The 69,761-nt window shown below is 32.1% G+C and overlaps 1 protein-coding gene across 3 annotated transcripts; it reads left to right on the top strand.

The window, feature by feature from the left end:
- Positions 1-31,681: 31,681 nt before the first annotated feature.
- Positions 31,682-65,783, top strand: LOC134724468 (extracellular serine/threonine protein kinase FAM20C-like). Of its 3 annotated transcripts, none has more exons than XM_063587498.1 (9): positions 31,682-31,754; positions 35,508-36,209; positions 50,580-50,704; positions 53,533-53,611; positions 54,828-54,920; positions 61,631-61,743; positions 62,944-63,234; positions 63,998-64,079; positions 64,722-65,783. In XM_063587498.1, the coding sequence occupies exons 2-9, from the start codon at positions 35,719-35,721 to the stop codon at positions 64,999-65,001; spliced, it is 1,554 nt and encodes a 517-aa protein (XP_063443568.1). In that variant the 5' UTR covers positions 31,682-31,754; positions 35,508-35,718; the 3' UTR covers positions 65,002-65,783. The 3 variants fall into 3 exon arrangements, with proteins under 3 accessions (XP_063443568.1, XP_063443567.1, XP_063443569.1); XM_063587497.1 differs by lacking the exon at positions 31,682-31,754 and adding an exon at positions 35,132-35,236; XM_063587499.1 differs by lacking the exons at positions 31,682-31,754; positions 35,508-36,209 and adding an exon at positions 37,091-37,204.
- Positions 65,784-69,761: the final 3,978 nt, after the last annotated feature.

Here is a 69,761-nt window from a genome sequence, read left to right as displayed (position 1 = left end):
CATTTAAGTATTGAATGCTTTTTTTTTGTAAATTCATTGAGGTGTAAAAGCGTTGACCGAAGTACTTTTTGTATGAAGCGCGTAAGCGTAAGCGCTCCATTCTAAAAATGTGCACATGGTCAACGCTTTTGCAACCCTATGAGGTTACAAAAAGAAACATTCAATACTTATAATTACTTTTTTTAGCTAGGATCATGAAAACACGAATTTTATAACTTTTTTATTCAATTCATCTGTGCACTTTATTGTGGGACCACGTGTTATCATGAATGAAAAGTTTTATTGAGTGATGCAATTGCTTGAGGAATAAAATGTGATGTGCAGTTAGCCAATCAGAATAAAGTATTATAATGAAACATATATCAAATGTAATTATAACAAAATACATAATGTTGTAAGAGTTATCTCCCCAAACACTGTTTTTCTTGTGGCCACCTCTCCTTCGTAACCGTAAAAGATTTTATTTTACCAAATTGCTCGTTACATATTTAGGATAAGAATATTCGTTTGAACCATAGCTCTATGGGGACTCCATATGAGAGTTATTCCCCCTTTTTCATTTGATTCAAGCGATATGCATTTTCAACTGGTAAACCATAACTGATAGAGACCTAAGGTCTTCATGAGGTCATTGGTACTAAAAATGAAAATGAGGTCAATGTCAAAGGTCAAGGTCATATTATAAATTTTGATTTTGGCTTATTTTCACTTCTTTTCAAATACTGTATGACATTTTGACAAATAATTTTTCATAAATTATTAGTTGCGACATGTCCTTACTTGTATATTTTGGTTGAAAGGCTGCGCATATAATAAAAGGGAGTTTTTGTCCATCTTACATTTAAAATTACGCGTCAAGTGGTAGTACTCATTAACCAAACATATTAAAGACCTAGGATATTTTGATTCAAGGTCCATGGTTTGTGACCTTGAAATTGAGGTCAAGGTCATAGGTTAATAGGACGTCATAAAGCCATAGGAACTAACATTTTAAACTGATTTTTCATATTTCAATATAAAAATAGATCTTTTCTAGTGGAAAGACTTCAATTGTTCTCTGAACAATTTGTTTTTAATTTACTTCATATTTTGTGGGAGAAGGGGGTTCAGACTATGTGGTATCAGGTCTGTTTGCGCCCAATACACTTTTGCACCTCGCACGTTCACACCCAAGGTTCGTTCGCACTCTACTCATTCGCACCCAATTTTAATTCAAATTCAAGTTGAATAATTGGAAAATCATGATTGTTGTTTTAAATTGCTTTGGTGTAAATACTGAATGTACTTATAGCTTGGTATGAGTAAAACATTGAAGATTTTAAAGGAAAAACACAAAAGATAATTGTTTTTAAGCCCTTTGATCTGAAACAACGAAACAATAAAATATAGGAACCAAAATATAGCAATCCACTATTATAACCAAAACATGATAACATTTATTCAACACACAGAAAAAAAAATTAGTCAGAATCTCACTTCATTATGAAAGAGGTCAATGAAACAAAGTATAGCAATACACTAACCAAAACATGATTAAGAGTTATTCAACGCTAAATAAAACGTTGACAAAATACCACTTTATTTAGAAAGGATTATTATTATCTTTAACAATACGCTATCCAAAACATGATTAAGATTTATTCAACACAAAAAAAAAAATGCTGTCTCACTTTATTTTGAGACAATGACAACAATTATACTTATAAGAAAACACTTGCTTACAGAGTTATTAAACACAAAACCAACAAGTAATCCTGTGTTAGGATGCTAACACAAAAGTCACCAAAACGGACCCCACATCATTGTTCTGCATTATCATTGATGCCAAATAATGTGTGTGTAAAGTTTTATTCAATATGAAGAATTATTTAGTTTTTTTTTACATTTGAGCCATTTCCATGGTAACGGCAGCCATTTTGGAAATTCAAACCTCAAAAGTCAAGTCAAGATATACTAGAAATCATTTGTTGTAAGTTTCATCGATTTTGAAGCATTTTGCAATTTTTGACATTTTTGCTGTTTCCATGGCAACGGCGGCCATTTTGCAAATTCACCAATTAAGATTAGTTGCGAACATGTAGGGTGTGAAAGTGAAAGGGGGCGAACATGAGTTGGCGCAAACGTGAATGGCGCGAATGGACCCGGATTCAGCCTATGTACCAGTGAGAAATATAGAAGCCTTTCCACGGGATTTATTTGTACAATTCAGGTAGTCTTGACCTATTCATTTGTCTTAAAAAAAACCCAGCCAGTTGGCACCTTCACTTCACACACACACATATACGAATATCAATTATATGCTTACGAGACATGTTGCATTGTTAAACAAATTACGGTATGTGAAAATCAAGACTTGCATAAAAACTATCCCAATATTAGAGACAGTGGCGTCATTTTTCTTCAGAGCTTTCAGCTCTTTGATTATTTTAACAATTGAATTTTACTATCAAAATTTCATGAAGGTGAGACCTATATATGTGAATATTTTAGTTTTTAAGATAGTAGGCAAAAATATTGTTGCACACTGATTTTAGATTTTAATTTTTTTTAAAATCTTTTGAGTCAGAAGTTAAAGATTTTTTGTCATAAACAGAAACCAAAGATTTTAATAGCAAATTTGTTTTTATTGGATTGTTCAATATTCTAGTCAATACCTATGTGTGCAAATGTATTAGAAATTAAGAATAATAAGTATAAAAGAGCCATAATTACTTAAAAGTGTATTTTGATATTTTAGGAATCAACAAAAATGGATCCCATTGAAATTAAGCCATTTAACATTCATGGGCAATCCCTAATCAACATTTGTTATTATATTATATGATTTTTTTGTATGTTTACATGGCTGCTAATGTTTTATACAATTTTTGTTATGTTTTAAGATGATACATTGTATTTGATCAAATAAATATAATCTTCATTAACACAAAATATTTGTTGGTCAATGGGAACCAACTAGAACCAGAGGTGGATTTAGGGAGGGGGATTAGGGGGGCCCATCCTCCCCCTTTTGGGGAAAAACATTGGTTGCTTATATAGGGACTCGTATGATCACTAAATCGTGATGGGAGCAGTCCCCCTCTTAGGTCAGTCAGTGGGCCCCCACTTATGAAAATTTCTAGATCTGCCATTGAGTATGTTTCCTGCTACCATAACAATATAAAGTCAACTATTAAAGATTGCCAATGAGACAATTTTTTATAGACCAAAGACCAAAGATGTCAGCAATTATAGTTAACTGTACAACCTTCAACAATGGACACAAACCATTCTGTATAGAAAGCTATAGGAAGATATATTGGGGTTCAATACGTTTTCAAGATTTCTTTCTGTCCTTACCTAAGACAGAGGATTATTATCCAACTATTATATATCAAAACAAACTTAACGTAATCATACGTTTTTTGATTGAGTTAAGTCTGCCAATTGATATTTTATCGTGTATTTTTCTATGTTGTGATGTTATGCTATTGTTTCAGAAAAAGGGAGAAGGTTTGGATCAATTAAAACGTTTAATCCCGCTGCAAATGTTTGCACATGTCCTTAGTCAGGAATCTGATGTACAGTAGTTGTCGTTTGTTTATGTTATATATACGTGTTTCTCGTTTCTCGTTTCTCGTTTTGTTTATATAGATTAGACCGTTGGTTTTCCCGTTTTAATGGTTTTACACTAGTAATTTTGGGGCCCTTTATAGCTTGTTGTTCGGTGTGAGCCAAGGCTCCGTGTTGAAGGCCGTACTTTAACCTATAATGGTTTACTTTTTAAATTGTTATTTGGATGGAGAGTTGTCTCATTGGCACTCACACCACATCTTCTTATATCTATTAACCCCTTTTTCTGAAGGTCTAGACTAGTCAAATAGGTACAAAAACATGTAACCAAAATATGACAGATGTAAAATACCTGATATATATATGAGTTACTGAAAGCAAGGAATTGGAAATTTAAAATATAATAAGTCCATGCTGAAAGCTAGTATATACTAGTATATGAATGGAAACTAACAAAACAACAAATTCTCTCAGACTAAAATGTCAACTAGGACACCTCCAAAGTATTTTGTGTGTTGGAAACATAACAACAACAGATGAATCTTGTCAGACAGACCTGAACGCCCTACAATTACTCCGGTCAGCCTAATAGTTCCATCTATTGCTTATGGTAATGCATGAAAAGAGTTCAAAACACAAACCCTAATAATGATCAATGAACCATGAAAACGAGGTCAAAGTCTGATGATACCTGCCATGTACACATTAAAATCTTTGCATGCAGCAAATGTAATTTACTTACTGCATGTAGTATATGAAAAACAGACACAAACACATAACATTGAACAATAGAAATGAGGTCAATGTCAGATGAAACCAGAAATGGCCTGCCAGAAAGACATCGTAATCTTAAGATTATTCCATGTAGCAAATTAAGCTAGCCGTTCTATTGCTATTTGAAATATTATAGAAACAGACAAACATACTGAATATGGCATTAACCAACAAACCATGCAAGTGAGATCAAAGTTATATGATACCTGCTAGACAATCCTTCAATACACTAAATATAATGGATTTACTGTTAATAGAACAGAAAAAAAACTAAAAAAAAAAAAAATTAAGCATTGACCAATGAACCATCGAAATGAGGTCAAGGTCAGATGAAACATGATAGTTGCATGTACCTTTTCCAATCATTCCATACTTCACAAAAAAAGTCCTATAGTTGACCTACTGCTTATAGACGTCGTTCTGCATTTGCATCGATCTGCTTTTCACTTGCGCCGATTTTTTTCTAATAAAAATAAAGTTATTTTGAAGAGGCTTAAATCTTCTTGATCTCGAAGTCAATCAATCGACTAGTTTTCATGTCTGGGTTGTTTTGCTCACTGTTATTTGAATTCAGACTGTTTTTGGATCCGCCGTCAACTATTTTAAAGTTTTTTTTCACGATTAACATTTTTCGACGGCCCCTTACTGTATTGTTCGGCTTCTGTCTTAAATCTCTTGTACTTTTGTGCGTTCCTTGCCACTTGTTACTTTGAAATGCCGCGTTTCCAAAGTTTACTCTTTTTTTGTGGTTAATTTTTCCAGTTGATATGCGTTGAAAATTTCTTAAAATTATCATTTAAAATGTTAAATCTTAAAGTTTGATGGCATATTAATTCTGCTTGTAATAAGATTCCTGTTTGTTTTGTTTTTCCATATAGATTAGAATCTTAATGGTATATTAATACTTCTTGTAATTGCATTTCTGTTCGTTCAGTTTTCTACATCGATTTAAAAAGACAATTTAAAGACTTCAATGGTTTTAACATATCAAATCGCCTTCTTTGATTTCAAATAGATTGAGAATCACAAAAGGCTTAATTAAGTCAGATGCCGTTTTAATTGTTGGTTACAGAGATTTTACATCATGGCTTTATTATCAATTCAAAGTGGTATTAACAGAAATTACAAATCGGCTTTCACTAATAGATCGTTCAATGACAAATTACAGAATAAAAACGTGCAATTTAAACAAATTAAACTGGCTGAACTGTGTAACGATTCTCTTTTGCTTTGAGTTTGCTTCGTGTACACTAAGGAACAGCAACAATATCTGAGGTTATATTTTTCTAATTTTTTTAGGTTACAACAGAAAATAACTATATGATTGCACTTTTCACAAAGAAAACTGCTCGTAGATTGTATCATGACTAACAGGACTATTGCTTTTCATCGCAAAAAAAATCATTTAATCGACATGTTTTTTTACACGATTTATATGATTATTTTCGAGCCTTCGTCTTTAGTCGAAAAAGCGAGACATAGCGATCCTACACTCCGTATAATGGTATATGTCTCTGTCCGAATCAAAAACCTTGCAAGAAGTTGTTTTTCACAACCTTAATTTTGAGCTCACCTGGCCCAAAGGGCCAAGTGAGCTTTCCTCATCACTTGACAAGTGATGAGGAAAGCTCACTTGGCGTCCGTCGACCATCAACCGTTGTTAACTTTTTTCAAACATTTTCTCCTCTGAAACGTCTAGGAAAAATTTAATCAAACTTGAGCACAATCATCATTGGGGTATCTAGCTTAAAAAATGTGTCCGGTGACCCGGCCAACCAACCAAGATGGTCGCCATGGCATAAAATAGAACATAGGGGTAAAATGAAGATTTAAACTTGACTCTGAAACCAAAGCATTTAGAGCAAATCTGATTGAGATATAATTGTTTATCAGGCCAAGATCTATCTGCCCTGAATATTTCGGATAAATCGGAGAACCCTTTGTTGGGTTGCTGCCCCTAAATTGTTAATTTTAAGGACATTTTGCCGTTTTTGGTTATTATCTTGAATACTAGTATAGATAGAAATAAACTGTATACAGCAATAATGTTGAGCAAAGTATGATCTACAAATTAGTCAAATTACCAAAATGGTCAGTTGATCCCTTAAGGAGTAATGGCCTTTATGGTCAATTTTTAACAATTTTTGTAATCTTTTACAAAAATCTTCTCTTCTGTAACTGCTAAGACAGATTTAACCAAACTTGTCCACAATCATCATTAGGGTATCTAGTTTTAAAATGTGTCCGATGACCCTGCCCTCGAACCAAGATGACCAGCATGGCTAAAATAGTACATAGGGTAAAATGCAGTTTTGGCTCATAACTCTGAAAAAAAGAATTTAGAGAAAATCTGCTGTTGATAATATTGATTTAATAAGTTCAATATCTATCTGCTTTGAATTTTTCGGATGAACCCGATGCTGGGTTGCTGCCCCTAAACTTGTATTTTAAGGAAATTTTGCAGCTTCTTGTTATTATCTTGAATATAATAATAGATAGAGATAAACTGTAAACAGCAAGAATGTACAGCAAAGTAAGAGCTACAAATAAGTCTGCATATTTATAACCAAAGTGGTTCTGATGATTTCCTTTTATTATATTATATACAAAAATATGAACATATCATGTTAATTCGAAGAACGATCTTATAATTTGGACGTAATTTAAAAAAATGAACCATATATATCTGGAATTGTGCTGCAGTCATTTCAGCCACAAATTGTGGTACGTGGATTTTAAAATATGTTGGTTATTATAAAAGGTTGAGTACAACAAATACCGATGACATTGGCCTAACAATTCCCAGTGATATTGTTGTCTTTTTTCAAAACTACCTTTACCCTTTTTTACTGGGAAAATATGCGTTATTTTCATCAAATTCGGAAATAAAAATAAACCATGAATTTGACTGAAACTTCAATTTACAGACCCATTTTCAAGGGTCAAACCCTGCTTTTAAAATAAGACCTCATTTTTTGTCAGTGATGATACATAAATAGACCCTCTTATGTGCACATACAGTCATTTTAGGTAAGAAAATATTTTAAATGAGTGTTTTTCAGTATGTGTTCATGCACAACTACTACTGAAACTGCACTGTTTGGGAAAAAAATAGTCTTTTTAGGAATAATTTTAAGCCATTTTTTTTTCAAATTGGGATTCTTCTCCAGGGGAAAAAGCCTTTATTCTCCACTAATTTAAGGCAAACAATATCACTGATTCCCCATGTAATACCGATTATATAATAAGCATCTGAGACACAGGCACTTTTCTCAGAAAACTGATAATTTCCTAATATATATATTTAGGTATATAGGGGGAAAAAATTTCGGAGACCAAGTGCCTGTGATCTGTGACATGAACTTTATGAATTAGAACGAATGTTAACAAAGCCTTAAACTTTAAAATTGATTTGAGAATATGCATATACTTTATATTGCATGCCACTAAATACTTGGAATTTTTTTACGGTTTTGAGATTTGCATTATTAATATACATGTATTTGCCACTGGACATTGATAAATTTATAAGGTCGAAAACCCATTCGCTATTAATAAACAATAACATAAATAGTGTGAAAAAAAAACTTAAATAAGAAAAAAAAATGATCTTTCACTACACTATGTTATACGACATCAAACGCTCTACTATCAAATTATAAAGTTTTATAAGTTTAAAATTGAAATTATGAATGGAACACCAACCATGCCAACGGAAGTATTGCTTTAAAACAATTAGCAGAATTAAATATGTTACAACGTTCTTAATGTGTCATCTCTTCTAACGAAAATATTTGAAACTAATCAAATCCGAGTAATAACTCAAACATGCAATACAGCAGCTAATAATTGCTCATTTTAACGAAAAGCACTGAAAGTCATCCCGCACGTGAAACATTGACGGTATTTGAACGGTTGTTTGGCATCAATTGAAAGCTTACGACATGGAAAAAAAGGTTTGAATTAACTTTGTTGCACAAAGTGGCATTGTGGAAATGCTATTAAAACCATGCACTATCTAACGTAACAGCTTCATCGCTAGATAATAGGCTTATTACTTTGATTTTGACGAAATCTTTTTCACAACGTGTGGCGTATGATTTCGTAATTAGTTACGGTACGGCGCACGCGTACTTGTTTACCCCCAAACAGTTGCAGATGGTATAAAAATGACACACTCCGTAATCATCCATGAAGAAAACAGTACAATCTGTTTACTTAGATTATTATTTTACATGTTTATTTTTAAATAAACGTTATCTACAAACCGTTGTTTATTAGATTGAAACGTTTGATTTGTTATTAATTTATATGCGAGTGAGAAATCGTGAATACAAAAGATACGGCGGAAATAAAATTGAACCGACGGAAGGCTTTCCCACACCTCGAGTCCCACACGCACTAAAGCCTGCAAGCTAAGCTTTTAGTAATAAACCATCACAAATAGACATTTTTCAATCGGCACCTACAGTCACTATAGCTTTGGCGTCTGAGGTTATCATATTGCTTATTTTTTTTTATAATAATAATGCTTTATTCAGAAGCAATACAGCTTATATCTAATTAAGCCGGGCAGGACATTATATTACATGCAGCCAGCCACCAGAGATTATAGGATTTTTTTTCTCTCCAAACAATATATTAGAAGTCTCATCTTTCACCTTATTACCCCCCAAAAATGAAAAGTTAAAAAAAAAGACAAAGAAAAAAAAACAACACGAAAATATACACTGAATTTAAGGGAACTACATTGACAACAAAAATTGGGTGTCGATTATAACTGTCGTTTTCAATATTAGAATGTTAGTGGTATTTTTCCAATCCAACGTCAGCTGTTGATATAAAATGCGATCGGATCTATTTGTGCATATCTAAGCATATTGTTTATACACTTCAAAATAACTCCATTTTAGGATTCTCTCTCTCGGCTTAGCCTCGGTTGACATTCTGTTTCTCTGGGTGGAAAATTGTCTCAAAACTAGAGGCGGAAAAAACAGATTAAATAGATCAGCCTTTACATGAAAATTTTCTATAATTGGGATACTTTTATTTCTTCTAAATCGTTTAGGCATAAACTCAAATTGTCAGTATTAAAGCTTCATATCACCCTGTGGGTGGGTTTTAATTGGTTTCACTTCCCCTTTTTATAACAACTAACAGATGTAATTGAGTTATCAGATTACTGAACTGGTGTGTATTGACAAGGCGAAAACTGATGATTAAATGAAATCGATATGATTAAGTTAGGATGAAGCATAACTGCATGTCTGAACATTTATTTTGTGAAGTTTTTTTTTTTCATTTTGTGGAATGAATTTTTCATACAGAGGAATTTGCTTTAAAAGAAATGGCGGAAGTCAAAGAAATTTAGAAGGTATTGCAACATATAGTCCTTAATTTGTTAATGTCTGGTAACTCTAATATCGGCCGCTGTGACGTTAATGTAAGACCAAAACATGCCCACACAACACACAGCGGAATACCAAATTTACTGAGAGATAAAAATTCCTACACCGAAAACTCACTTTGGTATTTCAGACGTGTATCAAACAGTCTACAGATAAGACGGTTTTCCTTCTAAATTTTGGATAAACTGAAAAAACTTTTATAAATCTTCCCAGGGTGGATGAAAAGGAAGAACATCTTACATTGACACTATATAAGTTTTCGGTCATCATCACGATTTGGTTGACCGATATGATATGTTGGTATCTTTGGAGAAGTTATCAGTGAGAAATAGATATCCAACTAGAGTTTCGAACGCAGCAGGTCATTTGGAAATCTAACACTGATAAATAGATACATGTACATCAGAAGAAGGTCATATCATTAGTTTCTTTATAAATTTACTTGCGTTATTGAAAGGTTTGTACGAAAGCGTATTAGCGCCACACATTTTTTTTAAATTTTTCTTCCTATGTTTGCGTTATAATGCAAACCTTTGCGAAATAACGCAAACCTTTGCGCTATAACGCAAACCTTTACGAAATAACGCAAACCTTTGCGCTTTAACGCAAATCTTTGCGTTTTACATAAAACTTTGCGATATAAATAACGCAAACCTTTGTTTTATCTTATTTCTTTTTTAAGATCCAAAGGAAAAAGAAAATAAAATCACAAAAATACTGAACTCAGAGGAAAATCAATTTGGAAAGTCCATAATGGGAAACACGTTACAGTAGTTATTAATGGAGGACGCTGTATATATTAAAATTTATCACCTTTGTAATAATTGCAAAGTAAAATGCTTGAATAATTAGATCATATCAATGACTAATAATGAGCAGAATAATAAAAGAAGATGTGGTATGAGTGCCAATAAGAAAACTCTCCATCGAAGTCACTATTCATAAAAGTAAACCATCATAGGCCGAATTACGGTCTTCAACACGGAGCATTGGCTCACATTGAACAACAAACTATAAAGGTCCCCAAAAACGATATCCATGTTACTACTAGACATTTGCGGAAACTGTCATACACCTACGATTAGGATTACAATTACACCTTGCAGTAGCTAGATTGTGACAATTAATGAAAAAAGTCAGCAATACTTTGTGTTAGTTAAGGTGCAATCAACCAATCCATGGAGGATGTAAGCATGTTGATGCTAAGACATACTTTCTCTCTTTTATTTAGTTTAAAAGAAAATGTTGAAATACAGCGGACGGGTGTTTTTGAGCTATTAATTCTTTATGACATTTCTCTTGCCGTTCGGTATGACTTTGAAATCAAAACTTTTCGAGAGAAAAAAAAAATCAGTTATCAACGAACTTCTCCTTTATTTTTAGAAAGTTCGCTAGACCTAGTTGAAATGTAAGAATAGGTGTACTAAAATGGTTAAAACTTTGCTATCTATGTCTACAGCAACAACACAAAAATATGACAAACGAGTGTCAAGTTGTTTTTCGTTTATGCATTTATTATAATAGAGATCTTGAAAATCATTTAATATGGACGTTTTTTTTCTAGCGGTGTCGATAATTATCCCCGATGAACATGGGTGGGACTGGTATCCTCGAAACATGAGCTTTTACCCCTGTTCCGAGACTTGTCCTATTTTCATAGAATTGTAATATAGAGTGCACTGACGACGCAGGAATTGATTCAGCAATCTCTAAACGGGGATTCCAACCCAAGATAAGGGGGAGGGGATCCGACCATATGTCCCTATTCAAAAGCATTGATTGGCAAGAAATGGAGTGTTCCAACACCCGAACAGCCTGTGATCTCTCATTGTGTCGCTGTTTATTTCAACACAAAGTTTATACGCAATTTTTTTTAATTGACTGTTATAGATAAAAAATATAATGTAATAGAGTAGCAGCCGAAAAGAAATTGTCATAACAATCACAATCTATTCAAGTTGGCAAGGCAACAGTTGCGAATACAAAGTCATGATGTAATCGTGCAAAACAAAAACTACACAAATATTATTATTTCAAATGAAACTGTTTGTAGAGTGTCCTCAGAACAATATTTTTGATGATTTCTTATACTAAACATTGCATTAAAAGGACTCTGTTTCGCGGAGAAAGTTTATTGATCCTGCTTATAATAAATATATCACACAGTTATCCACACCTTCGGTCCTTGAATCATTGTCTTCAAATATTCGGCTTTGTGCGATCCTTATGGTAAATCCAGAAAAGCGCTTTGGACACATGCAATTTTAACGTGTTGCTTAAATCGTATATATGTTACAGTGAATTTGTATAATCAGGGATTATGTAGAATCCCTAAAATGTTCAAGGATTATGTATAATCACTGGTTAGTTTTGGGATTATATATAATTACTCAAATTTTCAGGGATTATGTATACTCACTAGAAAAAACGTTAGGTATTATACAGAATAACTAAAATAATACTAAAATATATAAGATATTGAAATATAATAAAAGTTAACAGTATTATATCAAACTAATAACCTTAATATTGTAAAACGTCAGGCATAATATATTTATATGAAAGACACAAAAATATTGAAATGTTAAACACAATATAATTAAATGATAAGCAAAATATATATTGAATAATTGATGTTTTGTTTTTAATACTGATTTTATCAGTATTAATATCAAGCGTGCCCTTTTTGATACCGACTGTATCAGTATTAATAATATCAAGCGAGCCCACAAGGGCGGGTTGATGAAGTTAGTATGAAAATATTAAATGGCATAATGATTATTCTTTTTATCGTATTGTTTTAGCAATTGTTTTAAGGTTGAAAATATGAATTAAAATGAAATTGTCATTAAAACTATTTTCATGCGTACAATCGTTTCGATAAATGAAAATTGTATGCACAATATTTTAAAAACAAACATTTTATTTACAAACTAGATTTGGATGGCATCGACTATTACACATTTGCCCTGCTTTTCTAAAGGTATATCTACCAAATTCATATTTGTTTTTACCACAATGTCAACATTTAAAAAACCTTGTCCTCCATATCGAATTATATTTTACGGCACGTCTCAGAGAAATAGAGTTTTCAGCACAAATATCTGAAGGTACCAATGAAGGGAAATCAGCAACCTCAAACTGATTTCGTGTATTAAAGATCCCAGCAGGAGTCCATGCTATTTGGCAAGGCGATATCCTTCTTCAATCTTTTTGTGAATAATGACCATTATTTATTTTTTTATCTCCCTTTCCTGGAACCACTAGTGGAATTGGTTTGAGATATATGTTGCATTTTGTTTTTCCTCTGCAATTTTCATTTACTTTAGAACATACGTTTTCTTCAACCCAAGCAACATCTGTGCCTGTGTCGAGCTTATTTGTTAGAAACATAATGAGGTTCAACACTTATATAAAATATAAAGGAAAAAACGCATTACTTAAGATTCACATAGTAGATCAGGAATGAAAACTGTTTACTTAAACTTTCAAGGAATAAGAAAAAAAGTGATAATTTGTCTATGTTAATTTGTTTCATCATCTTTGGAGCTTTTAATTATTGATAATCCCTGAAGACATATTAGGGAATTTGTACAATACTAATTAAAATTATCAGTGATTATGTAAAATCACTGGTCATTTTCAGGGAATCTGTATAATCACTAATGATTTTAGTGATTCTACATAATCCCTGAAAAAATCAGGGATTCTTCATAACCCCTGATTATACAAATTCCCTGTAGCATACATGTATATATAGAAGACACCTTTTTATTATTTTTTTGTACATGTATCTGTGTTGTGTGTTTGTTATTGTTTGTTGAGATGGCCCCTTGTTATTGTCACCAATAATCGTAAGTATAAAGTGTAATCCTAGGTAAAGACCTAGTTTCCGCAAATGTCTATTAGTATATATATTACAAAGAAAATTAAGGTTAAGAAAAAAATCAACCCCGCTTATATAGCTATAACCGAATATAAATATACTTCCAAAGTTAGCTCTCGTTTGAGGACTGTGTAAAGTAGGGTGGATTCAAACAAGCTACCCTTTGGCAATAAATGTATAGAATGAAGATGTTTCATTAATAAAATTATGTTCTCTCTATTCAAACTGCTACCCAAGCATCTTAAAAATACTTCATTATATAGAAATGAAAATTCAATGACTTTCTATCAAAGAATCTTGACCATTTTCTGAGATTTAAAAAAAATGTTTCCTTATTAAAAATTCATTTTAAAGCAGAAAGATCATTTTGTCTATTTGACTTGGAGGTTTCACAATTGGTTGACATTATTTTTGATCTTTCAATTTTAATATGACTATATACTAAACTATATCTATTTTCTTGTTAAATTATATACTTTTCTGATGCACAAATCAGTCTTAATTTATGTATAATTGCACTCCAATTATTTCATTATTCCTATTATAATGATTTGGCCTTGTTTTTATGTTTCTTTTTTTTTTTATCTACTAGTAAATCACATCCGAAATGAATGACAGACGGACATATATACAAAACTTAATGCATTGAATAATTGAAATCAAGATATTTGCGTTATAACGCAAAGGTTTGCGTTATATCGCAAAGGTAAACGCAAATGTTTGCGTTAAAACGCAAAAGATTTGCGTTATAACGTTAGTGTTTGCGTTATAATGCAAAAGTTTACGTTATATCGCAAAAGTTTGCGTAGTACAACGCAAATGTTTGCGTTTTAATATAACGCAAATGTTTGCGTTTTAATATAACGCAAAGGTTTGCGTTATATCGCAAAGGTTTGCGTTTAACGCAAAAGGTTTGCGTAATAACGCACATGTTTGCGTTATATCGCACATGTTTGTGTTATATCGCAAATGTTTGCGTTATTTCTCAAAGGTTTGCGTTGTAACGCAAACATAGGAAGAAAAATTTAAAAAACATGTGTGGCGCTAAAACGCTTCCGTAGGTTTGCGAGTTTTGTTTTAATTGTTATAATGATCAAATGGTTTAGAAATAATTTCCATTGTATTCAAACATGATTATTTTGAAAATAGTACTATTGAAACAACATCACGGTTTGAAAAGAAGCTGAAAATAATCCAATGAAGTTGAAAGTGAATTACAAATACTGATAGCCAAGTGTCTAATCTAAAAAAAAAAAACCTGCATCCATTCTTTTTTTACAATTTACACATCTTGTAATATATCATGAACTTTAAACTATATTTGCAAATTACATTTTGTTAAATTCCAACATATCTCAAGACAATCACTTCATGAACCCATAAAATCGGAGCATATAAGTGGATTCCATGTAGACAAGTACTGTTTAAAAAAAGCGTCTATTTTTCCAATTTACTCATATGATATATCATGAACTTTAGATTATTTTTGCAAATGATGTTTTGGAATTTGTATTATAAAATCTTAAGACAATTGACTTTGATTGACAATCAAAGTCATGCACTTACACTCATACAATCGGTGTTTTAGATGATTCTGTATAGTCAAGCATCATTCAGAAAATTCGTCTATTTTATTTCCAATTTGCAAATCATCATTTATAATATATATTATGAACTTTAAATAATGTTTGATAATGAAATTTTGTAAAGTTCATTTATATCTTTTCAAAAATTTCAAGTCATGCTGATTTTACATGTAATATAATCGATTCCGAAATTGTTTCCTTACATAAATACTCAATGAAGATAAAGATGTAAATTGAAAAATTATGAAACAAACATTTGTAACGAAATAAACATTTTTTTGCAAGAAAATGATTGTCTTTTAATTGAATAATGGTACTTTATTACAATGCTTTGTTATCGTCCGACAGGAATGGAGGCATTAGATGGCAGTGTACTTTTTATTTACATCATTTTTTCTTTTCTCCATTTATTTTGTCTATAATATTCTCTGTTCTTTATATTTCAGCGCTCCGTGATAATCACTATAATTTATTTATATGTTGTTATCTATTCTATGACGCGGATCATTAATATCGAAATTAATATTTACTATGCACTTTTTGTCTTATTTTCTATATTTTGTAATCCCTATCCCGGCAGACCCCCCTCCCCCTCTTCATCGCTGTATACTGTGTTGCATGTGGAACTAAAAGGGAGATGTACTGTAAACAGCGGGCTGTCTCAGATTTTTGGTAATATTTGCGTACATCTTTGGCTCGTTAAAGTGTAACCGAAAATCGAAAAATTATGCATTTTTATCTCGAATTCTCTGAAATATCACAGAATGACTTCTTTCAAAATGGGTTAACATTTGTAAATAGCAAACACATAAAATCGCAGAAAAACGTTCTTTAACTTATCTTAAAATAATCAATTCTCCAACTTAGTTACGAATCCATATAGAAATTGTCTTTATAATTTTAAAATATGCTGTTGACCTTATTATTACTTATTTTTGATTAATTATATTAGATATGCATGTTGATTACCAATAATTTGTTCAGCTATGAGTGCAAGTGATGATACTTTTGTAGTCATATACCATATATCAAAGTACTAAATAAAAGAAAAGTTGGTTCACGTCAATGATACTACAGTAATAAAAAACACATTCCGCAACACACAACAAAGAAATACATAAAAACACATTTACGTTACGTTGTTTTAAAACGCTTCTGAATAGATATAGGGATCTAACACTGTTAAATAGATGAAGGTCCACTTAACAACATTTATTTGGCTGAGTTATTTTTGCAATTACATGATATTTTTTTAATTTAATAGCAAAATTAAATTTTAAAATATAATTATTTTTCAAAATTACCTTTGTTCCATAATTTTATACAATACAATTCCCAGGTAATATAATACCTGCAATGTTTAGTTTATTTTTTTATTGATTATACCTTTTATGAAATCATCAAACTATCAGAAATCTTTTTTTCTTTGACTTTCAAAAGCTTTTCCTATGCAGATCATGACAAATTACTTTTGAAATTAACAGACCATCCATTACATATGCTAATTCTACAATAAATAATTAAAGCGCCAATTTTTTTTATATCATATCATTTGATCTGTTTAGACGTTTAGTAGTCATGATAATTATTTATGAGAGTGTCCATTTGAAAGCTAATTCATTAATTATATTTTAAGCTAAGAAAATTTAGACAACGTATCAATTATTATATAAAAATAGCATCATTAGCATAACATAATAAGTATTGCAACCACTTTTGATTATCTAAATTATCAAAACACACAAATACAGATTTGGCCAAGCAAATGGAGCTTAACAATATGTGACTGTCCCTTATTTAGTAGTCTGATCCTTGGACACATATCAAACCCTGGAATGTATTTTCAATCATCTGAAGACATTCAAAGAGTAGACGATTACCGACGTGAATCGGGTTAGATTGAATTACTACAGGTTTGGGACAGGCGCACCAGGGGCGGATCCAGCCATTTTAAAAAGGGGGGTTCCAACTAAATATCCCCATTCAAATGCATTGATCGTCCAAAAAAGGGAGGTTCCAACCCCCGGAACCCCCCTCTGGATCCGCGCCTGCGCACGATGGATGAATTGAGGTCATGACTATAAGTGTGTGATTGCGTCACCCCTTTGCATGGGACACTCACAGTGATGTCACAAAACAAACATTGCATCAAAACAAACCAAGAATAATTTTGACCATTTAATATGTTCTTCCTCCACAGCGCTGTAAATGAAGATGTCAATACAGAAACTCCATCAAGATTAATGGATGTTTAGCCTGATATAGATAATTATAGCAATCAAGTTACAGAAACATTGTGAACTGTCAAAGTGCAAATTACAGATGATTGAGTAGTACCTATAGATTATAAACACAATTAGGTCATTATAATAGAGAATAACCAAAATTGGGTCGAATTTGTGTGTTTGACGTAGTAATACTTGATAAAAAATAGAAATGACTTGTTTGGCCTGGAGATAATCTTTATTGCGTACTTCTGCACTTTTCTTTGGATTTGCATCAATTATTTTATGCAGTAAGCACACTTTTTACCACAATCCTACAACCTACAATTGTTTTCTTTAATGCACTGATGTAGCGATATCGGTTTCTATCATCAAATGACCTGTTTACCTTTCCGGAGCACCATACTAATTCCTGCTTTAACCAAAAGTTTTTGGTGGGATTTGTTTTGCTTAGTTTTTAATTTTATATGTGTTATTTTGTGTACTACAGACAGATAGATTGGTTATCTTTCAAACTAGTCTACTCTCAAAGAAGGATAGTCTATAAGACCTAATAATGACTTCACGATTCAGCAAGCAAGCAAGCAAGATAACCAAAGATATTACCTTTAACTACACACTCATTGCAATCAGCTGTAAAAGTGTTTTTCGTTTATGACCAAATTGGTAGAGAAGTCAGAGATACAGTCAGATGGTTTTAAGCTTTTGTTCTGGCTCAAAATTTCCCAAGAAAAACTGTAAATCAGTAAAAATAACATTAAAGTGGATTTTAAATTGCCTATTGAATATGAGCAACAAGTTAAACCTTCTTGAACATGAAAATTATATAAAAATATCTACAGAAATAAAAAAAAAATACCACAAGACGTAGTCGCAGTTTTAATACTGCTTTATGATGAAACTTGAGACGGATAGTGAATTAAGTCGTGGTGCTGCAGTTTTAATTGCTTTATTATAAAACTCAAGAGGCAATTCGAATTAAGCTGTGGTGCTGTCAGTCCTGTTTATGTATATAAAACTGTCTTTATTGTGTGTATGCTGTGGATATATTAATAAGTATTTTAAGTACTATTACATAACATAATTTATTTATGACAACATGAAAGAATTACACAGTGTGTAATATTCGAGTATGAATCAATATGGCTTGTAACATTCGTCCATTAAGACTACATTTCCTCTGCTATTAAAATATCATGTTTATTCGGAACACACTGGTATTTTTTATTGATTGTATTAATTAGAGAGTTTGGTCTCATTTACTGAAACAGAACATGACTCTGGTATACAATAAAGAGCGAAACATCGATCAATTGTACAAATTACCACAGCATACATATCTACTGTTATGAAACTGGACAGTTATTTTAATGAGCTCGTAGACATGATTATGAAACTATTAATATTTATATAAAAGATAGAAATTTATAAACATGTTTTATTTGTAATTGAATAGCTTTCCGTTTAATCCTTGATAAGGCGTTTCAGTCATCAGTTTTCATCTTCCGATATTATTTGATACAATGTTTTCCTTTTTTTTTTATTTCGCTACTTAAATATTCAAGAATTTAAAAGAAGTAGGGTTGCTTCAAATGAAATTTATCTAGACACCGGGATCATTTTGAAAAGGCCTTCAGATCATGGCTAGATCCTAAAACATTTTACAGCCTTATAGGTAATATTTGAAATAACAGTTGATTTCTAAATGTGTAACTGAATTGTGAAGAACTGAATATACCTATAAGGCTGTAAAATGTTTTTAGTTTTGGTTTAGTAAAATTTTTATAGGTATAATAACACGAATAACAACAGATTGGAGGACAGAATCGTGAGCGAGACATTAAAATCGGTGTAATAATTCTTTTGCTCTTCATATGACCTAAAATTAAATTTGAATAAAACATACAAATGTACTATCTTATCTTATACCCAAGGAAGAGAGCTTGTCTAGTGATCTGCTGGTTCACTTTCGTGTTGTAGTGGGTTTGTTTTTATTACATTTGCTAGAGGTATAGTGTTGAGATCTCAAAAACATGTTTAAACACGCCGCGTGTTTGCGCCTGTCCCACGTCAGGAGCCTCTGGTCTCGGTTAGTCTTGTATGGTTTTTAATATTAGTTTCTTGTGTATATTTCGAAGTTAAGTAAAACGTCCATTATCACTGAACTAGTATACATTTTTACCATTTTTGTGCCCGGGTGCGAGAGTTTATCGCTGCATTGAAGACCCATTGATGGACTTCGGTTGTTTTAATAATTGTATTCGTTTTCACTTTTGTAATCAACTGGACCATGATCCCCTATATAAGGCATGGAGATGTCATCATGTACAGTACTGTAGTACGACACTAGATTACAACTGACGTGAAAAGGTAACACCCGGCCACCGAGAGCTTTATTTTTATGAAGCCCAGGTAGTCGTTTGGTCTAGCGGGAACGGCTATACAATTCAGGCCATTTGGTGTCACGATATCTCAGTAGCATGTGTTCGAATCCCGGCGGGGGAAGACCAAAAGTTTTCGAAGCAAATTTACAGATCTAACATTGTTGGGTTGATGTTAAGACGAGTTGTATATACATAATGTACACAGCCATGTATCACTATCATTGCTGGTTATCCGATGGAGAAATCTGTTGTAGAGCTTTCACGGGCTCAGACGTACTTATATATATATATTAATGTATTCGCTCGAACCCCTTATGTAATTTACTGACCCTGTTTATGTCATATTAGGTCACTAACACACTATGTAACTAATATTATGTTTTCCCCAACATACAGGGGTTATATCATTGCATCTCATTTTCAAATGCATGAGGTAGCATACAATGATTTACACCGACCTTGTTTAAACTGTTGTGTCTCATTGACATTCATACTACATCTACTCATTTTATGTGGTAGGCACTAGGCGGGTATAATTTCTGATACAGCTATTTTCCACCATTATATCGTTCTGCGTAGCAAGGAAGTAACATATAAAATCCCGCTTTTTTTCTAAACAGTCTGTTGGTATTGTCTTCATTTGTTACACCAAAACAATTTCACCTAAAATATTTAACTATAAACAAGGATTGCAAGATTTTATACTTGAAAAATCCTCTGACTTGTAATTAAACAATAAAGTTTTAAGTTTAATGCAATATTTTATATGTAACATAATATGTTGAAAAAATATTTTCGAAATTTTCGATATTTTTTTCAAAATAACTTTTGTTGTAACATATTTTTCATCAAACAAGACCTCACAACAAACAGGCCCTCTTCTGTTTTCACATGAAAAAAATGCGTAACACAACCTTGACCTTTGTGTGAAAAACGTTGCTGTTAAAACGAAAAGAACGCTCATGTATTAATAATCGGAGCAGTATGGTACAAAATATGTTAAAGTTTCTAACGATATATATCAAAGAAACACTTCATTAAGCTTAGTGTAGAACTAATTGACAAAAATGTAAATATCAGCTGTTGTACGCTGCTATAGGTTTTTAATAAAGTAGTATCACAATAATCATTGTTTCGTGAAGTACCTAGTCATAAAATTTGAATATGGCATTCTCTAAATATATTTACCGTCTCTGTCGTCTCAAGGTAGCGTGTTCATCTTGAGTGTTCATTAGACATTGGATCTATCACCATGCAGCCGAGTCAAACCAAACGACAAAAATAAGTCTAATAGACTGGTTGACTCGGACAACATACATCGTAAATAAAATGTCTAACTGTTGACTGTTCTTTTGTGAACTTGCTTGTTTAAATATTGATCAGCTTATGATGCCGAAATACTTACGACTCCAAACGGAGTATATATCTCCCAATTGAAACGATATTCCCGGGTTTGTATTTCTTATCTTGCATTCCTTAATAGAGGGTTACTGCTCACAAGTAAGCTATTAAACCAACATTTCCAAATGGTGAAGTTGAAATCATGCCGTCGTAAATTTTACGGACGCCATCGTGAGTTTGTTTACCGTTATGGAATAATTGTTTCACAGATGATATCGGATAGGTTCCTTATGTCGTAACTACAATCCAATTCCATTTTCACCACGAATGAGACCTACCGATTTTTTATCGGGTTTGTAATAACATGCATGAGAAACACGACGGGTGTCACATGTGGAGCAGGACATGCTTACCCTTCCGGAGCACCTTAGATCACCACCACCCCACAGTTTTTGGTGGGGTTCGTGTTGCTTAGTCTTTAGTTTTTTTTATGTAGTGTCTTGTGTAATTTTATTTGTTTGTTTGTCTGTTTATCTTTTCGCCATGGCGTTGACAATTTATTTTCGATCTATGAGTTTGACTGTCTCTCTGGTATCTTTCGCCCCTCTTTGCTATATATATATGGTATCAACATTTTTTTTTTTTATGAATAACACAAAGGAACAGGATACCCTTCCGGTGCACCGGCTTTTATCACTGGTTTCAGTGGGGTTCGTCTTTGGATTTTAATGCTGGATGTTATTCAAACTTTTGACTTTTTGTCATGGCGTTTTCAGTTATCTGAAACCATTTGCCAGATATTTTCATTCCAAAATCAAACTATGTATATCTCAATAAAGTTTGACATTTGTTACTACACGTGATTTTCATGACAACGTCCGTTCAATGGACACACATAAGCAATTGAAAATCTTTCTAAACTCGTCGTAATTTCATAGTAATAAATGTAATTTTAAGAAATGAATGCTTCTTTTGAAAGTTTATAGTGTTTACAAAGCTTCGCCTGTCGTATACGCACACAAGTTTAGTTTGAATCACCATTGCTTCGGTCAACGCTTCTATTTCCCAATAAAATTGCACTAAACAGAATTCAGTTTTTAAACAAAGATAAAAATGTATCATTTTTATGTACCTTTTATTTGTACAACAGTTTACTGACTGAACTTTGTAGGATGAAACTCAATTTGAAATAACACAAAGCTATGTCTTAATAAGGTAACCATTGCTGTCAATTTGATGTGATTATTTCCCCTGTAAATCTTAGAAATGAACGTTACCAGTCGCGGATTGACTCAACGGATCATCATAACGTTTTATTAGACTAGAGAAACATTACTTTTCAGTAGCTTATTATTGACAAAGCAGTTATTTATGGGATCACTATTATTATTTTAAGAGCGATTAATCTAAATCACAGCTATAAACGATCTTCTTCTGTTCAAAAAAAGGAAAATAAATCGGTTTGTTTAACATCAGCCTCTAATCTTGTTGAAGAAAACGAATAAACGAGGCTGACAGAAAAGCTTGGTAAAAATTAAATAGGCAGTTAAAGTAATACCAGAAGCTAGTATCCGAAGAAGATTGCTCTTTCGTAATAAATTATCATATTATGAAAGCTACTCCAGTAATATGATTGAAAAAGGGGTGAGAAGCACTTTTCCTAAAACAATTTTAAGTAAAACATGCAGACAATTTCTCCGTCAAATCCAACAAGTAAAATTATTGTAAATGTCATTTATAACCATTTTAAAAATACCATCAATATTTGAAATTTAATAAAGGAGTAAAGATTGCATTATTGAATGTACTTTTCGCTAATAACAAAAACTGCAACAAAAGGGTAAACAGTGAGTTATATAACTATTCCTTGCATAGGTTTTCATCGTAGTAAAGCATAAAAAAAAAGTTGTTAGCAAACATCCTTTAGTAAGGATATTAATTGCCTCGCTTGTTGGCTTTTTGGCACTCCTATTTTTGACATTTTTACTCTTTGAGTATGTTTGTTTTGTTCATGCATCCATTGACAATGTAATAGAATTTGATGCGACTGTCATACAAGTGAGAGGTCTAGCTAGCTATAAAACCAGGTTCAATCCACCATTATCTACATTAGAAAATGCCTGAACCAAGTCAGGAATATGACAGTTTTTATCCATTCGTTTGATGTTTTTGGACTTTTGATTTTGCCTTTTGATTTTGGATTTTCCTTTTTGAATTTTCCTCGGAGTTCAGTATTTTTGTGTTTTTACTTTTTACCAATTAACAAGTCCATACCCGAGGATTGCCGAATCCGTACCTCATCTAAAGAAGGAGAGGAGCTGAGTCACCCGAGGATTGCCGATTGCGTACCATCATCTAAAGAAGGAGAGGAGCGGAGTCACCCGAGGATTGCCGATTGCGTACCCTCATCTAAAGAAGGAGAGGAGCGGAGTCACCCGAGGATTGCCGATTGCGAAACTCATCTAAAGAAGGAGAGGAGCGGAGTCACCCGAGGATTGCCGATTGCGTACCCTCATCTAAACAAGGAGAGGAGCGGAGTCACCCGAGGATTGCCGATTGCGTACTCTCATCTAAAGAAGGAGAGTAGTGGAATCACCCGAGGATTGCCGATTGCGTACCCTCATCTAAGGAAGGAGAGGAGCGGAGTCACCCGAGGATTGCCGATTGCGTACCATCATCTAAAGAAGGAGAGGAGCGGAGTCACCCGAGGATTGCCGATTGCGTACCCTCATCTAAAGAAGGAGAGGAGCGGAGTCACCCGAGGATTGCCGATTGCGTACCCTCATCTAAAGAAGGAGAGGAGCGGAGTCACCCGAGGATTGCCGATTGCGTACCTTCATCTAAAGAAGGAGAGGAGCGGAGTCATCCGAGGATTGCCGAATCCGTACCTCATATAAAGAAGGAGAGGAGCGGAGTCACCCGAGGATTGCCGATTGCGTGCCTCATCTAAAGAAGGAGAGGAGCGGAGTCACCCGAGGATTGCCGATTGCATGCCGACAGTCTTTTTTCAATTCATTTGATCCTCGCGTCTAATTATCACCCTTGACTTTGCGCTTTTAGTTGTTAGGTTACATTGTAATTAATGTTGCTAACTGCTTCGTTTGGTCTCTAGTGGAGAATTGTCTCTCTACTAATCGTAATATATATGATCTCCTTATTTTATGCCTCTAATGTGTATGATTATATCATTTCTTTGTTCTCATATTGATTCCAGTGTAACTGCAAAAATTTATAAAAATAAGAGCATATATAAAATAGTCATTGGAGGCTTAATAGCCATAAATTCGGTGCATGGTTGTCGTTTGTTGTTGTATATCATTTATATTTAATTGTTTTTTTCAGATATATCAGTCATTTAGTTTTCTGATTTTTCCGCATTTGTCATTGCATGGTCTTTTCTTAAAGCTTGCTATAGAGCATGCTTTTGTTCATTGATGAAGATTGTTAGGTTAACTGTTGTTGCTAACTTCTACTTCGTTGAGTCTCTGGTGGAGAATTTATCTTACTACATCTCCTTACTTTTATAAAGTAAATAATCCACTTCACGTTCTAAATAACTCTGTGATTGCGAATGCATGCACGCTGATTTTGTAAACCTCCGCCAAACCACAAGACGGTAAAACACTACTGCCTGTGATCGCAATGCATTTGCAATAGATTTAAATGAATTTTTGAAATTCAATCATTAAAATATGAATAATTCTTAAAACAAAGAAAATTTCAATACTTTCTTTTGATTGTTAATATTGATATTTGCTTTCCTTTATAGATAGTATTTGCTTAGGGAAAACGTATTACCCATACACTTAATATATTAACGCAGAAAACTTTAGATAACACAAATATTTGTTTGAAGTACTTTGAACTTAATGTAACATGCCTTACAAGAACTACCGCATACTTTTCAACCAACCTAATTTAAATCTCTTTTTTGAAAAGATTTCTACGACGCGTTCGTTTATACCGTTTAATGTTTTGTTCTTTGCTGATGGCTTTTTTTACATTCTTACCCAAGAAAACACGTCTTCCTGCAAGTAAATTAAAAAAAAAATTAATACGTGTAGATCCATATTTATTTTTATGAAATCATAAAAAAATAGTAATAAAAAAGACAGGGACCATAAGTTTAATGTTAGATATAAAAAAATCATTTTTAAAGCTCTATCACGACGCGCAGTAAGAAAGCGATTCATCAAATGTTCCTCTCCAATAGCCCTGTGATCCCAGTGTCTCGGATGATAAAAGTAAGTAGTTAACCACAGGCAATCACAGACTCAGAATTAGCCATCTTTTCTGTTGAGAAAACTTTATCAATTATCAAGATTTGTTGTAAGATAGTGATTTGGGAAAACAAATTAAAGGTTTTCGATCTGTGTTAACGTCAAATCGATCCCCTACTTTTTAACTTCTAACATCTGATCGATGTCCAATTTGTAGATATATAATAAATATGTACATTTCGCCTTGAAGATGTTGCAAGTTTGTTCATTGATTAAAAACCTTTTAATGCAGAAATTTAATCAAACAATCATAAAATTTACATTTATACTCCCAAAAAATCAATTAATCATGTCTAAATTTGATTTGGCAGTAAAATAGTAATATTTACATCCAAGAATTCATTTCCATTGATCACAATATGAAACCAACATTTTGATGTGGAAATTAAACAAACCACACTGACGGAAAAGTAAACTTAGCATGAAAAGATTGGTAATGTATCGCACACGAAGAGTTTGTATGTAGCAACCATCCGACTGGTAGAGTAATCAGAACGCGTGCACAAATTACAAAACGGCTTCGATTAGAAGTAAAACTTAGAAATAGTTTGTCAGCAGGGATTAAATCAATCATTCACTTATAGCAGAAGACAAGTCAAATGTAATTTTGAATGACACAAGGGGCTTTTTGTTGACATCGCTAGCTATAATAGTCAGGTAAGTCGCAGCAATTAAGTTAGAATAAGTGTAATTATGGAAATATGATTTTATATGAAAAATGATATTCCGCTAGGTGTCGATATTCAATATTGTTTTTATTTCTTGATAATGTCTTTACTGCCTCAGATTAAGTTGTAAATTTTATAATAGCCGTAATATAAATCTTTTTTGCATGGAAACTGTTTTTCAATTATCTTTTTTTTTGTATAAAAGTTAAGAGTTTCAAATTATTGGTTTTGCTTTATACAAATTATTTTTTCTAATTTAAAAAAATAAAGTAAATATTGTATAACGAATAATAACATCACATCGACCAGAATCATATTACCACATAGAAATTCAATATTTCCTTTAAATGCTTTATTTACTTAAATTTGAGTAAATACATTTAAAGAAAGAAATCTGAATAAAGGGGGAAAAAAATCAATTTTCTTTTCAAATGTTGTCTACAATAAAATGCACAGTATATATTCGTGCAGATACATTAATAATGATTTATCAAAAACAAAGTTCAAACAATATTTGTTTTGCAAATGGAGTGCCTTTTATCTTTAAGATAGTATTGTGATTTAAGCGAGTTTATAAAAAAATGAATTAAACAGTTCACCAGCTTTTATTAGCTGAATGAACTAAATATATTTACATACTGTAAGTAACAAAATAGACATGAATATGACGTAAATTTAAGTGCAAATGTACCTCAAGAATTTTTAAATTTCAAATTAACATGCTTCTCTTAATAGGAGAGGACGATCGCATATCATATATCAAATATCAAATAATATACAATGTACAGTTATATCCTAATAGGATGAAGGCATACCTTAGAACGAAATAGCGAACTACATAACACATCAGGAAAATAATAAATAAGACAGCAATTCATATATGTGACTCCCCTCATACATCTCACCAATGAGGAACAAAATAAACTCACAGCAACACACAATTAGACTAGTTCTTACTATTAGATATATACATCTGAAATCTTCGAAGCCGGTAATGTCTTATTTCACGTCAACCGCTAATGAAGACAAGTACAAACATATCATTTAAAGTTACAAGACGCTATCAGCGACGATAAAATCTAAACATTTGAATTGAAAGTTGCAGATCTTAGAAAACAACATTTCCCCAAATGTGTACCAAACTAGTTCTGGTTATCTGAGACCACTATCACATTATAGTTATAGAAGTCTCAGCGGTCATCTACTCCTGGAAGTAGATAAACCTTTGTGTTTTGAATTATTTTATCTTTTAGTGAAGATAAGAATTTACAGAAAATGATTCTATACATGAGAAAATAATTCAAATTAACCATTAAAAATTTACCACGTTCTTGTTACAAGCAGACGACAATTAAAGGCGGGACAATTCCTTGTTGCATGTTATGTGAATATTCAATATTAGCATTATCAATTCTATGCTTAAAAAATTACCTTTCGTGAAACAATATCAATACTCCGTAAAATGTTATTAGTGCCTTATTACAAGTAAAATCCTAATGTTAATATAAAGTTTACATACACTCTAATGTCCACAAGAATGTTGCTTTCTTAGTGTAAATCAGATAGCCACATGTAACTGTTACCTCCAATCGAATCCTAAAAGGTTATATTACAGTTTTTATTTTATTTTAGATATAATATATGACAGTATAGAAAATAATATTATAAATTAATCAAACTTGACGACAGTACAAGTTTATATTCATCTTTATTAATGATTTTATTCCATATTTTTAGAAAACAATTGGAAAAGAACTACATGTATATTACTAATTACAATTACAATAACACTCTCATAACTGAAAAATATATAGTTCTGAAATACATTTTAAATACATTTTTTTCTGTTTTGAAAACAGAATGTTTTTTTTAAATTCGTTATCAATGTAAATAAATTATTTTTGATTAAGTAATTTAGAATTAAAAAAAAATTAAAAAAATGTGCCCCCTTCCCCCTTTACAAAAACACGTTGTCCGAATATTTATTAGAGTGAGCGGATTAACTGTTGCATACGTGCATACATGTATGTTGTGATGTTACACTATGGTTTCAGAAAAAGGGAGAAGGTTTGGTACCATTAAAAACTTTAATCCCGCTGCAAATATTTGCACCTGTCCTAAATTAGGAATCTGATGTACAATAGTTGTCGATTGTTTATGTAATATATTCGTGTTTCTCGTTTCTCGTTTTTTTATATAGGTTAGACCGTTGGTTTTCCCGTTTAATGGGTTTACACTAGTAATTTTGGGGCCCTTTATAGCTTGTTGTTCGGTGTGAGCCAAGACTCCGTGTTGAAGGCCGTACCTTGACCTATAACGGTTTACTTTTATAAATTGTTCTTTGGATGGAGAGTTGTCTCATTGGCACTCATACCACATCTATCTATATAAACTTAATATATAAGATTCAGATCTTATCGTATGAAGCTAAAGTGAGGAACATAAAGTGTTATTCAACACCAATCAATCAATCATCGTATGGTGTAAACACTTGTGTTAAGTTTATACCTTTGTGTCTCACTACGGTTTTTATATAGTTTGTTTGTTTTCTCAATCACAAGCTGATTTAGGGGCCATTCCCTTTTGGAGCTTCATATATGATAAATGCACAGACTTTTAACAAGTATATATTGTCTAAACGTTTGCTTGCCAACATCCCCCTTTATTTCCAACTTCCTGGATCCAAACCGGACAATATTGTATTACTGACGCCTTCTTTTATTTAGTCCCATCCTAATATTCTTCACAAAAACAAGTCGTTATGTGACTTGAAAGCCATTCATGCAGGAAAAGACAATACATATAAATAAGCATAAAACAGTTTGTTTTACTGTTTGGATGGTTTTACACAAGGCCTGTTTGGTGCCTAATATAGCTTGCTGTTCGGTCCGGTCCAAGGCTCCGTGATGAAGACCATTCTTTGACCTATAATGGTTCTCTTTTACCAATTGTGACTTGGAATGAGAGTTCCCTGATTGGGACTCATACCACATCTTCTAATATATCTCTTTGCATAAATTCTGCTGTATAGATTTACGGCGTATTCCATGCCGAGGCAACTGTTGTCAGATATATATAGATAGGTGTACACAAAAGAGAATTTTTGATAACAGATATACGAAGCTAACTTGTATCCGCTCTTAAAGCGAACGAGCACAGATTGCATTTGGTAACAGTGCAAGCAAGCAGTTTTTTTTTATGGACCTTTCAGATTTTCTTCCGGTTCGTACTTAAGTTTGGCCATGTTTTTTTTTTACTTATTTGATTTGAGCGTAACTGATGAGTCTTTTACAGAATACACTGAAGTGCAGCTGGCATACCCAATTTTTATCCAAAATAATGCACTGCAAATTAAGCCTCGAATACATTTTTGTTACATAGGTGGATTCAGAGGGCGTCATTTTGGTGCACTCACAAGAGTTATTAAGCGAAAAGGGTGCATCATGAAGAGTATATATTATTTAGATTTTGATTTATATACCAATAATTCACTATAATGACAATCTTGTCATTCTATTTCCAATACAATAGATTTGCATTATAAGGAAACAAAATTCACATAAATATAGACTGCATATGTACAATGTAATTACTAATTACTGATCCTGATATATTGCTTATTCGGTTAATGGCTCTACTCCATTTTGTAAAATTTTGTATTGGTAACAATCTCATGCAAACATTTCTGGATCCGGTCCTGTTTATGAACACTTACAAAACTGCTTTGCATCTGCAGGTAAATGTACTCTTGATGTCATGAGATGTGTTTATACATGTATGAAACTTTTGGTTGCCATATCGCCCCCAAGAGAATTAAACATGAAATTAGAGTTTATTTTATAAAAATGTCCAAACGAAAATTTAAAAAGTAAGAAGACATAAATGGTAATCAAAAACTTCAAAAATAGTGGTTTTCTTAATTGTTGTTTTTACAATAAGGGCAAGGTATTTGTTTTCTTTGGGTTTTTTTTTACAATAAGGGCAAGGTATTTGTTTTCTTTGTTTGTTTACCAATAAGGGTAATTTGCAGTAAGAACATTGTATTGTTCTCTTAAACAATAATTCAATTTTCTTTCTGCTCGGCCTTTTAAATTTGAAGATTGACTTAACGAAAAACAAATAAAACATAGACACGGCCTAAAACATGGAAAGGGAATAAATAGTATCTGGATTTGCACTAGGTTAAGTATATTTTTTAATAAGTACGTGTCACGTGTAAGGTACGTTGTTCTTCTGTTAAATTCTATCAGCATACAAGAATGACTTCAACATTTATATTGACGCTTGTTTCTGTATAAATAGAAATTTACCTATATACATGTCGTAAAACCAGTAATACTATGTAAATAAAGCTAATATACACATGTATGCATCATAATTTACATTATTCCTGGACCAGCTGTCAAATGTAAATCAATCTTTGAATAAGTAATTAAATTCAATGTAAATGGTATGAATACCAATAAGACAATTCTCAACAAGAGATCAAATGACACAGAAATGAGCAAGTATTATAGGTCATTATACGGCCTTCAACAATGAGCAAAACAACATACCGCATAGTTAGCGATAAAAAGCCCCGAAATGATAGCCAAATTTACCTACATAATAAACGAAAAATAAATATGTTGCACATCAACACACGATAACCACTGAATTACAGGCTCCTGAGTACCACGAAATATACTGCTTATAGCCTTACTAGGCTGTTATCAACAGTATCATTGTATATTATACTATAGTGTATTGTATTCTTTAGAGAATTTGGTGCTGGTAGTACCTCTTCAATCTCTTTTATCTCCCGGTTCAGTTTATTTTACTCCCGTTTATTTGTGGTTCGTCGAAAACATCGGCCTTATATATTAAAGCTGAAAATAAAAAAAAAACAACAGTTTTGAGAAGAAAATATGACTAAACCTTCTGCAGCGGTGTTAGATTGGAGGTGTTGTGTTGTAATCTCAGCTCTTTGGTCGGGTTGTTGTGTTTTTGACACGTTCCCCTTTTCTATTCTCAATTTTATTACCAGTGCATTCTTAAAGAACGTGAAGTGCAGTAAATCTATTTGATTAGATAAAAAAATACAAGCCTAGCCTTTCATCAATTTATGGCCATGGAGAGGATTTTCCCATTTCCTGTAAGGTAGGTTTAAAATAACATTTAGCATGAAAACTATGGCAGGATCTGCTAATCCCCCCCCCCCCCCCCCCCCGATTTTGGTTGGGTTCATGCTAATAAGTCTTTATTTTTCCATAATGTGTTTTGTGTGCTGTTGCATGCTTTTCTTTTTTTTAACTATGACGTTGTCAAATAATTTTCGACATGTGAGTTTGTATGTCCATTTGGTATCTTTCAACACAAATATGATGACACAGACAAAATTTCTTTGTCTTCAGCAGATTGCACATATATATATAATATATATACTTGCTAATATAACAAGTATGTACCGGGAAGATCAAAGATATACAATTTATTCTTCAATAAATTTACATGTATTTAGCGGATCCAATCTATTTCAATCGTTTTAAGAAATTAACCTTACTACATGTATCAACCATCTGTCCGCAAGTTAACATCCGTGAAATATATTTCATTACTTAGATGAAATATACAACTAATAAGTCCTGATTAGTTTGTAATTGAATTGTAGGTGAGTACACTAAGAATCCACTTAATAGAGATATTATTCATTGTTTTCAAGCACTCTTCAATCACGTTTGTCGTCTGCTTGAACAAATACGTTGATGAGAACCGACAGAATAGTTCGTAAGGCAAGGTATTGACGTGGCTTGATGAATTTTTATTAATAATTTGATATTAGTTTTTTTCTATGCCATTATATGAAAAGATAATTTGTATTATTTACACGTTATAAAAGAGAATTTGATATACAACATAAGCACATTGTTGGATATATGCAATTTATTTATGCGAAAAGGGAGGCGTCTATAGCTTTCTTCTAGTTTTGTGTAGCTTTGTTTTGAGGAAAACACATATTTAACCCTGCCGCATTTTTGCGCCTGTACCAAGTCAGGAGCCTCTGGTCTTTGTTCGTCTTATATGGTTTTTAATTTTAGTTTCTGTTATATATTTAAGAATTTAGTATGACGTCCATTTCACTGAACTAGTGCACATTATTGTTTAGGGGCCAGCTGAAGCACGCGGGTGCAGAATTTTGTCGCTGTATTAAAAACCCATTGGCCTTTGCTGTTTGGACGGGTTGTTGTATCTTTGACACATTCCCAATTTACATTCTCAATTTTATACATGCACACAGTGTTTATTCTTTCTTTATCGAGGACGGTTCTAAAATATTAATTTTGAAGTTGTTAACCTATGTTTCATAGATATAGGAAGATGTGGTGTGAGTGCCAATGAGACAACTCTCCATCCAAATAACAATTTAAAAATTAAACCATTATAGGTTAAAGTACGGCCTTCAACACGGAGCCTTGGCTCACACCGAACAACAAGCTATAAAGGGCCCCAAAATTACTAGTGTAAAACCATTCAAACGGGAAAACCAACGGTCTAATCTATATAAACAAAACGAGTTCAGCCTTAAAATAATATAATATATATAAGCCTGTCGTGTTAAGACAATTAATACTTAAGCTATAGCACACTTCCTGTTGTCTTTATATATCCTAAACGATTTATTTTGTATAATGTCAATTTCATGTCATATCACCATTTTTCACAATTACCAGTTTGGAATGTACATCTGTTATATAGCAAAATAAAGCTTACTATACGGCCAAAACAAACCCAAGCATTTTTTTCCTCAAACTATTAGCACACCAAGACGACATTTTTCTGACATTTATCCTAATTTGAAAAAGTAAAATAACAAAAAAATAGTACAAAACTACGAGATAAATACAAAACGGAAAGTCCGTAATTAAATGACAAAATATTTTTTAAAGCTCAAATACACCAAACGAATGAGTAACAACCGTCATATTACTGCCTTGGTGCAGGCATTTTCTTATGTAGTAAACGGTGGATGGTTGTATAGCTAACTAAACCTCTTTCTTGTATGACATTGAACACTTGTCTGCCCCTTTAGATTACAATGATGAATTCATTTTTTTTTAATTTTGAAAACGAAATTTCAATAGGACTTCTACAGCAAAATTTAGATTTCTGCCGAAATTGTGTCACATTTAAGCTGATTGGGTAGATGAGAGAGTCAAGTTTTATTGAAAAAATATTGAGTCGGGATTGACAACCTTCTTTCAAAATAAAAAGTGAATATATATATTACATTAAAATTGAAAAGGAAATCCGTACTATAGTTATAATTCCATTTTAATTTAATCTGTCTTACACTATTGAATGAACTTACTTTACAGACAATTTTTAAGGTTGACAATTTTCATTTCTGTAAGGTCTTTTACGGTATATAAGCCTTACATGTATTATTCTGGATTACAGTTTTGAATGGTATTAAATAAACTTTCAGAGACATCATGGGAATGACATTTTACATAAAATTAAAATTTGGGGTGACTGGGTGCATATTTTCTTTGTAGGATGTATTGGTTAAATTTTGTATACGAAGTTTACTTCTGTCTATGGTAAACTGATTGCATTGACTGTTATAATACACATAATATAAAAATAAGGAGATGCGGTAAGAGGGTACATTTTTTTTTCATGCGTCGACAAAAGCGCAAGCAGGCAGTCTAGTAACGGTTCGACTCTGTCTGTCTGTCCGTCATGCCGGTCGTCCTTCCAAAATATAACTTTAGTCAAAGTTTTCTTGATTTAATATTTGGTTGCCTCTGCCATGTATACGTATACACTTCCTGTTTGTCGTTCGAAGGTTTGAAATAAAGCAATGCCCGTTGTACAAGTTAATTTTCGTCATAGTTTTCTCCTCTCCTAGTGAAGAGAATGACTTTTAATGATTTGGTATGCAGCTTGATAATGTTCAGTTGAAGCGATTATGCAATTTTTACATCTGTCGGATATATTTATAGTATAAAATTATTGTTTGATTGTATTGCTTGACCCTCATGAGTGTAATTTTGCAATAAAGATTTATATAAAAAAAAGAGTTGGCACGATTGCAAATGAGACAACTCTCCACAAGACACAAAATGGCACAGAAATTAACAACTATTATATAATAGGTCACAGTACGACCTTCAACAATGATCAAAGCTGTAAACCATTTTAAACCAGAAAAATAAAGGCCCAATTTTTTGTACGAAATAATAAACGAAAAACAAATATGTAACACAGGAAAAACAACAAACGACAACCACTGAATAACAGGCTCCCGACTTTGAACAGGCTCCCACAGAATTTGGTGGGTTCAAACATGTTAGCAGGCGCCTAATGTTCACTAGGAAATTGTAAAATGCTCTGTGTACAAAGAACATTATTTTTTTTTACAAAGTATGAATATTTTAATTTTTCTTGACAACAATAAAAGGGAATGCATTTTAATAACGTCTATATATTGCACAAAACGTTATAAGCGTAGATGTGATGTGATATTGTTCCATAAAAAGACACTAAACGAAACAATGAAATGCATCTTCTAAAACAAATCACTGTGTAGAGAGTTCTTACTCCCGTCGATCATTACTTTTTGTTGACTGTATTTATGGAGAAAAAAAGTATATATTGATAAGAACGTCGTTACTAGACCTTGCAAACGTCAACGTAATTTCTAATCCCACCGAAACCTCTAATTATCTTTTTTTTCAAAATTATAAACTTTAAAAAAAAATATCAAAAGTTGTCAATTAATTGAACAATGAAGTTATGTTATCGTTAATTCTGCTAAATTCAGCTTATTGTTTGGAATATCCGGCCATGAAATACTTGCTACTGGAGGTTTAACAAACAAACAAAAATCAATACCAATAGAAATCAATTTAAAGTTTTAAAACAAATATTATTTAAAGTTTAAAGTTTGATAAAGTATAGTTACCTATGAACCTATTGATTTTCTATTTTTAGTGCATTCTTAACAAATAAAAAAGACATGAATTACCCTTACATAATTATTTGTAAATAGACTATCTTGTACCCCGGGAATGGCCATTATACTACACTAACAATAAATTATGAATATGATTATTATAGGTTGATTGAAGAAGTCCATTATAACTTCAGGTAAGGTTTCAGGTAAAGTTGTTTTCGCATGATTAAACTGTCAACAAACCCAACACAAACCAGGTAGATTAACAATTAACCTGTGCGTATCAATTGTTTTTAAATAAACACCTGCCAATCAAAACGAAACCTAATACATTACAAGCAACTGAATCTGTGCGCTTAGTGGCTACTTTGAAAGATTTATAAACAAGTGTGATACCTTACCGTTATGTACACTGATTAAAGTGATATTAATAATCACATACCTGGATTTTTTTTGTTATTTCAGAGTATAATATATACAACACTTGGTTGACTGACAGTTACTTGAATGATCACCTATGTCAATTTCACTGACAAACCAGTTGTAGTCAGCGTTGGATTCAAATGCGTGGAAAGTATGGGAGAGTACACAAGCTGAAAAATCTTGTGGAATTTAAAATGTGATTCAAGTTTATAGATATGGATGTAAATTTTTATAGTTATTTATTGAATATATTATGAAGTGGAAGCAACGTGTATTATTTGGTGGGATTACAACTTTGTTCGTGTGTAGTGTAGTTTTTCTTCTACAAGCACTACCCCAAGTAAAAGTTAGTTCTTTTAGATTAACTAATAGTGGAAGGTATATGAATTATGGAGAAAACACTGCACACATGTCAGCAATTCGAAAACGGCTGAACAAAAGTAACTACACCAGCGATGATTTTAGTCCCGAAAAGGGGGACCCTAATTTAGTACGTGGATTCCAAGGAAGGCCAGTCGGTGGTGTCCGGAATAATGTTCAGCCACTGCAGTTCTACCCATCATCTAATTTTGTAAATTATACAGACAAAGATGTAGACTATCTGTTAAAAAAGTTACAGTCCATAAATAAAGAAATCTACAATTTTGAGAAACTAAGGAAATTGTCGTACAAACAATTAATAGAAAACTACAGCGACAGTATCAAAAAAGGAAAATATCTCTCAGCATACCGAACTTATGAAGGGTAAGCTATTATATAATATATTGTTACTTTAAATATACAAAATAACAATGCAGTCGTGTTTCCGTCCTTCTATGCGTTATCTCATCCACTTATTTTCATATTTGATTCATATCTCACTTTTCATTTTAAAAATAAATGTCTAAATTATCATAGAAGTTTAGGCATGTAGAACATTTTGAGATGTATCTACATATGTTCTGAAACATAAAATGTATGCTCGCCCCCTCGGCTCGCCCCATGGCCAGTCATATTTTACTAATTACCAATTTATTTTCTCATTAAATCAGATAAAACTTTTTCCTTGTCCAACATATGGTTCCAGTGTAAAGACTGAGTCCAAACACGTGTCACATTTATTTAAATCCCTTGGTCAGTCATTTTTATCTGAAAATAAAACATGAAAAATGAAATTGATTTTACAGATTATGACTATTGCAAACGGAATCATAAAAATATATCGTCACTAGAGCACGCACCTGCTTCTGCGTCAGAAATGAGATTTGATTACATATAGATAATCCCTAAAGCAGTCAACCTACCTGAAGTTTGATACAATTAATAGGATCATTCAAGTTATAAAGACAGCAATGGTCGAACTAATGTCGTATGTGTGATGTACACTGCTCAGTAGTTCTGGTCCAATTTACAGGCTCAAAATATGTCGTGTATTGGACTTTTGAAATAGTAGGACGGGACAGACAAAAAGGGGTCAAGATGTCAATTTTTAAGAGGCAGTAAACTAACACTGAACAAAACCATTGCCGTAGGAAAAACGATGAAAAGACAATCTAATGAATGACAATTTTTCTCATAAAACTGTTGTTGCATAGTATTAGAGAACAATAATCTATATAAAACAAAATCTGCAAGGTACAACTATTACATGCATGTGTGATACATGTAATGAAATTAACTTCAAGGACTGCCTTTAACATTTATAACGTTGATACATTTACATGATCTATCTACTACACAATGTATTATTACAATAAATGGTGAGTTTATCAAATAATATCTTTAGATATCAGGGAAAACGAAGAAAAGCCAATCTATAGTCCACAAAACACTAAAAGCAGATTATTAAAGATGGAGCATGACCCCCCTCCCCCCAAAAAAAGAATCCGTTTTTAAATATAGGGGCAATCGACGTATATATGCAAACTACCCTTGTATTTAAATGTAAAAGTAAAATATAAGAAGATTCTATGACCGGTGATACATGCATACATTTGTCATTAATACAATTTATGTCTTTTTAAATTGTAATGATAATTAATTAAAGTATAAATAGTGACGTCATGCAAGAAACAGCTCGAAAATGAGGTCCATGTCCATCAAAAAAGTTACATGATCATAAATATGTTTTTGTTTTATGTTTTTACTTGTATTACTTGACTGATGCGTTAATATTATGTTATATTTTGTGTTTTGTTTGACTCATATGGGTGTGAATTTGTGAATAAAATGATTAAATATAAAAAAAAAAAAGTACACACACAAGGAAGAACCACAAAAAATAACAAAAACTTCAAAAAACAAATTCTTTGTATGTCAAATACAGATGAATGAATTCTGAAAGAATACGTTATTCGAATTCAAATTGAATTTTTATAGAAGATATATATTCTGTCTTCATAAAAAACAAAAGAAAAATACCATTAAAAATTAACTAGATACATGTACAGTTAATCATTAACAACATTTCCCCTTTATATCTTATTTGACTATATAATTGTACAAATTAATCATGTCACTTTTGTACATGTTATTTTGTATTAATGTTCTACGCTTTTTCTTCAGTAAATAACAATAAGTATATTACACGTTGTTACAATGCCCCAAGGTTGGGTGACTTGTCTTTGCAATGTATAAATTATGTTACAAAAAAGTCTTTACTATAATGTATCGTTACACACAATAATGAAATTACTTTTAGTTATAATTTGCTCGAAAAAATGTTCATGAATAAATTATAATTTTAAAAACAATTAATTAGACTTTAAATTTACTTTTTATTTATTCTTATATATATGGATGTCACGATTGTGCATAATTAATTTATTAATAAGCTCATGATACAGCTACTTGAATGTGTATTCGCTTTTAAAAATCTAAACCTATCTTTCTCTCTCGTTCACCTGGCCCTCAAACAATAAACACCTTGGCGCTTTGATTATGAAAGTCCGAAAAGTTTGATGCATTTTGATTCGAAATGGGTCCTTTATAGTTTACCCTGCATACAATATGGGGGTTTCCCCATTGTTAAAGGTTATTCAGCGACCGTCAGTTGTAGAACATTTTCCTTCATGTTTTTTTGGGATATGTGCATCATTATCATATGAATATTAAACAATACAGTACGCAATTTCATAACTTTATGGTCACAGTGCATAAATAAATAAGATAACATTAATTAAATTCGAATTATGGAAACTTGGAAATATCATTATGGAGGAAAAGCGTGCTAAAACTTAAACAAGTGTTTACATCGTATCGTCGTGCCACATAAACTTATTGTATATTTAACTTTTTGTACTCATTTCCTCACCTCCCAATATTGATAAATATAATAGTTATATCGAAAATTACTAAACCGGAAAATTATACTGAAATTCTTCCTTTTAAATCATCGACTCTTTTGAATTACTTTCAATGCATGGATTTTAACACCCTGCATTATTTCGAATATAAAAAAGCGTTTTATGTAATATCAACGAAGCAGAGTATACCCGAAGTGTAATTAGAAACCCGAATGTGTAGCAAGATAATAAAGGGGAACTAGTGTAAAGGAAACATTACCAAAAAGCTGTTGCTCTTTGATAGATGTTTTAACATGTGACGTAATGATCCATGGAAAGCAGGATTAGACATATTTTCTCAAAATTATTATAAATTAAGGAATGTATCTCCCTCATGCAAAGCTCTGATTCCTTTCACGGATTTGGCTAAACTTTTTGGACCTTTTGGATTATAGCTCTTCATCTTTTATATAAGCTTTGGATTTCAAATAATTTGGCCACGAGCATCACTGAAGAGACATGTATTGTCGAAATGCGCATCTGGTGCAAGAAAATTGGTACCGTTAACTTTATTCTCAAGCTAGTTCCAAGAAAAACTGCATCAACAATATTTCTCTTTGTTTGGGTTCTGAAAAATTTATAAACAGATCGAAGTTTTGAAGTTAAATCAACATGACTGGTTTACTCGCCGATGAGCACGTACAAGAGAGTAACCAAAGAACGATTAATGTATTATGTTTGTTTAATGTCCAGTCGCAAATATTTCACGATTATCGATGAAGAGACCACATTAAACAATATATATATAAACCTTGAAAGGTTTTGTTATGTCCATCGACCGACTGGTATGAAGAACAGATTTTTGAATCGATGGAACAAAAGTTGTAGTAGGAATAAAGAACGGCACTATGTTCTTCTCAAATTATGTTTGGAAAATTGATTTTAGAGTTTTTTGGCTAACATAGAGTCTTCCCTTTTCTGTCTGTCAATAGGCTGTTAAGAATACAACTAAAACGAAGAGAAAAGTATCGGTAAACAAATCCGGAGAAAAGAGAAAAATAAATTATGCGATAGCCGTTGAAGTTTTATTTATTTTTGTTGGTTGAAGTTTCCATGTCGTATGCATGACATGAGAACACAAACAGATATCTTTGTGATTCCTTCCACCATAATAACCCGATGTTGTCGTGTTTACCAAAATGCTATTTTTGACATGCTTGGTAAAGAACTGTTGAAGTCTAGACATGTCCCAATGTACAGACTATGCACAATATTGTATAGAATGGCACTGGCTACGATTACTTACAAAAAAGTAACCATATGATATATTAAATAACGTTTTTTTAACCTCGATTTAATATCCTCGTCTCATTAGTTGTCGGGATACTAAAAATGCAAAATTTATTTTGAAAAAACATGCACAAAACGAATACAAATGACGTACATTGTACGAAAACATATGATCTGACCATATATTTATTTTGTTGACTAGCCTAGGTACAACTCGTAAACCGTCGTTATCTCATTACATGTATGTGTGTTTTTCTAATTTTAGAATGGGAGGATGCATATAACATTTTGTTAGTACCCGGCAACAAATCTGTAAATTTATTTTCACAAAGATCAATGATATTATCTAGCATTTAACTATTCTATTCATAATTTAAATCAACAACCTAGATCTTTCGGATTATAGTAATCTTTAGCACCGTCTATCCACAACTGTTCCTTGTGGAGTGATCGTAGTGGGCAAAATATAACGACTGGATTATTCGGGTTAAGTAATCTTAATGGGTATGTGATTGATCTGACCCTTGAAACCCTCATATCATAAATTTTGACAAATTTTAGGTGTAACGCTTGTATTGATAGAGGAGGCGTATCCCCGCCTTTTTGTCCAGCAAATATACATGTAGAACATTCCTGATTTTAACAGGTTTGAACCAATTTTAGGCATTGGTGTTGCCCCCTCCACACAAAGCTGCCTTATGCCTACTCATTCTTTAGGTGTGTAGGTAGAACTGTCTTTGTAAACACAAGTTGACATTAAAAAAAGTAACACAATTCTTTAAACATCACAATTTAAACGATGTGTCAGTGGGCCTGCAGCTTTAGCAGCTGCTGTTGTTCATTTAGAAATAATGCCTTAAAACCAACACAAATGATTCGATATTTTTCATGGATAACCTGAACTATAAAAATATATTTTTATTATCAGTGAATGTTGTACTGAAAATTGTTTGCTTTTTCCCTTTGAAGCCTACCTTCGTGTCATTTTAATTGATGAAGTTTGTTTTTCTACTAAAATTCTTAGTGCATTACTGATATGGGTATAGAAAATGAAGCAAGGAGGAGCAACGCAAATTACATAATTGACGCACAAATCGATCTACATGACGTATAACAACATTCGTTTAGTGCATTTGCAGTTTCAATTGCACAGCCTTTTTATCAATTAATTTTATTACATCGTATACAATTTAAGAACATTCAGGGAGTTAAAATAGTATGCACGCAACAACTGCATGTTGATAGCCGATCAAACTTGTAAAGGCAACTCCTTGCCTACCACCGATCAAACAATAGAGTCTTTGAAAATGAAGAAACATATTTCCATTGCGTCCATTTTTAGTACCAGCTGTTTTTGAAAATTGTGAAAGAAATTGCTGAACTCTTTTCCGATATGATCTGCTTGCATTTTTATTTCAAAATAAAATACATAATTCTTGTAAAAACACAAATAAACCAGACATTTATTATATTTCATAAATGAAAAGTTCATCTTATATTGCCACTTCAAAGGACATTATATAACATAAAACACACTGATAATAATACTCGCCGAGTCTATAAAATAAATAGTTAAGATATACAGCAAAGTACAGCGTTGATTTCCCAATTAAACAACAGAGCAACTATGGTTTGATGGTTCGATTGAAGAACAAGCCGACATATGTTTTGGCTTACGACGTGCTGTGTAATACTATCTGAAAAGACAGGAGGTTTAAATGCTGTTTGATATATTCTCTCAATTCTTTGTATTTTTTGAAGTGTTGACATTTTATCTATAGTCTTAAGATTTTTGCAGACAGCTGGTGAACAAGAATACAAGTATCTTAACATTTTAACAGGTTTTAAACACTTGATCTTCTTTGGTACTTGAAAGCATTTAATTAGAGATTATTGGTATTTTTAGTAAAAAAAATTGTTTGTTTAAAGGCTAATTCCGTACTGATACTTGAGACGGTTGATTTAAAACAAATCAAAGCACTCAAAATCCTGTTGGAATCGTGTCACTAAACAGGTTTCACCTTTGGCTCTTGAAGCCCTCTTAGTATCATATGTTGGCAAATTTTAGGCTTTGTTAATTATCAATGTTTTCATTTGTTATTGACCCGTTATGTGAAGAGGTCAAGTGTTAATCTAGAACGCGCGGTTAACTAGTGCATGATCTGTCACCTCCCGTGCCTTTACAAAACAAAAAGAGCAACATGTTTCTAAACGAGAAAAAGACAGACACGAGTATATAATATTATTACGCGTTTGAAAATGTTAACAAATTTTCAGGGATTACATAAACATCAAGTGTAATATTAGGTTGTAAGTAAATGGTCGCGTACCTCATAGGGAGTATATGTCCGCACTTGGGATAAAATCAAATATGATTTAACATATTTCAACAATAAAGAACAATAAACCAAACAATTCTAATCTTAAGGCCAAGTGATTTATTTCTCCTCCTAAATAACTTAAAATTATAATACCCTTACAGAGCTCGAGATCTTTTGATTTCAAGCACCAAGTAGATTAAAACGTAACCAATTCCAATGAGAACATTGCTTATATATTGATTCATTGCGTATATCTTGTTGAATCATATGATATTGACTCTATATACCTTTTTATCAGTTAATTAAGGGATTAAAAAGTAATAGTATACCTTCCAATGGGAACTCAAGGAGATTGGGGGGGGGGGGGGTCCCCTTTTGTTCGTTTTGTTTGATCTTCTATTCTTTCAACTATGTGAACGTTTGGTGGTGCCTAAGGAGGTTGGAACACCTCTTCCCCAATTGCTGGATCAGCGACTGCCTTCTCCTTTAAATGATATTGAATGAAGCTGTCGTCATCTTAAAGTGCATTAATGTATATAAAGCGTTCACATCAAGGCCGTCACCTATATATTGTCCTTTGAAATTCAAAGTCACATGTTTGTTTTGCTATAAATACCGAACATTTGATCTGATCGCTATTTTATATTTAATGAATCACAATATTTTCCGTGTCATAAACAATTAATTCTGTTAAATAATCAAATATTACATTTGAATGAGCAAACAATGTAATAAAACTAAACAAATAATTCGTCTGATTATAAATTTTCAAAGTAAGACAACAGCCGTCGGAACAGAATGTGTGACAGAATAAAAATCGTTTTAGTCAAATTAAAAATTAATGATAGAAAAAAACAACGTATTGCCAATTTCTATAGATAAATATAGGTTAATAATATTCAGTTTGAGGCTAGAACAATTTGATATGTGTTTTAGAATTATGCATGTTGTTTCCATGCATTCGGACCGAGTATGTAATTATCAATTTTCTCATTTCTCATTCAATAGAAAGAAAGATGTGATGTAAGTGCCAATGAGACAACTCTCCTTCCAAATAACAATTTAAAAAAAGGGTAAACAATTATAGGTCAATGTACGGCCTTCAGCACGGAGCCTTGGCTGACACCGAACAACAAGCAATAAAGGGCCTCAAAATTACTAGTGTAAGATCATTCAAACGGGAAAACCAAAAAAATGCAACGATCTGTCGGATCTATATAAAAAAAATGAGAAAAGAGAAATTACGTATAAATTACATAAACAAACGACAACTACTGTACATCAGAATCCTGACTTAGGGCAGGTGGAAACATTTCCAGCGGGATTGAACGTTTTAATGGATCCAAACCTTCTCCCTTTTTCTGAATTAATACACAACATCACAACATAGAAAAACACACGATAAAATATCAATTAACTCAATCAAAAAACGTAAATTAATACACTATGAACGAATAAATTTGATCAGCGAAAGCACAGTTAATAAAATATTAGGGACACACATTCAAGGCCAAAAAGCAAACAAAGCCATGGCAATCAATCAATCAATCAATCAATCAATCAATCAATCAATCAATCAATCAATCAATGAAAATTTAACTATATTCACTTCGTACTTTATTTGGCCTTTTTAACTTTTTGTGATTCGAGCGTCACTGATTAGTCTATTGTAGACGAAACGCGCTCCTGGCGTATATACTAAATTTAGTCCTGGTATTTATAATGAGTTTATTCATACACTTGAAATGAATATACATGTAATATTCTTTATAAAGCACAAAAATGTCAGTATTCACCTCATAAACTAACAAAACCTGAATAGCAAGAAGGGATATAGTTACGATACTGTTGTCAGGTCATTAAAGATTGCTTATTTTGGCGCTAATATTGATTCAGTTATAGGGTCTTTGCATCGGAACTAGACACATATATTCAAAAACCAGTAGTTGGCATGACACGGGTTATGTTCTTCTCATATAGGTTATGATGATATGATACTAAACCCCTAACGGCAAGTATTGTGTCTGATATTCATTTGATGAAATCATAAACTTTCAATCAGTTTAATTGAAGTCTGGAGCTGGTATGTCAGTTAACTGCTAGTAGTCTGTTGTTATTTATGTATTATTGTCATTTTGTTTATTTTTATTGGTTACATCTTCTGACATCAGACTCGGACTTCTCTTGAATTGAATTTTAAATGTGCGTATTGTTATGCATTTACTTTTCTACATTGGCTAGAGGTATAGGGGAGGGTTGAGATCTCATAAACATGTTTAACCCCGCCGCATGTTTGCGCCTGTTCCAAGTCAGGAGCCTCTGGTCTTTGTTAGTCCACTTGTATTTTTTAAATTTTAGTTTCTTGTGTACAATTTGGAAATTTAATATTATGGCGTTCATTATCACTGAACTAGTATATATTTGTTTAGGGGCAAGCTGAAGGACGCCTCCGGGTGTGGGAATTCCTCGCTACATTGAAGACCTGTTGGTGACCTTCTGCTGTTGTTTTTTTCTTTGGTCGGGTTGTTGTTTCTTTGACACATTCCCCATTTCTATTCTCAATTTTAACTATATTGCATTCACCTTGTCTTTCCTCTTTCTTCCAGTCGCCGAACAAACATTTCCACAACTCTTGCCACAGGTACAACATGTACTACTGAACAAAATGACTTTATATTTGGTCAACAGCTTGGCATGGACTCGTTGGCATGTGTGAACACTTTTTGGGATTTTCCTTTTTTTTTTTGGTACAGTCAATTTTCATTTGGTGTACGCTTTAGTTAGCAAGACAACAGGTGTATTTTTATTTGCTTTTGTCTGAAAGGTAGCAAACTCAGATAGTTATAAAATATAATATCTATGTAACGCGTGTTAATAATGATATAATTTTGCATGTTCAATTGCATAAATTATTGTGGAAATATAGAAATTATTACATTGTTTATCACGTATATCAATCATATATTTAAAACATCTGCCAATCAGTTAAATTATTGTGAATTCATCAGACGAGAAATATTGTGACGTAGCTGTCGTTTGGTGCAAAGTTTACCACACAACATGCAATGTAAATAGATTAGATATGCATGGGAAAATATAATCAGTTTACAACTACAATAATTATCATTCACGTATCGAACTATCATCTACGTATCTACGAGGGTCTGAATTAGGGGTAAGGGGTGAGGTTCTTCATTTCTGTTATCTTTATTTTAAGGCCATTTTTCTCTATTTACAAATTTGTCCTGTACTTACATCAGCACATAACCTCTTAATATCTTTTTTTAATTTATTTTGTATTCTTTATCCTTCTGTTGATCCTTTATTCTGGACATCTTGAACCCAATCCACACCCCAACGACTACGTATAGTAATCGATCGGAAAGAAAGCAAAGATGCGATAATTGTGTGTCTGTAAGTTTATTCTTGCGATAAATAATGCGATTTTACACTTACCCTTATTGAAAGAGGTTCGTCCTGAGCATGCTTGAAATAATTGTCATTGGACGTTAAGCAACCAAAACATCAGTTAATTTTATTTAGTGAAAAGAAGAGAGAACACTCAAGGGCTACATACATCTAAGGAACTGATTTAGTATTTTAGCAACTCTGTCTTAAGACTCACCTATCTAATTCTTGGAACACATATATGCTATTTTTTTAATATATATTGTTTTAGGCATACTGAGAATAACTCCGTAGTGAAAGTACCTAAAATTCTAGCTTGATGTCAGTATATACAATAAAAGCTACTAGTATTATCTTTTAACGAAAACTCAACAGAATAACAATTTAGAAAAGGTTGAAAGAAAGAAATAAGGTTTCACGAAATAGAAGTTCCTTTATATATAAGTTCCAAATGGAAAAGCAATCTGGAATATTATTTTCTCAGGAATAAATATAACAGTATATGTTCCGAGACACTTTACCAAAAAAAAAAAAGAGCAGGATGATAATTTATGTAAAAATAAAAGTAGTTAAAAAAGGCATATTCGAATAGAGTGAAAGATAAAGAGGCAGAAAAGAGATTCCAAAAAAATAAAATGCAGATTTTTTTTCTATTTTACCTCCTCACCCCATAAAAATCAAATGTTAGCTCCCTTATATGCCGTGTATATACATGTAGCTAAGTTTAGGTATTCGTTGTCATCTGAGGTTGTCATTTTTCTTTGTTGAACTGGGGTCACATCTTTATATAATAAATAACAAATACTGTATTATCATGTCCAGAATTATGACAATAATAATGACCTATAGTTGTTAATTTCCATGTCATTTGGTCTCTGGTGGAGTGTTGTCTCATGGACAATTATACCATATCATCTTATTATGTATAACAAACATAAACATAAACCTGAAAGCAAAACAAATTTATTTATATAATATTATATACAAATATAGCCTTTGTATAAAGTCGATACAAGGATATATTGACATGAAAGAAGTACATTGACTGAGGACGAAGTCCGAGGTAGATTAACCCGAATAATCCAGTCGTTATATTACGCTCCCTATCGATCACTACATTACCTCGAAAGGTGGAGAGAATCGGAGACGGTAAGGGCTTGAATTATTCGAGTTAGAGGTAGATATACTTCTTTGGGTCGATATATCCTGTATTGACCTCATACAAAGGCTATATTTGTTATATTATTAATTTCAGACCATTATCAATATGCATATTTGAATCAAAATCATCATTTGATTTTGTTTGAAAGATATCATATTGTCTCCTTGACAATAACAACATACATTAGTTGTTTTTTATTTTTATTTGTTTGTTTGTTTGACATCTTATGTATTTGAAGATTTTTTACGTCAAATAATCGATCACAGATATCATTTGTTTCAAAACGTTTACATGTAACGATATCCTGAAATTCATTACTTTACGTCACAAAGTAAATAGGTTTTTAAATATTCTAAAAATAAACGTGCAATATGCTCTGTGCAATATGCTTTTTGCTATCCGCCGTTTTCTGAGATATCCATACCTTCGAAAATATAGTTTAACATGCGACTATCCAATAACGAATCAAATTTGTTAAAATATACGACTTAATAATATATATATATGTATATATATATAAATTTTAAGGATCCCCCGTCCTTAGTCCTAACGTATGCTTAGAAAATGACCCTGAGCGTTCTGAATGTGGGGCAGGATCTGCTTACCCTTCTGGAGCACTTGAGATCACCCATAGTTTTTGGTGGGGTACGTGCTGCTTAGTCTTTAGTTTTCTAAGTTATGTCTTCTGTACTATTATTTGTCTGTTTGTCTTTTATTTTTAGCCAAGGCATTGTCAGTTTATTTTCCATCCCATCTATGAGTTTGACTGTCGGCCCTCTGGTATCTTTCGTTGTGATGAATTAAATAAAAAATCGGAAATAATCCCATAACATATGATAAATTCCAGAATCTGATAAAAATGTTGCGTGCATATTAGTCACAATTAAGAAAAGGAAATATATATATATATTTACTCATTTAGATTATAAGACAAACGATTATCGCAAGGACGTAAGAACTAAGAGGTTTTATTTACGTTAAAGATGAATGTTATGGAAATGTGTAATTTAAAAAGTACAAAAAAACGTAAACTTCATTTAAGTTGCTATTTATCCTGCTTAATAAATGTGATGGGGACATCTTAATGGACAATACCACTCAATCTGTCTGATTTTGAATTAAGAAAACTTTTGTGTCAAGGAAAAGTAATGTTTAATCCACAAAAAACACATTTGTAAGGCTTTAATTTTTAAAATGTGCAGTACTGAAAACTAAATTCCAAGAATAATACAAGAAAAAGAGAATAAATGAGAAAGTTTTAATTAGAATTTGACTCATTTACGTAGATTTCTGCATAATCCGAACCGTCACATATCCTTGTATTACATTTATCAATTTGATAATTATTCTGCAACTATGTAAGCTATATATATATATATTCATACCACATCTTCAACTTTTTTTTTGTAATGGATTCGTACTTTAATATCTGTTAACTCCCAAAGGTGAATGGGGGAATAGAAATATGGTCAATTGGTCTTCTCTCAACCGGCAGTAAAACGCTTACCGAAGTGGGGCGTCCGTTTGGCTTTGCGGGATGTATTAATTTCGCAGTCACGTCCGGTCAGAATGGGGACGTTAAATCCGATGTCTCGTGTAAAGAGAGTGCCACGCTCTTTGCACGTTAAGAACCATTGCAACAACTCTTTGAAGGCCCGTAGGTGGTCTGTTGCAAGACAAAATTTCTGTCCCTATCCAATATACCCCCATTTTCCAGTGGCAGTCCAAATTTCCCCGACAATCATCCCAAATGGCCTCTATTATAAGAAGACCTACCTATTGTATTTATTGTGAACTTGTTCTCGTCCTGAATATGCATGAAATATTTGCCACTGGACGTTAAGCAACCAACAATCAATCAATGAATAATGTTAAACTTGATACAGGACATAGAGAGTATATAACCTCGTATTTCATGCACCCTAACAGTATATGCCCTTGAGTTGAGCTTGTTACTCAAGGGCATTGGCTTTGCTCTAAGAATTTGATGTCTAATGACAATATTTGTGTATCCGACATAAAAGATAGTGGCTTAGTATATATATACATTACAATGATTCCTAATCAAATTGATAAAAATCTTAATTATTATGTAAACACATTTAGTGTGTATAAAAAAAACCGAACAAAAACATCAAAATACAGAAAGAAATAATAATAATATCTCGGTTGTATAACTTTGACGTTGTTCCGGCAAGATGTTTCGAATTGCTTATAATTACTTCCAGTTTAATGTAGGTGCAACTGTACCGGAAGTGTTCTTCGTGAAGTGACTACCATACAAAATATAATGGTTTCATATTTAATTTGTGATACCTTTTAGGAAATTTTAAAACCAAAGTAGTACCATTTCGTCGAATTAATCTTCAAACGACGTATCTCCCTTATATGTCTAAAAAAAATGTTGGGAAATTGAATTTAAGTTTAAAAGCGCAAAATCATAATGATTTGACAGAGACATCAAAAGACATCATCGAATTTAAGTACACGAAGAGAGTCTCTATATTCGATTGTTTTTCAAGCTTTATTGATAAACTAGCTATATACATTGTAGCAAAGCAGATGATTTTAAATGCATCCGCTTTTTTGAAGATATAATGTGACGGCCCTACAAACATGTTTTAATATCTTTAGACATTTATTCGATTGATTTTTAAGTTTTATTCATAAACGAGCAAAGTAGATGAATTTTAAAAGCGTCCGCTTTTTTTTGAGATAGAATGTGACATCCCCACAAACATTTTATGTTTAGACATTTATCACTATTATAGATGTCTGGTAGAGATACCTCATGGATTTTGTATTGTGTATTTATCCTCAATTCTGGATGTACTAAGAATTTATACAAAAACTGAGTAAAAAACATTCAAACAGTTTTAGCAAAGTGTAATTTTCTTAAGTTCTTTTACACGCAAAAAATACCTGTCATACATGAAAAAGTAGAAATACAACACTATAAAAAATCAATCTTTGAACAAACTACAGGGGCGGATAAAGCCATTTTAAAAAGGGGGATTCCCAAACCAGGATAAGAAGGGGGACGTTCCAACCACATATCCCCATTCAATTGCGATTGTCCAAAAATTAGGTTTTAACCCCCCCTTTCGATCCGCCACTGAACTAGATCATAATTTATTGTAGACCAAAAAGTGTGGTAATACAACAGTATAGTTCTGACAAGAACATGTAGGGTGTTATAATGTATAGGGAGGTATACCCTTGCACATGGATATTACATATCTCAACTTTTTTAAAAAGTGACCGTGGACAAAATCCCCGTGCTTGAGTTGTATGACCTTATATATTTTTTTAAGTTATAATGTTGAGATGAAGAACATAAATATAAGAGCATAGTTCCATTACTTTTTTGTGTTATTTTAATTTAGCTGTTTATGTGTCAAGGATGGATATCCATATCCTTTCTTTAAAATTTCGATGACATATTTATAACACGATAAGGCCCATCTTCGCTAACCAAGGGTTACGAGAAGGGGAGTGGATCGCAACGTTTGGCTAGCGAAGATGGATAAGGCTGAGCAACATGACAAATTTATTTCCTTCTCGTTTTGACTCCTATAGAAAGAGTTGGTCAACATTTGAATCCAACATTTAAATTCTTGGAAAAAGATAGTTTTTTAATGGAGAAATCTATTTGTTTTTGTCTTTACAGAGCTTATATGACAAATTGGGAGAAGTTCCATAAAGGCATCCACCAGACAGCTTTATACGACCCAAAAGATCAAAGCATTAATGGTTTGTTAAGGGATATGACTAACGAACCAATTATAGATGTAGGTAAGTAACAAACAACAAGGAACTGGAATGCTTCGCATATTTTTTACTAGACTATACATACATTTTGTCAGGTAACAAACCTCACCAACGCTTTATTTTATTTGCATCGTTCGTTGTATGTAATTTATAATTGGTCCAAAGCTTATCATTTTGGAAAAAAAAAGAATTGACAAATGCTGACCGGTCTAATAAGTCTTTATCCGAAATCGCCTTTTATTTAAAAAAAATAATTATGAAATCTCCATGTAATTCTTATAACAAAAACTATCCCTTTTGACATCCCAGAATGATTGCAGTTGATTGTAGTTGATAGTATTCTCGTGTACCACACATTTTGTATGCATACATACATTGTAGTAGAAGAAAAGTAAAGTAAAACTAATCCCTATTCAAATGCATGAGAAAGAATATCCCTACGAAAACCAAAGACGGTTACCTTCTTATAGCGGATTCCATTGAGTGTGAAGCCAAAGGTAATATCTTTGGTTAGCTTGCGTGTTAGCTTAACCGTGGAGTCATTGGTGGGTTAGGTAAACTACCCTACTTTAAGAATAGACTAGTCCGACAGAAAAACCAATCGATCTGTCTGTTGGACTATGCTACTTCGAATGGAGGGTAGTATGCCTGACCTAATAATGACTTGACGGTTTGTCTTTCTTAGCGTCTCGTTGTCATTTTGTTGTCTAAAACTGTTTTAAAAGATAGCGAAGATACTAAGATGCAAACGAAAATCATTATGGCAAGTAACACGAACTTTGCTTACAGCTGGTTGTGAATTCATGTGCTCTGGAAGGGTAAGCAGTTCCTACCCCACTTATTACCCCCACCAGCTTTTAATTTTGTTTAGCTTCTTACAATGTAATTGGTATATTTGTCCTTTATTTTTTTAGTTTTTTGACTGCGCACGTTTAGCACGCACATTTAAAAAAACACCTAAAGATCAATTTAATTCAAACTGTCTAAATACACTTTCTCTAAATGTTAACTTAATTATAATTTTAAAACGTTAAAAAGTTATTTTCGTAATTTTATTCCTGATTAGATCAACAGTTGAAGTTGTGAGAAAATAAAAAGCGTTCCGAACGTCTCGTATGACTTCCTTTACTGTGACAGCAGACGATTAATTATTACCGCGTGCGACTTCGTTACTTCATTATAATGCCGTTAATGGTGATTGTTTTGAATAAAGAACCATGTTAGGGTACTTAGTGCAGTAATATAACAGATGTTTTATCGGGAGTTCTTTTTATGACACATGTACAGGTGACGAAAAAGAAATATAATATTCGCAGGTATTTTTTTAATCTCGCCGTGTTCATCAAATATTGATCTTTTTCTAATGTCGTTCCAGACAAGAAATTTTTAATCCGGATTTATTTAGTATTGAAATGAGGGAGGTTTAATTAAAATTTTGTGATACGCATAAATTAATATTGTTTAGTTGTGAGTTTGGTAAAATATTCACTGCGCTGAAAAAACCGTGACAGATTTGTTTTAAAAAATCGTACAGAATTTTAGCAGCGTTTTCTATCAACGTATAAAATGGAAACCTCAGATTGCTATTTTTGCTTCGAAACATAATCATATAAGAGGGAAAATGTATCATATACGGATCGAAACGCTTATATTTGGTTTCCATCGGTAAAGCTGTAACTATCTCAATTATAGTATTCATTGCTAATTTACGTAAACACAAATGGACGAACAATTACAATACCATATGATTCCCAACAATCAGGCTTCTTGTAATGTCAATATTCCACCATCTAGAACTACAATGACATGGGTAGAATTTTAGTCTGATAAAAATTAATCATTTTTGATTATGATTAACATAAATAAGACCGTTAGTTGTCTCGTTTAAATTGTTTTACAGTGTCATTTTGGGCTTTTTATATATGACTTTGCGGTATGGCCTTTGCTCATTGTTGAAGGCCGTACGTTGACTTATATAGTTGTTAATTTCTGTGTCATTTTTTATCTCTTGTGGAGAGTTGTCTCATTGGCAATCATACCCCATCTTCCTTTTTATATTTGAACTTTCTTCCGGTAATTGCTAATAATCTTATATCACTGAGTGCTTTGTATCTTTAGTAATTTTTTAGGTTTTTGTTTGCTTTTTGCAGATTTGAACCTTTTCTATACTTTAATTTTATGTTGTTCTTTTACATCGCAGCCCACGGTAAGGAGAGGGTCGCATGCCTGGAAACATGTTAAATCCTGCCACACTCAACATGTGGCTATGTCTGTTCAGGAATCTATAATTCAACGGTTGTCTTTAGTCGCTGTCTATTATATTTCAGCTTTGTTCACATTGCCTTAAAAAGTTAAGGTATACATGAATGGGATGAAACGCTTTTGATGTGTGTGATTTAGGAGAAAAAAAATGAGGTGATGTGTAACATAGAAGGGACAATAGTGATGTTGGATATATACGTATATAAAGGTTCAACTTGGTGATCGTGCGAAAAGGGGACAAAGTGGGATAAAATTACAAATAAAGTGGGATTAGTGAACTAATAACTGTAATAATTCCTTCATAGCAAAAGGTCTATGACATCAATAAATATTACTAGTTTTTAATTGATCTCTGGTAAGCAAAATTAATATTCTCACTAAAACCATGACTGTAAATGCACTGTTGACACGAACAAGATCATATTATTTTATTTGATCGTATTTTTTTATAATTTCGATTATTAGTATTTATGACATACTAGTTTTACTCGAATAACAACATCATGTTTGCATTACACAGTTCTATTTTACGTAAAGTCCGTAAACTATATGTTTTCATTGAATTATTTTTCTCTCTTATTTTATTACAGAAATGAAAGAAGGCGGTACACAACTAAAGCTGATTATAACTTTTAGTGACGAAGGACAAGCTTTATTTAAACCAATGAGGTATGAAATTTATTACTCATATTCAAACTCATTAATAATGATCTATAAACTGTCCTGATTGTCACTAAAATCAGCATACGTGTGTTGAATACAAAATATTTGCAATTAAAAGATGAGATCGAAGATCAATATTTCAAACATAAAATATTTTAAATATTAAGATAATTAGAATTCAAATGACAGTTTTATATTTTCATGGTAGCTTATTATCGTCTTTTTCAAAAGCTTTTATGATAATTGTCCAGTGTTGCAGAACCATTAACAAACACATAAGTCTTCGCTATGACAGCTTTTATATATTTATGTATACTGAAAGCACATTAAATGGTATATTTGCTTATATATAATTATACATGATTACACAAGAAAAATGATACTAAGTTCACACCACATTAGCTTAAAGTACGTGCAAAAACTACATATTATAAAGATATACATGTAATATTTTCAAAAACTACAAATGAAAAAGTCATAGGTGAATGACATAATAAGAAATGATAGATTGATCTTATTAATTTTTTAATATTAAATGAATAAGTCATCAAAATTACCATTTATATGTTCTTTGTTTGTTACATTATTTATGCGTCACGCCGTAGCAGATGATCAAAGTTGCCCCGACTTACTTAGTAGACCTGGGGATCAATCTGCTAATATCTCTCCGTTTTGCCTGTTACCCAAAGTATTGTAGAGGTTCTGACCGAGTACTTTGGCTTAACAAAATACATGTGCAGCACTTTAACGCTGCTGAGTACAGATACCTGTAGAGTTCATAACACGAAGGACGTAACAAGCTTTAAACATTTCTAATATCTTTGAATAGTATCTGCTGACGGGACCAGTATATATTTTTTAAAATATATTCTACAAGCTCATTTCGTAGGTTGTTTGTCATAAAAGCTTTTACTCCTTTGAACTTTTATCATTGAACCGTTAATTGACATCTGTTTGTCAACCACAGAAAGGTTTATGTTTCTGCTACAAATAAAACAGAAAATATAAATACCATACTTTTGTTTGTGTTATTATATTTATATCATCTTCGCTAGCTAAAGGTAAAGATTCTGTCACCTCATGTGGAATACAAATACTGATGCCTGACAAATTACGGTCTCGTTGAAATCATATACATACGCTTTCATCTGGAAATGTTATGTTGAATTTCATTAAACATTTTTATGAGAAGTAATATTAATAATATAATTGTGAATTGCAGACATTCCAGAGACTACGAAACATTGCCAGACCATTTTTATTTTACCGATTATGAACGACATAATGCCGAAATAGCAGCTTTCCATTTAGACAAGTAAGTTATAGTTTTGTGTTTGAAATATGCATTAAGTTTCAGTATGACCTGTCGTATTTCACATCTGTATACTGTGACTTTTGGAGGAGTGTTTCTTCATTGACAATCTTACCACAATTTCTCATTTGTATTATGCAGAAATGTGAAATGATAAAAAAAAGACATGACAAAAATACCAGACTTCATGACTCCATATCTACAAAACCAAGTTCAAGTCACCATTTTTTCTTAAAATGTCCTGTACCAAGTTAGGAATGTGGCAGTTCGTATCTTATAGTTGGTTTATGTGTGTTGTATTGTCGTTTGGGTTTTTGTGGTTCTTCAGTGTCTCTGTTGTTTAGTTGTTTTCCTCTTATACTTGATGTGTTTCCCTCGGTTTTAGTGTGCACATGTAACCCGGATTTGCTTTCTATCAATCGATTTATAACGTTCGAACAGCGATATACAACTGTTGCCTTTATTTATCAAATAGTTCGTTTCTATGTATGTTTCATTTGCGTTTGTTTTTGTTGCACTTTAGTGTTTCTGTTGTTCCTTTGTTTCCCTCGGTTTTAGTTTGTAACCTGGATTTGTTTTCTCTCAATCGATTTTTGACTGTGAACAGCGGTATAGTTATGTTGCTTTTATTTAGAATAAATAAACCCGAATTGTGCCAACTATGGATGGCCGAGTATATTTCTTTCACTGAGTCAGATTTTGCATGATGGTTGATACAGGAAAAAGAAGCTTCTGAATAACCCTAGTTTTTCACTTTGTTTTATCAAAATTACATTGTCTTAATTAGAACATCTATAAACCTCTGCTACTGTAAGTTCACAAATTATTGCTATTTTTTATCTTATCACTGCGAATAATGCAAATGAATGAGTATCGTATTAATAAGAACGTGTATCTGATAATTTTAACTTTGAATCGCAATAAATAATCTCGCATTTTAGGATTTTCTTATCCCAGGAATAGATTACATTAGACTTATTTGGCACAATATTTGGGAATTTTGAGTCCTCTATGCTCTTCAACTTTGTACTTGTTTGGTTTTGTAACCAATTTGATCTCAGCGTCACTGATGTGTCTTATGTAGACGAAACGCGCGTTTTGCGTATCAAAATATATCCTGGTACCTTTGATAACTATTTACACCACTGGGTCGATGCCACTGCTGGTGGATGTCTCGTGCCCGATGGTATCACCAGATCGGTAGCCAGCACTTCGGTGTTGACATGAATATCAACTACATGGTAAATTTTATAAAATTCATGTTACAAAACTTTGAATTTTTCGAAAAACTAAGGATTCTCATATATTACCTTAGACGTATTTGGTGCAACCTTTTGGGAATTTTGGGTCCGCTATGCTCTTCAACTTTGTACTTGTTTTGCCTCATAACTAATTTGATCTGAGCGTCACTGAAGTCTGATGTAGACGAAACGAACTCTGGCGTATAGAATTATAATCCTGGTACCTTTGATAACTATTCAGTCAATGTTACAAAATCGCAATAGGTTCTGAAGTTAAAGTACTTTGTTTTGCCTAATCAAACTGTTTTGATTTGAGGTTTTATAGACGAAACATGTGCCTGGTGATAATATTTTTAATCGTGGTATCTAAGTCAAGTTTATTTGTATCTAGCCCTCTCTGGGCGAGTGTATTAAAACCGTTTTTGAGAGAACTGAGGAATATCATAAGAAGGGAAATACAATCAAAACATAAATAAATTAGATACAAACAAATTGAATTATGCTGGAAAAACACAAATGAAAGAAGAGATAAAAAGAAACCTAAAATATTTTAAGAATACCTAACAGGACATCGTGAAAGAATAAAGACTTCATTAAAGATTCTTAAAAAAATCTTTAAAAAATCCACTATTAAACTACGTGCACTCTACCACGATTAATTAAAAAGATGGCATGCCGGATATAAAGTTTAGGGAAATTCCAGTTTAACATAACTACATTGTTTTTAGACATTTTGTATCATCTTGAATGATGGACAGTCTTATTTTTCTATTTTATTCTAACGGACGCTACACAAATAATAAACTGTGTGAATGTCCAATTTGTCATATATGATAGTGGCATTTGACTATAGTCCGTAGCCGGAACAGAAAGTTAAATGTGACACCTGGTTAAATGAGATGAAAAATTCCCGTTTGTCCCTACGACGTTGTTTTTATATAGTACTAGTGTGAGCTAGTTGATGGTGTCTGTATAAATGTAAACAAACATTAATTATTTGAAAACAATAATTTTTGGTGAACCTGACATTTAACACGTAGAGACTGTTTCTTAGACATAATCAGTATCTTTTTATAATTGTTGGTTTATACATTCATAAATTATTAGAAAATTAAGGTTTCCACTCAATCAGGCAAAGTTGATGTTAGATAGATTTTACTGTTAATTTTTACATCCTTAATTGGTCATAAAGCTCTCATATGTTTCTTTTCATAAACATCCTCAGCGTCCAAATATTCGAGATTGAGCTTTCCTGATGAAGGAAAATCTATAAAAGTTCTTCTAACGTACAAAATTAATAAGGCATTGTTTTTATCTTTATTTTATACAAACTTAACTGTAGTGTGTATCATAAACAATATAAAAGAACCACAGGACTAGTATATAGAGACTTATCAAGGAATCTTTGCGTTGTATCGTCCTTACCCTGAAAGCCATCCTGTAAGCTACTACAGTAACTTCAGTATTGTCAGCTGTTTTCATTTATCAGAAATTAAAAAAAGGCAGTACGTGCATATGCACTGTTTATCGTAACTTAAAGTTGAATTAATGTTAACTCCATTTCATAGTCTAAGCAGTAAGACAAATGAATAAGGGACACCAGGTTTAACAAGTTAATTAGTTTATCATGTTAATTACTATATCACTTGTATGTTTATTATACTAATGAAGTTGTAATACATCATTCAGTAGATGTCCCCTTCGATGACATTTATTATTCAACTTTTATAATATTTATCATATTATGAACGACGTGTGATTATGATATGTATTTTAACGACAATAAATAAATACAAAAATGCTTTCATAATGAGACATTAACGGCAATGAATATAAATAGCTTTTGTTTGCTATTTTAATTTACCGACTGTTGTGCAATTATTATTATAACATTGCTAATTAATATGGAAAAATAAATTTTTTGTTTGAATTATAAAACATTAACACGGTGCAATAATAAAGTAGCATTTTATTGCTTTAATCATCAAAATCAAATATCAACCCAAATCACATATATATGTATATGAAGTAAAATATATGTTATTAAAAAGACGATAGGCGATAGGCGAATTTTGATACACTTAATTGATTTAAATAAAGCTCATTATTACACACCTGACAAACAGAATTCATCAGGATGTTAGAGTTGTCTACCTTTTATAAAAAAAAGACATGTCATTGCACAAGGTCATGTTTTTCCTCTGACTACTAATGACATCTTTACAATAAATCCTTTGGACGCTTAGTGTATAATGATTGATTGTTGAGTCTTTAGTTCCATTTTTGTAGGTTTTTTTTTGTCTTTGAACTAGCTTTCCATAACAGCAAGTTCTCGCGAATCATTTTGCTATTGTATTGATCTGATGAGTTCAGACCTTTACAACTGATTTTCACTGTATGGTCTTTTACTTTTCCACCACTGTCATATATAATGTGAGGGTTTGGCACCAGCATGCATACTTAACACGGAACAAGCTGTTTTTGCATGTCCCAACGCAGGAGCATGTAATTCATTGGTTAACTTTTTGCTGTTTATCATATTTCTTTGATGTTTCTTCTTTTATACATGCATCAGCTCGTTTGTTTTCTCGTTTGAATTGTTATTCAATCTGTCATTAGTGGATTTTTAAAGTTGACTTTGCTGAATGTTATTTTTTCCGTCATTTGGTAGAAGTGTCTCATCGGCAGTAATACCACATCGTTATATTGTTTTTGAATACAGTATTACCCAAAGTAACGTTTGCTAAATGAAGGCATAGTAGTGTACTTTTGTTTGAAGCAGCGGACAACTCTTAAGACACAGAATGACATACATGGGAGAAGTTGTGCTAGCTATGAAACCAGAGTAATCAACATTTTTCTACACAAGGATAAGCCTTTACCAAGTCAGAAATATTGTTTTCCATTCGTTTGATATGTTTGAGTTTCTGATTGAGCCACTTGTTTGGGTACTTTCGGTATTTAAAAAAATTAATTCTGGTCAAAACTGTACGCACGTCCTTCTTTTGGATTAATAACAGTTTTACTACTCAACATATAACTAGGATATTAAAGTCAAATTTTAATGAATAAAAATCGAATTTACAGAGATAAGATCTTGCCTTCTCCGGTACGCAATTGTGAAATTATTAATTACCAAATGCCATTTTAATTGCCTACATGTGTATGTCACACATATCTAAAGGCATCTATTGTTAGAATTGACAAACAAATCACGTTTTGAACTTATGCTATATTAAGCTCTGGCGTATTCTGGAAACTATTTTTAAAAAGAAGAAATGTCATGACTATTTTTTATGAATAGTGAACAGTAGTCTTGCTTATCATGTTAATATATTATTTTTAGTGTATGAATTATGCGTACACTTTATTGTCGACGCCTTATTGTTTTCTTGGAATTGTCGACCAAACCAGATCTACGAGGGTCTGGAAAGGTTCCTACATCTCTGTAATTTTAATTTACTGGGCATTTTTTCTTTATCTTTAGAAGTAATGCTTGTTTTGTAAAATTCTCATGAAAATTATTTCACTTTAGGTTTGAATATCTGTAAATGATTACCCATTACCATTCATTCTGTTGCATCCCTTTATTCTCTATTTTTTACTTTGTTGTTCAATTTTCTCTTTTCATTTACTCTTTTGATAATTATTCTACATTCTGTATATCCTTTCATATCAGTCATTGATATATTTGCGATTCCATTTCGAATATTATAAAATATATATTTTCACTAGATGTATGACCTTTGAACATCGGTATACTACTGTTGTCTTTATTTGTTACTATCATTTGTTAACATTAATTATGACACGAACATAAATATTGATACGTTATTGAAGATTTAAAATCCCAGTTCGTATTCCTAAGTGTTGTATTAGGAAGACCATTGACTATCATTTCATCGTTTGTCCTTTAAATACTGGAGTTGCCTGGTTATTTTTTATTCTGATTTTTGATTGATTTTTTCTTTGGTATCTTTTACATGCTCTTCAACTTGTACTTGTTTGTATTTTTAAATATTTTGATTCAGATTCAGATTCAATATTTTATTAAAGTCTCACTACTTGCAATACATACTTTGATATGAGCGTCACTTATGAGTCTTGTGTAGACGAAACAAGCGTCTGAAGTACTAAATTATAATCCTGGCACCTTTGATAACTATTTGTTTCATAATGCAGAAAGACGCAGTTAAAAAGGAAAAATATATGGCTATTCAACACTTATTTACTATTTTGCACCACTAACTATAGGATAACATTTAAGGTACTTGTTTACATCTGTTAGGCCTTGAACTATTCATACTAACCGTACTCAAAATCAGGGATCTAATCAGGGATCTGTCAACAAGGCATTTATACGCAACATTTATTTTTCTTATGTTAAACGCTATATATGTCAGAAAAATGATGTTTTTACTTATATTTACAATGTTTACAACTACATTGAACATTATTGTATTAATGGAAGATTAATATGAAAGATTGTTTACGGTTATCACTTATGGAATTATTAAGCCTCCATTCACCACATTTATATGTTTGGATACTAATATCAGAGCAAGTATTACACTGATTTCCCAAAAATGGTGATGTTAGATACGTCTATTATATAGAAATAAACATACAACTGTAACAGCAAATATAAATCTGACCTTAATTTCAATTTGATTAAATACCTAATACTGTCAACTTCTGAGAATTCCTGTAAAACATCCCCAAGACAACATATTTTAGATAATACTATAAAAATGTTTATAGGTATTGTCACGTTTACTAGTATTAGCAAGTGATGTGAAAAGAAAATATTGTAAAAGCAGATAAATATCGAACTCCAAAGAATATTCAAAACTAAAATCCTTTGTCAATTAGCACAATCAAAGCTCAATTACACCAAATAGACAGAAAAAAACAACTGCCGTATTCCTTACATGGTACAGGCATTTCTTTATGTAGACATTGGTGGATCAACCTGGTTGTATAGTTACATGACCAATCACTTGTATGACAATCGCACATATTTATATTATATTGACATGTGTGAGAAGAAAACCCACACATAATAGGTAAAATTGTCAAAAATTGGAATACAGCAGTCAATTTTGTGTTACAATCTTCATCACTACCACTTCAAGGAAGAAAAACAATATGGCATATAAACAATCTAGAAATGATAGAGCTGTTACAGAACATCAAACGATAACGGTTAAAGAATAAGAGAAAGTTTTTGTATCGTTGTTTCCTACCATAAATTGCAGGTTTTGTTAAGTTTTTACTTCTGCATAATTGTTTCTTTTTCTCTAAAACATGACCCTGAATTATTGTTTTGGATTCCAGAGAATAACTTACCTTTCTTGGAATGTTATATACCCGGATTGTAGTTAAAACAAGAATAATTATATTGTATGAGATAAGCATCATGAATCAATATAGTGTAGTTACTTTAATTTAAAAAGAAATTTATTTTTTCAGAGTTTTAGGATTTTACAGAGTTCCACCAACTGCTGGTAGAAAAGTAAACATGACATATGATATCAAAAGATTAGCAGATCGCAAACTAGCAAAAACATTCTTCAAATCTCCAGGTAACATAAATTTCTCGTATCATATCCGTAAACACACACACAAAGTCTACATATACTATTTCATAAGTTTATTAGTATATGATTGCTATAACATTCATGAAAGAATAGTATGCACGGATTTCGCTATTGGGGCTTGAAATGCTAATAGATAATGGAAGATGCGGTGTGTAACCCTTTCTGCACATCTGATATTGCTACCGTTACGTCATCATGTTTTATAAATAAAGCCGAAACGGAAGATTTCACAATTTTGTTTGTACTTCCGTACAATGAGTCTTCAAATGTCTAACATATGAAGATGAAATGGTAGACATCACGATGATTTATAACAAGGAAACATAATTTGGTTTATTATGTTAAACTTGTCATGTTTTATGTGGCGTTATATTAATTTTTATATGACGTATATTTAAATTAATAGTTTTCTTATTCTGAACTGTATACTGTAAAAATGTTGAAACAATAACTTATAAACTATAAAAATTTGATCAATCATTTTCTTTTTGTCAAATCTAGTTATAAGCGGTATTGTGTAAAAAAAAATCATTGAGAATTGCATTTAATGCACAATATGGGTATTATAAAGAGTGACGAATCATTGATTTTTAAACAATGCCTAGCGTAGAATCAAAATTTGGAAAATAAATGGTCTGCCAACTGTATTATTAACTGTTTAAAGTGTAGATGGCAATACACTTTTGTGACTTTAAAAAAAAAAAAAAAAAAAAACAGAAAAAGATATTTAGTTTAAATTTGTTATCCAAAGATAAAAAAATCATTTGGAAAGGCTGCTCATCAAGTTAGTACTGCAATATCAGTATTAAGTTATACTTACATGACATAGTTTATTATTTTTATCTTCTAAATAAAGGCAACAGTAGTATACCACTTTCCAAAACTCATAAATCCATGGACAAAAAACAAAATCGGGGTAACAAACTAAAACCGAGAGAAACGCATTAAATATAAGAGGAGAACAACGACACAACACCGATACGTAACACACACAGAAACGGACCAAGCATCAGACAAAATACCACGAGAATATCAAATATAACATTAAAACCAAATACATGAAATACACGGTACTTCCGTGACACGTCTTATCGCAAATTATGATTATTTGTTCTTTTCAGCAAACAACGTACATGAAACATTTTTTTTTATCTTTTAAAATTATGATTATTTGTTTTTTTTTAGCAAACAACGTTTGCTTCCACGGGGCCTGTTCCTACTACTGTGATACAAGTCATGCTATTTGTGGAAATCCAGACATGTTAGAAGGTTCCTTCGCCACATTCCTCCCGCCTGAAAAAATAGCTGCCAGAAAAACATGGCGGAATCCATGGAAACGGTCCTACAGTAAACACAGAAAGGCTTACTGGGAAGCTTACGACGATCTGTGTGAAAAGGTCAAACAGCGTGCGCCATATAATAAAGGCCGACGGCTTCTTGATCTCATAGATATGCATATTTTTGATTTTTTTCAAGGTAAAGTATATATTAACAGTGTTCATATCCCTTTCTGATAAAATAACAGATTGCAAGTATTTGAAAACACTATGTTTTACAATCTGATCTGAAGATCTATTTAGGGGCAACGATATTTGTCCTCGATACATTCCTTTACATTTTTGTAGTAGAAATTTAAATGCTGCCTAATATGACTGTTTATAACCAGAATGAAAATTGAAGCGTTTTCTGGTTCTTTAAAAGCAGTGTTAGATCATGCCATACGTTTTCAAATCAGATTGCATATACCTATTATTTCCATGAGTTAATAATAAGATATGGAAAAATGAGTTATTAATTATTTTATTTACCATTACATTCTCTTTCTATTAGTTCGTTTTTACTTCAATTTTGATTAATTGAAGATGTACGCCTCTTATACATAAAGGAAACAGTAGTATACCGCTGTTATAAATTCATAAATCGATTGAACGAAAACAAATCCGGGTTACAAACTGATATCGAAAACAACACATCAACTATAAGAGGAAAACAACGAAACAACAGATCATTGAAGAGCAACAAAAAGCAAACGATAAGACAACATACATAGAAACGAACTATTAAATAACAACTGCCATATTCCCGACTCGGTACAGGACAATACCACGTTCAATGATTCGGCGATAATGGTTTTCATGTAGACGATATAGGACGTTGTCATTAAAAAATGTATTACATTTTTATTGAGTTATTTATTTGCAATACTTGCCTTCATTTTTTGTTTTAAATTAATTTTCAGGAAATATGGATAGACATCATTACGAAACAATAAAAGATTTTGGCAATAATACATTCCATTTGCATTTAGACAATGGTAGAGGGTAGGTATATTTTATATATCATGTATACATAAATTGAAATAAACATGTTTAAAAGAAGAAGAAAAAAAGGATGATACTATCAGGGATCTGTCATCATCACCAGATTTTTACCTAAAAAACTATAAAAAAATCATCAACGACACCGCTGACTTGGAATAGCCACATTTATTTGATAGTTTACAATAAGGAGGTGAGATGTGGTCTACTTGCCAATGAGTGCAATATCTATATACCAGAGATCATAGGACGAGTGACACCAACTAGAGGTCACCGTGCATCTTTCAAGCAAGAATTATCGAAACACATGCCATACTGGCATGGTAACTTTAAAACTAATTCAAACCGTTTTGTTAACAAATATTGCAGACAAAGCACATCAACATGCATTGAATTATAGATTCCTTTTTTTATTGCAGTTGAAGGTATTCAAATTATTTGTAAATGATAACATACATAAAGATTAACAATGGCAATAACAAAGTGTAATTACCTTTTTTTAAAAACAATTAGATACATCAAGATCAGTATATAATTCAAGTAAGTTGAGTTTTAATGCATTAAACTTTCAAATGCTTATTTGATATATGTTGCATTTAGTAAAGGGGTTGAAGTTATCTAATGAGTAATCGTTTTTGGTTTTAGGTTTGGTAAAAGCATTCATGATGAAATGTCAATTTTGGCTCCAATCTACCAATGCTGTCAAATCCGTTACTCAACATTTCTGAAGTTAGCAAAGCTTTATGTTGGACCAGAGAAACTTAGTTCTGAAACACGATCTTCTTTGTCCATAGATTCCATAAGTCCCATATTAACAGAACCTCATTTATATGCCTTAGACAGGCGTGTTATCAAAGTGCTAAAAGAGATATATACATGCATAGAAGATGGGAAACCAATTGATGAAGTTATTATTGATCGATAACAGTCATTGTTGATGAAAGTTTATTAAAGAATTTTCATTTTGATAACAACCTCTTGATATTGATAAATAAATGTGAAAAAAATGAAGAAGATATTAAAGGGCAATACTATCTATTGTGAATGGGCGTTGATAAAGGGATTGGAATGGGATATGAAAGTTTAGATATACATGATATATGATAATATGAATACTTGAAGATTAAATTATTGACCACCATGTTAATATAATAGAGTAAAAGGGATTCAAAGCTACAGTATATTTGATATGTCTGTAATGTTCAACCATTGATATTATAAATGACAAATTTAATTGTTTGTTGTTTTATTTGAGAAATCTCAAAACTCGTTGCTATAAGTATGTTCACGAGAGACACAGGATGCTTGTTTTATTTCAATAAGTAGATTGCTGGAGTTCTTGATTATCAAACAGCCTCTGTTATCATCTAAGCTAAGAAAAAACTATTTGACTTTTCAATCTTTTATAAAAGTTGAATATTGAAATGTTTTTCCCTTTTATCAGTCAGTCTACAACGATTTTGTCTAAATGGGCTCAACTTGCTGAAATTGTTTAGGCTTGCAAGTAAAATATACATAAGTTTGCTTTCTTTCTCATGTTCAGTTTTAAAAAGAGAAGAATGTCAGCCTTGAAAAGTCGAACAAGTAGCCAAAATCTTTTGAACTGATTTCGTGAGCTTCTCTATTGATATTCATATCTATTTTTATATCGAGTCAAAGATTATTGACGTTCAGCAGTGGTCATTTCTATTGTTTATTTGAAGGCGTTTAGACTAGAAAACACACGAAATGCTGATCAATTATAACGAGTCAATGTATTGTTAATTGTTTACTTCGGACGTTTTTGTAATTGTTATATACGTTTTAGTATGTTGTTTATATCTAATTATAATTTAGGTTAAAACGTTAATTTGAATTTGACAGCTACAACCAATTTTAGAAAATGCGTTTAATAAGGTTAACGTGAATATTAAATACCTGAAATAACGAATTTTTATTTGTCTTGTTTTGCCAACGTTTTTCGACAGTTTAAGTTGGTTGTTTTAATTTGTCCTCTTTATAAAAAACAATTTTGTAGAATACTTTGATGAATGTTTTTTGAAAAGCTTCATGTTAAATTTTGATGTTTGTAATTGCAGGTTTTAATAATTGATTTAAACCGAAATACCATATTGCAGTACCTGAATTTGTTTGAAATGTAGATTAAAGGGATCCTGTTATCATCCAGTTCAAACCTGAATTGATGAAATTTGTTACAACTTCCATCATTATTGGGTATTCCTTTCCTTAATTGACGTTTTCGGTTGTTTTTCTAATTTCATCTCTGAACTAAATATGAGACTACGTTTCCAAGGCATCATACAAGTGCTCATAGGTCAGAATACCACGTATTGTAATCCCTTTGTTTTGCAACATTGTATAGATTGATATAATGGTATGACGTTTATTATTTTTACGACGTACATTACAACTATTAGTTAAAGTATTTGTAGGGACTTTTTGTCATATTGAATATCGTTTCCAATGTAACATTTACTGTATACAATTGTGGTGTTATCTCCCATTGTCCACAATTGTCATCTAAATACATCGTGTTATCAGAATGTGGTAATATTGTATTTATTATATTTTGATATTTTCTGCTATGAAAATGTTCGTTTATGGTTTAGGAATCAAAATATTGAAACAGTTTATATTCAATATCCCATTTTCAGATGGGAATATGGGTAACAACCACCGTGTTATCTTTCATTTTTGAAATCAATGGCTTTTTATTATGCTTAATTTTTCGCATTTGTCTTAAGCCATGGAGTATTGTACTAGCTTTTAAGGGACACACAATAGATCCGTGCAGCTGCCGATTCCCCCTATAATTAGTTTATATACTTTTCTATCACAACTTGTGTCAATTTGTTAATGTTATACAGAAATGGTGCTAAATAAATTATTCGTGATTCAAAAATTCGTATCTTAAAAAAACTGTTGTAGGAAATTATATATTTTATATTAACCTATAAACGATTTATTTGATCCACAAAGGAATTTAATACATTTAAGAAGTCGACTAGACAAATGTGTTTGTCACTCATTATACATGCTAATTTATGCAGAGCATATTGTATAAATATCTACTAAATGTATGATATGAAATTAAAAAAATCAGTGATAGAACGAGTTAAAGTTTTTAAAAACATATTTATTTTTCTTTTGTGGCTATAATCAGTATTTTTTTATGTTCAGATGGTACAAGGAGTACAAACAAATAAAAGTTATGAAAATACATTGTAGTTTTGTTGTCATTTATATTTGACATTGAATAGTTCCATAACATATTCACAAGAAGTTACAAGGCAGGATAACAAAGGCGAATTGCCAAAGGAAATGACTGCCCTTCCGGAGATGTATTCACGCTCTGTTGTTTTGTGGTTGAAAAAGTATAATAACATCAAAACCGAAGTTCAAGGAAAATTCTAAACAAAAAGTCAGATGAAAAAATTGAAAGATTAGACACTTTAAACGAATAGAAAACAATTGTCATATTCCTGACTTCATACTGGCATTTTCTTTTGCATTAAACCGTTGATTGAACTGGCCAGGTTGGTTATATTTCACTAGTATGGCAGTCATATACAACTACATCATGTAGAATCAGACGTATTATGTTCTGTTCTTACAATATAAAGTGGCATTCTCACATGATTTAGGGGACTGCATAACATTAATGCATCTCGGGGGGGGGGGGGGGGGGGGGGGGGGAGGGGTTGGGGGGGGGGGATGCATAAGTTTCCTTAGCCGTAATTGGCACAACTTTTTGTAGACCTTTGAACCGCATACTGTGTCAAATTTACAACTGTTTTACAGAAATGGTGCTATATATATAAAATGTGATTTAAAATTAGTGCCTTCGCTTGATAATGTTTTTTTTTTTTAAATTCAAACAACGCAAATGAGATTGTCACTCAATTTACCTGCTTCTTTATGTATAACACATTGTATCAATATCTACTACATGTATGCTAGTGAATGTATCAATCCAGTGAAAGAGCGAGATTAAATTTGAAGAAACATATTTATTTTTTCAGATGTGGTAATAAATGCATAGGACTCTATAGTGCGATGGGACTCTAAGGTGGGATGGTCACGCATAAGTGCGATGGTCTACGCTAAAGTTCGATGGTATCTCTCGCTAAAGTGCGATGGTTGTTTGATTGCTAAAATACGATGGTATATCGCGCTAAAGTGCGATGGACTAAAAGGGTAAGATTCGAGGAATTAAAACACAAGGTTAAAATTTAGTCTTTTTACAAAATTAAATTGTTGTAAATTGCCGTTCACACAGTCTATCACTAATATGAACACCTCCTCATAAAGTCGTCATTGTAAATAAAAAATACAAAATTAGAATACTGCCATATGTAACACTTTTTAACCGGATTTTTGTGACAAAAATGTCGGTTATTGATTTGGGGATGCTCGGCGGGCGGGCGGGCGGTCGGGCGGGCGGTCGGTCGGTCGGGCGGCAATCAAATGTTGTCCGTGCATTAACTCATAAAACGTTCAACCAAAGCTTTTAAAATTTAAATATGTTGTTACTGACAACTAAATGAAGGTCAAGTTCAATAATGGCGATTTTTACTTTTAGCGTTCAGGAGTTATGGTTCTTGAAAGATTGAAAAATGGCGTTTCCAGTCGTGTCCGTGCATTTACGCATGAACTGTTCTACCAAAGCTTCCCAAATTTTAATATGTTGCTACTGGTGACAAAATGGAGGTCAAGTTCAATAATGACGATTTTGACTTTTACCGTTCAGGAGTTATGGTTCTTGAAAGATTGAAAAATGGTGTTTCCAGTCATGTCCGTGCATTTACTCATGACCCATTCAACCAAAGCTTTTCAAATTCTAATATGTTGTTACTGATGACAAAATAGAGGTCAAGTTCAATAATGATGATTTTGACTTTTACCGTTCAGTAGTAATGGTTCTTGAAAGATCGAAAAATGGCGTTTCCAGTCGTGTCCGTGCATTTACGCATGAACTGTTCTACCAAAGCTTCCCAAATTTTAATATGTTGTTATTGATGACTTAATGGAGGTCAAGTTCAATAATGACGATTTTGACTTTTACGGTTCAGGAGTTATGGTTCTTGAAAGATTGAAAAATAGTGTTTCCAGTCGTGTCCGTGCATTTTCTCATTAACCATTCAACCAAAGCTTTTCAAATTTTAATATGCTGTTACTGATGACAAAATAGAGTTCAAGTTCAATAATGACGATTTTGACTTTTTCCGTTCAGGAGTTATGGTTCTTGAAAGATTGTAAAATGTTGTTTTCATTCACGTTGTTGCATTTACTCATGAACCATTCAATCTAAGCTTTTCAAATTTTAATATATTGATACTGATGACAATATAGAGGTCAAATCTGATATTGACGATTTTCACTTTCACCAATCATCAGTAATGGTTCTTGTGATATTGCCAGGACACAAATAAATGCTAATAAATCCGGTTTGCTGTCGTTGTGACAGCCTCTTGTTTAAAGCTTTAATCTAAACGAGAGAAAGAGATACAATGTTCAATGACTTTTCTTCTTTTTCAAAGTGACCACACAAACATGTTATATTTCTTTAAATATACAAACTAATGTTTTAGCCGACTTAATCAAATTATAATTTACGCATGAAAACACTGAGTACTTTTATTATACTGACATTACTTTCCAATAAAATCTACAATATTTTAACTG

Source organism: Mytilus trossulus, chromosome 7 (genome assembly GCF_036588685.1).
Source record: "Mytilus trossulus isolate FHL-02 chromosome 7, PNRI_Mtr1.1.1.hap1, whole genome shotgun sequence".
In the NCBI taxonomy this organism is placed as follows: Eukaryota; Metazoa; Mollusca; class Bivalvia; order Mytilida; family Mytilidae; genus Mytilus; species Mytilus trossulus.
The sequence above is the reverse complement of the archived record's forward strand: the minus strand, read 5'-3'. Positions and strand labels throughout refer to the sequence as shown.

What these genes read in the sequence shown, in the direction of transcription:
- LOC134724468 (XM_063587498.1), top strand. Translation starts at nt 35,719, where the DNA reads ATGAAGTGGAAGCAACGTGTATTATTTGGTGGGATTACAACTTTGTTC. An exon ending in GCATACCGAACTTATGAAGG is followed by an intron (nt 36,210 to 50,579) that starts GTAAGCTATTAT and finishes TTGTCTTTACAG; the next exon opens with AGCTTATATGACAAATTGGG. An exon ending in CATTTAGACAATGGTAGAGG is followed by an intron (nt 64,080 to 64,721) that starts GTAGGTATATTT and finishes TTTTGGTTTTAG; the next exon opens with GTTTGGTAAAAGCATTCATG.